The sequence below is a fragment of the Mesocricetus auratus genome, unplaced genomic scaffold (genome assembly GCF_017639785.1).
Source record: "Mesocricetus auratus isolate SY011 unplaced genomic scaffold, BCM_Maur_2.0 Super-Scaffold_100025, whole genome shotgun sequence".
NCBI lineage: Eukaryota > Metazoa > Chordata > Mammalia > Rodentia > Cricetidae > Mesocricetus > Mesocricetus auratus.
Window position 1 is genome coordinate 11,974,954 of NW_024429206.1, and position 70,137 is coordinate 12,045,090.

Below are 70,137 nucleotides of genomic sequence, written 5' to 3' on the forward strand. Positions count from 1 at the left end.
TTATTTGCTGCAGAACACTACATATATGGTTTGAATCTTGTTTAGAATGGGTATACTACATCATACAGAATCAAATTGATGTGTTCATATGGTAGCCACATGGCTGCCTCTGTCTTAGCCCATGATTCATCAGGATGAAAAGGACCATGTGCCTGGCAGCCATCTATGCTCGGGTAAAGAACACATGCCCTGGAACTTCACCACCATTTGATCAAAGTCACACATGGAGATATCTCCTTTTAGACTATGAAGGCAACCACAGGTCTCCCAGGATATTTTAAATTAGGGTGGATTTTTCTATGATGATAAATTCCTAGGGTTATAAATGTACGCTCAGGTTAACACAAGCTAACTCAGAGATGTATGTCTGAGGGCTTATGTCTCTGGCAACACCAGGCTTCTAGAAAATTTTAAATAGGTAATAACATAGGGCAGATAAATAAGGTCTAAATCCCTTATTTAGTATTCAGGCTAACAGAAACTAACTTAAAGATATATGTCTAACTTCTTTGTCTTTGCAAATGTATTAAAGTTTAATTTTTTGATCGGTTTAAAGTTTTATTTGGATGCTATGATTCAATTGTTTTAGACTAAAACTTAAGAATAAAACTACGGAATCCTACTCTTACAAAAGCTACTAAGCTGTACATTGTTAAAGGTAATTAAGACATACAAGCTAATGGTTAGGCATCCCTGAGGGGTGTGTAATAAGTGCTCAGTAAATGTATCTAGCTGAACCATGAACACAGGCTCCTATTTAGAAGGGGTTGTCAATGAGCTCTGAGCGTGGGCACCATTACTGACCACCTGGATCCCCTCTGAAGAAGGACAGCACATCCCCATGATGGGAAAATGACCATCAGAACATCTTCATGGTTTAATGCATTGAGGGTCCATGTAGTCCCATCTGAGGTTCCCTCATTCAGAAACAGATCTGTCTAGTGGCAAACATGGCCCACCCACCTGTCTGGTGCAGGTCAGCACTAAGGACACTGCAGCCCGAGCTCATCCCTTCCATGTCTCCTCTCACTTCCGTCATGACCCGGGTTTTGGTTCCAACAGCACTCCACCAAAGCTCCAAGCCAAGCCCACACATGACGTCATGGGTTCCCCAGCATCAGAAAGACTGCTGCTTTTCTCACAGGCCTGGACACAGTGGTGGGAGGAAACAGCTCACTGTGGTCACACACAAGTGATTGGCACAGCCATCTAATAATGGCCAACCATGCTCTGGCGTCCAGTGTCTTCTGCAGGGGACTTGTCACGTGTGTACACTGCTGCTCGTGTCAGATTCACTGTGCAGCAGTCTGCTGCTTTTGTACATCATGTATCTTGCTCTTACAGAGTCTCTGCCCTATTTTATGTGTGAGTGTATGTGTGCATGTGTGCATGTGTGTATGCCTGAGACTCTGTACTGTTTTCATGCCTCTCCTAAGCCCAGGACAGGACCTGGTCTCTAAGTTAATAGTGCAGTTCTCATAGGGGCCAGGGAGGGGTGCTGTGTCCTCCCCAGATGTAAAGCCTCATTTATTCTCTAAGCTTCCGAAGCCCCAACTGAGCTCTTGGGTGCTCCTGGTTGTCTCTGGGTAGATAAAATCCGGCAATTTGTAATTTTGGAGACACACTGTGTGCCAGGCCTCTTGTAAGATCATTGATGTTTAATGGTATAACATGTGTGCACGTGTGTCTGGTGCGTGCTGGGGTGACCGTGGCTGGCTTTCCAGTTTTCCTGAGGCAGACAGCCATCCTTGAGAAGTTCTGCATCCTGCACTAACTCTCCCACAGAAACCCAGGCCTCTGCCTAAGTCTGAGGTTCCCTATTCTTTGGGAGAAGATGCATCAGATATTAATTTTCTGTGAAGTCTACATTGCCTCTTGTTTAGAAAGACAAAACCCACACCCAGGCACTAATATCACTGGTAAGTGGGTGGGGGGCATCTAAGGTGCCTTCATCCCCTCACTGAGCCAGCTTGCTACTTAATGTCCTTCTCTGATGGCTTCTCAATCACCACTCCCAAAATTCGAAATCACTCCTCCCAGCTCAGCTCTCAAGAGATAGTTCGTTTAGGTGAAATTCTCAAAAGTTAGGTGTTTTCAGTTCAGGAATAGAAGGTGTGGGCTGGGGAGGTGGTCAGTGAGGAACATGCTTGTGTCACAAGCCTGAGGACCCGTGTTGGAACCCAGGACTCAGGGAAAAGCTCGGCGTGGTGACATAGGATTGCAGTCACAGTGCTGGGGGGTGGAGACGAAAGGGTTCCCGGGCTCTGCCCTGACAGTCAAGACTAAGGAGGGATCCAGGCCAGGGAGAGACCCTTCTCATCCCCATACAGCTACAGTGTCCACTATCACAACTTTCTAAAGAGCACTTAATTATGCTAAACTTCACATTGTCCTGTTTGGACTGATCCATTAAATCAGTCCAACCAAGATATCCCCCATTCATGGGGCTAAATATCTGTCAGCATTTTTTATCCACACAGCTGGTCCTAAAGGGTAAAGACATCCTTAGCATGGCAGAACAATGTCACACTGTCTCCTATCACGGGTGTTTCTTTTATCCCTACTGACAAAAGGCTGAGATGTTTATACTCGTACCTTTTGCTCATTGGGGGTCCACCACCTGGTTCCCAAATGAATACACAGAGACTTATGCTCATTTATGAATAGCCCGGTCTTAGCTTGGCTTATTTCTACCCAGATATCCTAACTTAAATTATCCCATTTATCTTTTGCCTCTGGGCTTTTATCTTTCTCTCTTCTATAGCCTTTCTTTATTTCTTACTCCGTGACTGGCTGTGTGGCTGTGTGGCTATGTGGCTGGCCCCTGGAGTCCTCCTCTTTCTCTCGATCCCAGATCTCTCTTCCTATTTATTTCTCCTCCTATTTATTCTCCTCCTATCCTTTCTCCTGCCTCACTATTGGCCATTCAGCTTTTTATTAGAACAATCAGGTGTTTTAGGCAGACAAAGTAACACAGCTTCTCAGAGTTAAACAAATGTAATGCAAAATAATTCAACACATCTTTGCATCATTAAGCACACATTCCACAGCACAAACAAAAGTAACACACCTTCAACTAATATTCTACAACACAATTCAGTCAGTAAACACAACAGCATCATTTTGGGGGCCAGAACTATAGTGCCTTTGTTTCCCCAAAGCCTCAGCTGGGCGAGTTAAAGTCTTGATGTCTCCCTAAGTCATCAGCTTACTCTTCCTCTTGGGGACATCTCTTGACAGGCTGGTTTGTGGTCTGCCTTCAGGTGTTTCATTGGTCCGGTGGTCTCTGGGATGTTGTCCATCAGGAGCCATCTGGGACTTCACTTACTTTCTGAAAGACACAAACTTAACCTTTCACCATGGTTAACATCAGGGCTCTTTCCATTGGTTAGTTTCCTGATCTTTTCATTTGCCAAATACTTAAGGCGGCATTTCTTTTATGGCAGAAATACCTTCAGGCAGCTGCAGTAGTATTATCCTTCAAAGTGAAAAAAAATATTTTTAAGTTAGCATAAATAGTTGTAGCATAGTATGTGGGGGTGTATATGGGTGTAGCCTCTTACCCACTGTTTAAAAAATTTTCCAATTAAGTATTTGATGGTGGTATATCATAATAACTTTATCCTCTGTGTTGTAAGGGATTTTAGCAACATGAATAAAATAAAAAGTTAAATCACTCGTTAGCATTAGCAGGATCACTACTAACATTCGGTTGTAATGAGAGAAGTAGTAAGGACACATGTTAAGAGCTATTTGAGGAAGTCAATTTCCAGATAAGATACAAGGGTATTTTCCTGGAGTTCCCAGGGCCCCATGCCAAGCCTGGGTCTGTCCTCTCTATCTGACTAGACAGGGAGATCACAGGCATGGCTGAAGGGATGTTAGCGCAGACTGTAACACACCTGACAGCAGACAGGGTCCCGTACACAGACACTCTGAGTTTTAGATGTCCATTGACTACCAATTATGTATGAGAAGCATGGAATAAAATAATGACTTTATACTGTGGAAAATAATACCTTTAATAAAGAAGGCTTCTGTGACCCTCTCTGAATTATATTCTTTGTCAGAGTTTGATCATTTATCAGACCAAAGGCAAGTATAAAATTTTTAAAAAAACAAGCAGAATTTATTTAAGTGGTCATGAACTTGTAAAGATTTTAAGTCTAGGGCTTTATAAGCTAAGATTTGGAATTATTAAAGTTTAGGAGAATTCCATTTCCAGCTCCAAAAGACTGACCTGGTAGGTAGCAGTGTGTTGAGAAGTACCTGAGAAATAACCACAGAGGATCCTGAAGGAGAAAATTGTTGAGTTTCCCATGGAAGCATAAAAGCTAATATTTCGTTGGTAGTGTAAATGAGAACAATGAGCATAAGAGTGTCATGGATGGAAAGCTGGGTGGGGGGCTCCAATCTTTATTACACTTTGGGGACAGTCTGATGTCATTCATTCTCAGGCAGCCCCAAAAGTAATTTTAGGTGAAAACTTTTAAATAATTTAATTTTCTAAAAAAATGTACTTTAGCTGGGCGTTGGTGGCGCATGCCTTTAATTCCAGCACTCGGGAGGCAGAGGCAGGCGGATCTCTGTCTGGTCTACAAGAGCTAGTTCTAGGACAGCCTCCAAAGCCACAGAGAAACCCTGTCTCAAAAACAAACAAACAAACAAACAAACAAACAAAGAATTGAGCCAGCCCTGTCTTCCAGTGTTAGGCCCTGGGGCCCACTCACATATGGTCTCCTCAGTGCCGAGTATAAGAAATGGTGTGTGTGTGTGTGTGTGTGTTTGTGTGTGTGTGTGTGTGTGTGTTTGTGTGTGTGTGTGTGTTTGTGTGTGTGTGTGTGTGTGTGTGTGTGTGTGTCTGTCTGTCTGTCTCTGTATGTGTGCATGTCTGTCTGTGTGCATGCCTCTCTTTGTGCATCTCTCCCTGCATGTGTGTCTCTCTGTATGTCTGTGAGCATGTGTTTGAATGTCTGTCTGCCTGTATGTGTGTGTGTGCATGTGCCTGTGTTCACTTGTTGAGGTCAGAGGTCAATCTTCTATTATTTTTCCCTGTGATTTTTTTTAGTGTCCTCCCCCTCCCACAGGGTTTCTCTGTGGCTTTGGATAATGTCCTGAAACTAGTTCTGTAGATCAGGCTGGTCTCGAACTCATAGTGTCAGGCTCTCTCATTGATTCTGGAGCCCAGGGTTTAGGTGGCCCACAGCCCCAAGGCTCCCCCATCTCTGTGCTTCCCAGGGCTGGATGCAGGCACCTTCAGTCACACTCAGATTATATGGGTGCTGGGGTCCAGCTCATGTTTTCATGTCTGTGTGGTGCTCACATCTTCCCAGAGAAAGATGTTTTTGAATAGTAAGCAGCAAGCAATGCTCTAGTTATTTCCCAGCTACCATCCCTCAGGCTGCCTGACCCTGCTGTCTTTCCGAGAATATCATAATTGGCGCTTAGTGTTAAGAGTGAGAACTGCTCTTCTAGAAGATCTGGGTTCAGTTACCATCACATCACCCACATCAGGTAGCTTGCAACTAACTGTAACTCCAGCTCTGGGGATCTGTCACCCTCTACTGGACTCTTCAAGGTATTGCACTCATGTGAACATACCTTCTCTCTCTCTCTCTCTCTCTCTCTCTTCTCTCTCTCTCTCTCTCTCTCTCTCTTCTCTCTCTCTCTTCTCTCTCTCTCTCTCTCTCTCTCTCTCTCTCTCTCTCTCTCTCTCTCTCTCTCTCTCTCTCTCTCTCTCTCTCTCTCTCTCTCTCTCTCTCTCTCTCTCTCTCTCTCTCTCTCTCTCTCTCTCTCTCTCTCTCTCTCTCTCTCTCTCTCTCTCTCTCTCTCTCTCTCTCTCTCTCTCTCTCTCTCTCTCTCTCTCTCTCTCTCTCTCTCTCTCTCTCTCTCTCTCTCTCTCTCTCTCTCTCTCTCTCTCTCTCTCTCTCTCTCTCTCTCTCTCTCTCTCTCTCTCTCTCTCTCTCTCTCTCTCTCTCTCTCTCTCTCTCTCTCTCTCTCTCTCTCTCTCTCTCTCTCTCTCTCTCTCTCTCTCTCTCTCTCTCTCTCTCTCTCTCTCTCTCTCTCTCTCTCTCTCTCTCTCTCTCTCTCTCTCTCTCTCTCTCTCTCTCTCTCTCTCTCTCTCTCTCTCTCTCTCTCTCTCTCTCTCTCTCTCTCTCTCTCTCTCTCTCTCTCTCTCTCTCTCTCTCTCTCTCTCTCTCTCTCTCTCTCTCTCTCTCTCTCTCTCTCTCTCTCTCTCTCTCTCTCTCTCTCTCTCTCTCTCTCTCTCTCTCTCTCTCTCTCTCTCTCTCTCTCTCTCTCTCTCTTCTCTCTCTCTCTCTCTCTCTCTCTCTCTCTCTCTCTCTCTCTCTCTCTCTCTCTCTCTCTCTCTCTCTCTCTCTCTCTCTCTCTCTCTCTCTCTCTCTCTCTCTCTCTCTCTCTCTCTCTCTCTCTCTCTCTCTCTCTCTCTCTCTCTCTCTCTCTCTCTCTCTCTCTCTCTCTCTCCTCTCTCTCTCTCTCTCTCTCTCTCTCTCTCTCTCTCTCTCTCTCTCTCTCTCTCTCTCTCTCTCTCTCTCTCTCTCTCTCTCTCTCTCTCTCTCTCTCTCTCTCTCTCTCTCTCTCTCTCTCTCTCTCTCTCTCTCTCTCTCTCTCTCTCTCTCTCTCTCTCTCTCTCTCTCTCTCTCTCTCTCTCTCTCTCTCTCTCTCTCTCTCTCTCTCTCTCTCTCTCTCTCTCTCTCTCTCTCTCTCTCTCTCTCTTCTCTCTCTCTCTCTCTCTCTCTCTCTCTCTCTCTCTCTCTCTCTCTCTCTCTCTCTCTCTCTCTCTTCTCTCTCTCTCTCTCTCTCTCTCTCTCTCTCTCTCTCTCTCTCTCTCTCTCTCTCTCTCTCTCTCTCTCTCTCTCTCTCTCTCTCTCTCTCTCTCTCTCTCTCTCTCTCTCTCTCTCTCTCTCTCTCTCTCTCTCTCTCTCTCTCTCTCTCTCTCTCTCTCTCTCTCTCTCTCTCTCTCTCTCTCTCTCTCTCTCTCTCTCTCTCTCTCTCTCTCTCTCTCTCTCTCTCTCTCTCTCTCTCTCTCTCTCTCTCTCTCTCTCTCTCTCTCTCTCTCTCTCTCTCTCTCTCTCTCTCTCTCTCTCTCTCTCTCTCTCTCTCTCTCTCTCTCTCTCTCTCTCTCTCTCTCTCTCTCTCTCTCTCTCTCTCTCTCTCTCTCTCTCTCTCTCTCTCTCTCTCTCTCTCTCTCTCTCTCTCTCTCTCTCTCTCTCTCTCTCTCTCTCTCTCTCTCTCTCTCTCTCTCTCTCTCTCTCTCTCTCTCTCTCTCTCTCTCTCTCTCTCTCTCTCTCTCTCTCTCTCTCTCTCTCTCTCTCTCTCTCTCTCTCTCTCTCTCTCTCTCTCTCTCTCTCTCTCTCTCTCTCTCTCTCTCTCTCTCTCTCTCTCTCTCTCTCTCTCTCTCTCTCTCTCTCTCTCTCTCTCTCTCTCTCTCTCTCTCTCTCTCTCTCTCTCTCTCTCTCTCTCTCTCTCTCTCTCTCTCTCTCTCTCTCTCTCTCTCTCTCTCTCTCTCTCTCTCTCTCTCTCTCTCTCTCTCTCTCTCTCTCTCTCTCTCTCTCTCTCTCTCTCTCTCTCTCTCTCTCTCTCTCTCTCTCTCTCTCTCTCTCTCTCTCTCTCTCTCTCTCTCTCTCTCTCTTCTCTCTCTCTCTCTCTCTCTCTCTCTCTCTCTCTCTCTCTCTCTCTCTCTCTCTCTCTCTCTCTCTCTCTCTCTCTCTCTCTCTCTCTCTCTCTCTCTCTCTCTCTCTCTCTCTCTCTCTCTCTCTCTCTCTCTCTCTCTCTCTCTCTCCTCTCTCTCTCTCTCTCTCTCTCTCTCTCTCTTCTCTCTCTCTCTCTCTCTCTCTCTCTCTCTCTCTCTCTCTCTCTCTCTCTCTCTCTCTCTCTCTCTCTCTCTCTCTCTCTCTCTCTCTCTCTCTCTCTCTCTCTCTCTCTCTCTCTCTCTCTCTCTCTCTCTCTCTCTCTCTCTCTCTCTCTCTCTCTCTCTCTCTCTCTCTCTCTCTCTCTCTCTCTCTCTCTCTCTCTCTCTCTCTCTCTCTCTCTCTCTCTCTCTCTCTCTCTCTCTCTCTCTCTCTCTCTCTCTCTCTCTCTCTCTCTCTCTCTTCTCTCTCTCTCTCTCTCTCTCTCTCTCTCTCTCTCTCTCTCTCTCTCTCTCTCTCTCTCTCTCTCTCTCTCTCTCTCTCTCTCTCTCTCTCTCTCTCTCTCTCTCTCTCTCTTCTCTCTCTCTCTCTCTCTCTCTCTCTCTCTCTCTCTCTCTCTCTCTCTCTCTCTCTCTCTCTCTCTCTCTCTTCTCTCTCTCTCTCTCTCTCTCTCTCTCTCTCTCTCTCTCTCTCTCTCTCTCTCTCTCTCTCTCTCTCTCTCTCTCTCTCTCTCTCTCTCTCTCTCTCTCTCTCTCTCTCTCTCTCTCTCTCTCTCTCTCTCTCTCTCTCTCTCTCTCTCTCTCTCTCTCTCTCTCTCTCTCTCTCTCTCTCTCTCTCTCTCTCTCTCTCTCTCTCTCTCTCTCTCTCTCTCTCTCTCTCTCTCTCTCTCTCTCTCTCTCTCTCTCTCTCTCTCTCTCTCTCTCTCTCTCTCTCTCTCTCTCTCTCTCTCTCTCTCTCTCTCTCTCTCTCTCTCTCTCTCTCTCTCTCTCTCTCTCTCTCTCTCTCTCTCTCTCTCTCTCTCTCTCTCTCTCTCTCTCTCTCTCTCTCTCTCTCTCTCTCTCTCTCTCTCTCTCTCTCTCTCTCTCTCTCTCTCTCTCTCTCTCTCTCTCTCTCTCTTCTCTCTCTCTCTCTCTCTCTCTCTCTCTCTCTCTCTCTCTCTCTCTCTCTCTCTCTCTCTCTCTCTCTCTCTCTCTCTCTCTCTCTCTCTCTCTCTCTCTCTCTCTCTCTCTCTCTCTCTCTCTCTCTCTCTCTCTCCTCTCTCTCTCTCTCTCTCTCTCTCTCTCTCTCTCTCTCTCTCTCTCTCTCTCTCTCTCTCTCTCTCTCTCTCTCTCTCTCTCTCTCTCTCTCTCTCTCTCTCTCTCTCTCTCTCTCTCTCTCTCTCTCTCTCTCTCTCTCTCTCTCTCTCTCTCTCTCTCTCTCTCTCTCTCTCTCTCTCTCTCTCTCTCTCTCTCTCTCTCTCTCTCTCTCTCTCTCTCTCTCTCTCTCTCTCTCTCTCTCTCTCTCTCTCTCTCTCTCTCTCTCTCTCTCTCTCTCTCTCTCTCTCTCTCTCTCTCTCTCTCTCTCTCTCTCTCTCTCTCTCTCTCTCTCTCTCTCTCTCTCTCTCTCTCTCTCTCTCTCTCTCTCTCTCTCTCTCTCTCTCTCTCTCTCTCTCTCTCTCTTCTCTCTCTCTCTCTCTCTCTCTCTCTCTCTCTCTCTCTCTCTCTCTCTCTCTCTCTCTCTCTCTCTCTCTCTCTCTCTCTCTCTCTCTCTCTCTCTCTCTCTCTCTCTCTCTCTCTCTCTCTCTCTCTCTCTCTCTCTCTCTCTCTCTCTCTCTCTCTCTCTCTCTCTCTCTCTCTCTCTCTCTCTCTCTCTCTCTCTCTCTCTCTCTCTCTCTCTCTCTCTCTCTCTCTCTCTCTCTCTCTCTCTCTCTCTCTCTCTCTCTCTCTCTCTCTCTCTCTCTCTCTCTCTCTCTCTCTCTCTCTCTCTCTCTCTCTCTCCTCTCTCTCTCTCTCTCTCTCTCTCTCTCTCTCTCTCTCTCTCTCTCTCTCTCTCTCTCTCTCTCTCTCTCTCTCTCTCTCTCTCTCTCTCTCTCTCTCTCTCTCTCTCTCTCTCTCTCTCTCTCTCTCTCTCTCTCTCTCTCTCTCTCTCTCTCTCTCTCTCTCTCTCTCTCTCTCTCTCTCTCTCTCTCTCTCTCTCTCTCTCTCTCTCTCTCTCTCTCTCTCTCTCTCTCTCTCTCTCTCTCTCTCTCTCTCTCTCTCTCTCTCTCTCTCTCTCTCTCTCTCTCTCTCTCTCTCTCTCTCTCTCTCTCTCTCTCTCTCTCTCTCTCTCTCTCTCTCTCTCTCTCTCTCTCTCTCTCTCTCTCTCTCTCTCTCTCTCTCTCTCTCTCTCTCTCTCTCTCTCTCTCTCTCTCTTCTCTCTCTCTCTCTCTCTCTCTCTCTCTCTCTCTCTCTCTCTCTCTCTCTCTCTCTCTCTCTCTCTCTCTCTCTCTCTCTCTCTCTCTCTCTCTCTCTCTCTCTCTCTCTCTCTCTCTCTCTCTCTCTCTCTCTCTCTCTCTCTCTCTCTCTCTCTCTCTCTCTCTCTCTCTCTCTCTCTCTCTCTCTCTCTCTCTCTCTCTCTCTCTCTCTCTCTCTCTCTCTCTCTCTCTCTCTCTCTCTCTCTCTCTCTCTCTCTCTCTCTCTCTCTCTCTTCTCTCTCTCTCTCTCTCTCTCTCTCTCTCTCTCTCTCTCTCTCTCTCTCTCTCTCTCTCTCTCTCTCTCTCTCTCTCTCTCTCTCTCTCTCTCTCTCTCTCTCTCTCTCTCTCTCTCTCTCTCTCTCTCTCTCTCTCTCTCTCTCTCTCTCTCTCTCTCTCTCTCTCTCTCTCTCTCTCTCTCTCTCTCTCTCTCTCTCTCTCTCTCTCTCTCTCTCTCTCTCTCTCTCTCTCTCTCTCTCTCTCTCTCTCTCTCTCTCTCTCTCTCTCTCTCTCTCTCTCTCTCTCTCTCTCTCTCTCTCTCTCTCTCTCTCTCTCTCTCTCTCTCTCTCTCTCTCTCTCTCTCTCTCTCTCTCTCTCTCTCTCTCTCTCTCTCTCTCTCTCTCTCTCTCTCTCTCTCTCTCTCTCTCTCTCTCTCTCTCTCTCTCTCTCTCTCTCTCTCTCTCTCTCTCTCTCTCTCTCTCTCTCTCTCTCTCTCTCTCTCTCTCTCTCTCTCTCTCTCTCTCTCTCTCTCTCTCTCTCTCTCTCTCTCTCTCTCTCTCTCTCTCTCTCTCTCTCTCTCTCTCTCTCTCTCTCTCTCTCTCTCTCTCTCTCTCTCTCTCTCTCTCTCTCTCTCTCTCTCTCTCTCTCTCTCTCTCTCTCTCTCTCTCTCTCTCTCTCTCTCTCTCTCTCTCTCTCTCTCTCTCTCTCTCTCTCTCTCTCTCTCTCTCTCTCTCTCTCTCTCTCTCTCTCTCTCTCTCTCTCTCTCTCTCTCTCTCTCTCTCTCTCTCTCTCTCTCTCTCTCTCTCTCTCTCTCTCTCTCTCTCTCTCTCTCTCTCTCTCTCTCTCTCTCTCTCTCTCTCTCTCTCTCTCTCTCTCTCTCTCTCTCTCTCTCTCTCTCTCTCTCTCTCTCTCTCTCTCTCTCTCTCTCTCTCTCTCTCTCTCTCTCTCTCTCTCTCTCTCTCTCTCTCTCTCTCTCTCTCTCTCTCTCTCTCTCTCTCTCTCTCTCTCTCTCTCTCTCTCTCTCTCTCTCTCTCTCTCTCTCTCTCGTTGTTGGGCCCCAGCCCCATGGCGTCTCTGTGAGTTGTTGGTCAGCCTACAAGGGCAACTTGTTTTCCAGTCCAAGTGCTTTCTGTTTTTTAGTCCTGGCTCACTGCCCTGGCCTTCACCCTCTGACATCAACATCCAGCAGGAGGAAAACAACGATCTCTTTTACCTGGGGTTTTTTCCCCTGTGCTGTAAACTTGTATAAAAAGCTCCTCCCTCCTACAAGGGAGAGACCTGTTAGCACTTGCAATGAAGACACACACACACACACACACTCTCCTGGCAATAAAGGCAACACATGCATTTCTTAGTACAAACAGCTGGACGTCTTGTCTTTCTTTTCCTGATACCTCGGACCTAACTTGTGGTGTAGGCACCACAATTGGAGGTCCAATGAGATGCATCTATGTGAGAAATGGATATGGTTCCATCAGCAGTAATAACACCACGTCCTGGTGCAGCACACGGTAAAATAAATCTTTCTTCTTTTTGGGGGGACAGGTTTCTCTTTGTAGCCTGTCCTGAAACTTATTTTATAAACCAGGCTAGCCTTGAACTCAGAGATTTACCTGCCTCTACCTCTTTAGGGCTGGGATTAAAGATGGGTGCCACTGCCACCTGGTTTAAAATAAATATTAAAAAAGAATAATAAGTTCCAGCTCTTTCCTGATGAACTGTGCATTTGACAATGACACAATCCCCAAGCATTTTCTAATTAATCTTTCCCAGATGCTGGGAGTGTCGAACCCCATTTAATCTCAGCACTCAGAAGGCAGAGGAGGAGGATCGCTTGTGAGTTTGATGCCAGCCTGGTCTATCTAGAGGGCTCTAGGACAGCCTGGGTTACATGCAGAGACCCTGCTCTAAAACAATAACAAAAACAATCCTTCCCAGAGCCTGGGAACTGCAGCCATACCCCCCGTTTGACAGAGAACACGTTGCTTCCCAGTGGGAGGATTTAAGGGTCTTGTTTAAAGTCACAGCTTCTAACAGGGTTGAGGAGCTGGATCCAGGCCAGATTGGGTTCTGACCCGCCTGCAGGGAGGCTTAGGCATGATGCCACTATGTGGAGAGGGGCTGTATGCACACATGTGTGTGCCAGGGTTTGTATGACGATTGACCAACTGGGACATCTCACTCTGTAGTGGTCTTGCTGGTGAACCTGTAACAGTGGCCACACCCATTTGGGCGTGGTTTCAGGCAGACAGAAGCAGAAAGAGGGAAGCTTGAGGCCTGGCTTCTTTTTGGGTAGTTTCTCTCTTGGGTCAGCTGATCCAATACAAAGGGCAGAGAAGCGCTCCTGTGGTTCTTAACATTTATCTGTGTAAGTGTTCCCTAATAGACACTCATTTTTCATTTATTTTGGGTCTAGTGAAATCTTTACATCCCATGCCTTCATGACCCTAGTGGTCAAAGTCAGCATCAGGATACTCTTTGACCTGGGGTGTATGAACATGTGGGGTCATCTGGTAACTTCCTGTGAAGGTTTCCTGTCCAGGAAAAGGTCCCCTCTGTCCTAATGGCTTCAGGAACAGCACCCTCTTCTCAGGCATTTGAACACTCACAGGTCTGGGTTCTGTTCCCTCAGCAGACAGGAGTTGGTTGTGGACCCTGTCCCTGGGGACTCTGCCTGTGAACTGGCCTGTTGTGATCCCCTCATGTTCACACCCCAGTGTCTCCTGGAGCCCCTACATCTCAAATGTCCAGCCGTGGTCCCTGGTTGGTTGGTTGGTGCTGGTAGGCAGAGGGGGAGGGGTGTCTGGAGGTGAGGCCTCATGGGAGGGCTTTAGGCCATTAAGGAGCCTGGCCTCAAAGAGGGCATTTGAATCTCCACAGCAACAGAACAAATGGTTGGAAACTCATATGAGAAAAGGCCTCAGAGATGCCTGCAGGAGAGAATGGAACCTGGCTGAAAAGTCCTTGGAATCAAGCAACACCGACATTAGAGTTAACCTCACACAGTGCATATGTCACCTGTGAGTCTGGTGCTTGGTGGGATGTCACTCATGAGGTCTAAACTAATAAATGAATAGAGGGCAAGTTGAGCATGGAGTTTTGGGGGGCGTTTGGTCTCTAACTCACAGGGATCTTCGTGCCTCTGCCTTGACAGTGCTGGGATTAAAGATGTGCACCACCACCACCCAACTGGGCAGTGACTTTGCTGGACTCACAGGTTTCTGCGAGGCATGGGGCTCAGCGGGCAGAGCACTTGCCCAGGGCTTAACAGCCAGTGTCAAATTCTGGCTTCCACAGACGATCACATCACACTTGTGCTCTGGAGTGTGTTCCCCCCACCCCACACATACATGCATGTACATGCATATGAGATTCTGAAACTGAGTGGAAGTTTTGTACAGGGAATGGGAGGCCAGCCTGGGAGTAGGAGCAGGCAGCATGCTGTGGGAAGCTGCAAGAGGCTTAGACCCCTGCAGAGTGGAGGGGCCCAGAGAGGGTGACCCAGAAATGAGCTGGGAGGGCGGCTCCCCAGAAGCCTGTCTTGTCATGGACTCCCCAGCCTCAGGCAGCTTTCCAGTGGGGAAGGGGGGCCACCACAGAAGGACCACCCTAGAAATGACAGTGTGGGGGACAGGGCAAGGGAGGACCCCAGCCACAACCCTAGCCAAGATGACTTAGCTGATGAGCCTGACTGTGCGCTAGGCACATAAGTTGAAAATAAGTACATAAGAGACAGACCTCTCTGGGCATGTCCCCAACTCCATCAGTAGGTGACTTGTCCTGTGTCAGTATCAACACCCAATGGTATGACCTGTTGTAACCATGGACACACATCTGCACATACCTAAGACCCAGCGTGTTCATGCTTAGTCTACTGAAATGGGCACATGCTCCCACACACAACCACACATTGACATCTATTTAGCAGCCTGTTGCCTACATGTGTGTTTGCATGCGTGGGTTGTGCTCACAGGGGGACACATGCTCAGTTCTCCTCCACCTGGGGAAGAGGGAAGGCAGGGAACATCAGGTCTACAGTGCAGCCACCCCAGCACTAAGGGAAGAGGATGGTGAGCTCCAGGCTAGCCTGGTCTACACAGCAGAAACCCACATCTGAACAATTGAAAACAGCAACAACACCAAACACACACACACACACAAACACCCACCCACACATCCCTACCCTTCTGCTCTCAGGACTAGACAAGTTACTGCGTGTTATGAGCTATGGGAAGTCATCCACAGAGAACACACAGTGGCTGGGGAGACAGTGCAGGGAAAAGGGCAATTGCTGCTGAATGAGGACCTGAGTTCAAATCCTCAGCACCCACCTAAACAGAAAGAACCACACATTAACCTGTCACCTAGGCCCTACATGGGCAAAGACAGGAGAATCTTCGTGGCATGCTGGATGCCAGCCAAAATCTGCCCTGTACTCTGAACCCCATAGCCTTTGAGTCTGTCACCCCAGATAGACCCAAGAACCTCAGAGAAGAGCTGGTGTGTTTGCTGAATAAAACCTCTTTATAGGTCAACTCAACTACATCAAGCCTAATCCCCAAATCTACAGAAGGCTCATCAGGAAGTGCACCTCCAAGAAGCTGGAGGGTGAGTTCTCCACCTGCTTTACAGAGCTCTAGAGAAACTTCCTGAGGACCGTTCACCCAAGCTGAAGAGTCTCATCCGACTGGTCAAGCACTGGTACCAACTGGTATGGCCTCTGGCCCAGCCACCATGAGCCCCATCTTCACAGGGTGTGGAGAACGGGAGGGGTGATGAGGAGGAGGAAAATGAGGAGCAAGAGGGGAGGGAAGGAGTGGTGGGAAGGAAAAGAGAGAGAATGGAGGGGTGAAGGGGGAAGGCAAGGGAGGGTGACGTTGTAGGAGGGAGAAGGAGGGGAGAGGACCTGGGAGGAAGGAGGAATTTCCATGCTTGCTATGGATGATTTCTTCTAGTCCAGTTTCCAGTCAACTAAGTCACTCTTCGGCGGCATCTAATTCATTGTTCAAGTGTCATTCTGATCTTGGATTTCTCTTTCTTCTGTTGTTTTGAGACAATATTTCACTATGTAGCTCTGGGTATCCTGAACACACTATGTAGACCACGCTGGCCTTGAACACACAGATTTCACTACATCTGCCACCTAGTGATGGGATAAACAGTGTACACCTTCAGGCCCAACTTTGTCTATGGATTTCTGTTTGGTTGTTTTTTAAACATGCCCTTGTGCTTACCATGGCTTTCGTTTTCCTGATGTGTTAAGTTGTGGTTTCTTTAAACATCCATCCTGCAGTATTTCTAGAGTATTTCATGTGTGAGATATATCTGGTGTGGGTGTGTGTATCTCTGTTTATGGGAGCACATGCCTACGTGAGTGCATGAGTGTTCATAAGCATGTGGAGGTCTGAAGCTGATATCAGCTCCTCAGTCACTCTCCACCCTGTCCATCCAGGCAGGGCCTCACACTTTGAGCCTACAGTGTGCTGAGTCAGCAGGTCTGAACACAAGCGTACTCCTGGGGACCCCACCTCACGTCCTGAAGCTGGGATTATGAGTGGGTTCCTCACCTGCCTGACGTTCATGTGTTTGTTGGGCATGTGAGCTCCAGTTCTCATGACTGCAAACACTTTACCCACTGGGCCACCTCCCTAGCCCCTCCCCAGTTATTTCAGAGCCTGTGAAGAAACCTTCAATAGTGAGCATCATTGCTCTCCCGCCCCCACCCTCACTCCCTGGCTGTCACTCAATGTCATGACTCCTCCTGTGTCTGCTGGTAAATGCTCAGTCTTTGTGGACCTCACAGTCTCCGTCTCAACCACCAGTCCTTGCCTGTAGCACAGGGACATCCACAGACTGACTACATGAACGGGTGTGGCTGTGTGCCAGTAAATGCAATGGCAGCTGTATAGACCCCGCGCTAAGTGTCCCCCACACAACAGCTCACAACCCACGTTTTTCTCTTTGCCTTTCTCTTCTCAGTGTAAGGAGAAACTGGGGAAGCCGCTGCCCCCACAGTATGCCCTGGAGCTGCTCACAGTCTATGCCTGGGAACATGGGAGTGGATTCCCTGACTTCAACACAGCCCGGGGCTTCAGGGCAGTCTTGGAACTGGTCACCAAGTACTGGCAGCTTCGAATCTACTGGACAATGTGTTATGACTTTCAAGACCAAGAGGTCTCCAACTACCTGCACAGACAGCTCAGTGGAGCCAGGTAGCCTGTCCCCTCATGGCTCAGCTCCCCACAGGGAGGACCAGGCTGCAGCAGTATGGCAATGGGGAGGTGGGAGCTCAGGGTCAATGCGGCATCTCCTGTCCTGTCACTGTGCTGGGCACTGTCCTGCTGACACCTGATTGACATGAGGACCTGCAGCCCTGGGAGGCAGGGGTGGTTTCTCCTGTCTGCAGATGGGGAGACCAAGGCTCTGATCTTGTCCAGACCCAAACATCAGAGGGAGGGGGTACATGGAGTGGGATCTGAGATGTTCCTGATGTAACAGTATTGTAAGGGCTGTGAGGAATAGATTAACTGTGCAGTGTCACCTGGGGCACTGGTCATCTGGTCACTTCCCTCTCTGAATGCTGCTCTGCAGGCCTGTGATCCTGGACCCAGCTGACCCAACAAGGAACGTGGCTGTTTCGAACTCAGTGGGCTGGCAGGAAAGGCGACTGCCTGGCTGGAATACCCATGCTTTAAAAACTTGGATCTTTCCCCAGTGCGCTCCTGGGATGTGCTGGTGAGACCTTGTCATCATCCTGTCCCCTTGTACACAGCTTTGGTCACTCCATCTATGTGAAGAATATTCAAACAAAAATGTGGTCTTTCCAAAGGTGCCCTGGATTGAAGGGTGTCCTGTCACACTGTTCGCTTTACAGTCATTGTGACCTCAGATGGTTACATCACCCCTGAAGACTCCCTGTCACTCGGCGTCCTAAGGAATGACAGCCTCTGCCCTGAGTATCAGCTTTGTGCTCAAGCTCTGTCCTATGTTCTCTATCATACAGTAGCCCAATGTATCCTCACACATGCTCATGCTGTGTTCTTTATCATACAGCGACTCACTGGATCTGCATACATGCTGTCCTGTGTTCTTATCGTACAGTACCTCCCCGGACCCTCACCAGGGCTCTACAAACTGAACTTAATAAAATTCATCTCTTTCTGATGAGAGAAGAGGCTCAGGCTGGGGATATGGCTCAGTCAATAAAACTCTTGCCACATAAGTAAGGATAGGGAGCCTGGTATCATCTCCAGAACCATGTAAATAAGCCATACAAGGAGATGTGCACTTGACATTCCAATTTTGGGAAGCAGGAATGGCAGGGCCCCTGTCTTGCTGGTGAGAGAGCATAGCCTAGTTGGTGAGCTCCAGGCTAGTATGACTCAAAATGTCAAGGTGGACAGCACTTGAGAAGTATATTGTTATCTGTGGTTGCACACACACAAACATACACATATATACACACAAACATATATACACATGCAAATACACATGTACACAGAAACACACACACACACACACACACACCATTAGGATGAGAGAGCTGAAACCACTGGCTCAGGGATGCTCAGCTAAGGAGAGGTGGGGCTGGATTCCGGTGGGCTCTGAAGCCAGTGCTCAGGTCCAGGAAGCAGCCCATCCCTCCTGCATCACCATCATGTGGCCAACAGGACTGGGGGGGGGGAGGCTGTGTCACAGCTAAGAGGCACAGAGGGACCTGCACTTGGATTGTTTCCTCTCCTTGGACATAGGATTTTCTGATGTTAGATAACAGATGATGTCATGCTGGCCTCAGGATGGGCCTTAGTATGGGTGCAGGGATGTGGAGAGCAAACCTCAGCTCAGGAAGGACGTGAAAAGGGACCCAGAAGGGAGGCAATGTGGCTGCTGTGACCTTTGGGACCGTCATGCAGCAGACAGGTACTTGGCCCAGTCTCTGATTCGGCAGATGTGAAAGAGGGGTCCTCTCCTGGGGCTACATACACCTTCAACACGCATGGCTCCCCCGAAGTCCTGACGGCCATCTCCCCAACATGGGGATGTGCTGTCCTCCTTCTGAGGGGCTCTGGTGCCATCATGGTTTCCACCCTCAGAGCTCATTTGCACCCCCTTCCAAGTAGGAATGTGGGCTCCTGACATGATTGTGTGTTTTCTGCTACAGATGGAAGTTCCTGTGCCACAATAGCAAAGTTAGATTTTTGGTGTTGCTGTTTTCAATTGTTCTGATGTGGGTTTCTGCTGTGTAGACCAGGCTAGCCTGGAGCTCACCATCCTCTTCCCTTAGTGCTGGGGTGGCTGCACTGTAGACCTGATGTTCCCTGCCTTCCCTCCACCCCCAGGTGGAGGAGAACTGAGCATGTGTCCCCCTGTGAGCACAACAGCACCTGCCCAGAAGACTCCGGAGTCAGAGGATGTGCCTCGCAGGAAAATGAAATTGCATGGAATCTGGTTCCATAGTGACTTTAAAACTTACTTGTCAGAGGCTATGATGAGGCTCGAAGCAGTAAAATAAATCAAAATTCTCAGAATTAACCTAAAAACTAATTTGTTTTCTTTTTCTCTCTTTCTTCCTTTCATTCTTTCTGAGACAGAATCTCATTATATGTCCCACTCTGGCCTGGAATTCACAAAAATATGCCTGCTTCAGTCTTTCAAGTTCTGGGATTACACACACACACACACACACACACACACACACACACACACACACACACACACACACACACCACCCTTTACATGGAGACCAAATGGTTCTATAGTTCAGTGTGGTGAGACAGCATGTGTGACTACATAAATACACAATCCCATGACCACAAAGCCCCTCACGTGTGACCCCTTTGATCCTGCTCACTAAGAGGGCAGGGCATTGCTCAGACTCACAGCTCCTGTCCCCAAAGCCCACTCTCTTAATCACTGTGGTGGGTCTCCCTGGCCCTCATTCATTCAGTTGTGACTCTGAGGCCCAGGAGCCCCAAAGTCCTCCGGTGTAAGAACACACATGTTCTCTCTACCACAGAACAAATCACACTCAGTCTTGTGTTCTATCTGAGCCCCCAGACCCAATGATGCTGGTCTATGACTCCAGTCTTGTCCCTTCTGAAACCCTCCCAGATACACAGACACCCTTTTTAATAACAATGTCCAAGGCTCCCCCATGTCCCTGCCATTCTGTAGACCCAACATATCAGCCCTCATCTATCCCACAACAATGTAAGTCCATGTGTGGTATGTCATGACTGTCTCCCATTCCTCCATGATGGATTGGCTTCCTTGTGTGGACCTCTGAGACTAGAAAGGCAACAGGGGTGTGGCTCAGCAGGGAGGGGCTTGTCTGGAGTGTTCCAGTAAGAGGCAGTAGGTGTGGCTCAGTGGCAGAGTGCTCACCCAACATGCATGAGAACTGACATAAAAGACTCATCCTGAGTTTTCTGTGATTTTGATGTCAGAGCCAAGAGAACAGCCAAGGTCATCGTGACTAAGCTGCCCTCTGTTAGGATCCTCAGCTTCCATCTCCGATGGCCTTCGCACATGGCCAGGTGAGGGTGGGATTTCTTCCTGTCAGTGGAGATCCAGCTTTCCCAATTCCCCTGCAGAAGAGCCCTTCTCCCCATTGTGTCTTGGTAACCCGGTCAGAAGTCAATCAACCATTCTGATGGGGAAGTGGGCTGACAGCAGGCTACCAAGTATTATTCAGTGAAGGAAGCAGTTGGCAGACATTTCTGGAAATGCCCTCACAGACATGCCCAGAGGTATTTCCAAGGAGGGTGTTAGGCTGGTGAAGTTGGCCATGAGGATGAGCCACCGTGGGCATTAGAAGGAGCCATAAGGGATGTCTAGAGGATGAGGGCAGAGGCTGTCACAGCTTTATTGACCTAAATCTAAATCTTAAATTTGAGCTGAGTGTAGATGAACTGGCTTCCTGGGGAACTGAACCCTTGCAGTACCACAGTGGACAGGGCAATACCTCCCTCAATGGACCTGCACTACTTATTCAGTGGGTGGGCCCTGGAGTGGAGGAAGTGTTGGGGAAGTAAGGTGTGCCATTCTAACTCTGTGAAGTTGTGTTACTTTGCTTGTTTAAAACACCTGATGATCTAATAAAGATCTGAACAGACAATAGTGAGGCAGGAGAAAGGATAGGTGGGGCTGGCAGGCAGAGAGAAGAAATAGAAATCTGGGAAGAGAAGGAGAAGCAAGAGAACAAGGAGAGTATGGTGTCAGGGTCCAGCCACCCAGCTACCCAGTCAGTCAGAGTGAGATTGAAAGTAAGATATACAGAGTAAGAAAGGGGAAAAGGCCAGAGGTAGATGGGATAATTTAAGAAAAGTTGGGTATAAAGAAGCCAAGCTGAGACTGGGCTTTAATAAGTAGTAATAAGGTAGCAGCTACCAAAAGAGCCCAAAGAGTAAAACATCTCACAACAAGGAAGCACCCGACCTTGGGCAGAAGATTGAAGTTGAAGGCTGGACTTGGAAACCCAAAGTGTCTGCCATCAAGCCCTGCCACTTCCCTGACCAGCATGAACTGTGAGTCAGAACCCACACGGCACCCAAGGAAGAGCAGGGTAGACCCCAGTGCTTAGGGTCAAAGGGCTCTCGGGCAGGTGTGGTCAGGAGCAAGCATGACCCTGCACAACATGGCAGTCAGACACTGTGGCTATCTCACTCCATCTGAGACATGATCTGACTGTTGTCATGGAAACCTGATCCTGCCACCTAGTGGCTCCTCCCATAGGCTGCTCATCACTTATCCTGTAGCCTGCTGTTAGCCAACATGGTCTTCTTCATTGAGAAGGTCCTCAAAGGTCCATACAAGGGGTAATTCGGTCATGGAGACATGTGATGTGGCCCTTACATGTCACATGTAGATTTGCTTTAGTGTGTGGTACATGATGGCTCACGTAATGAGTCCCCTCAGCTTGGCAGGAGACCTGGTGGAACCCCTGGGCATTACTTATTCAAATCTTCTCTATGTATCTGGGAGTATTGCAGAAGGGGCAACACTGGAACTGTAGAACAGCATCATCGGGTCCACCAGGGGCTCAGATAGAGCACAAGGCAGAGTGTGATGTGTGCTGAGGTCTAGGGACACGTGTCTTCTCACACTCCGGGACACTGGGGCTCCTGGTTCTCAGTGAGAACTGAGCAAATGAGGGCTGGAAGGACACGGACACACACACACACACACACACACACACACACACACGAGGTATTAGAGAGTCGGCACTGGGGATAGGAGCAGGCTTTGGGGGTGCATATGTGTGCTTGTTGGTTCTGACAAATGAGCCATTGGTTCACAATACTGAACTATGGAACTGTTAGGTCTGTGTAGAGGGTGGTGTCTGTGTCTGAGTGTGTGTGTGTGTGTGTGTGTGTGTGTGTGTGTGTGTGTGTGTGATTGCGGAACTCAGAAGACTAAGGCAGAAAGATGCCTGTGACTTCCAAGTCAGCTTATGCCACATTATATCTTGTCTCAGAAAGAGAAAAAGGGTCAGGCATTGGTGGCACACGCCTTTAATCCCAGCACTGAGGAGGCAGAGGCAGACAGATCTCTGAGTTTCAGACCAGCCTGGTCTAATAGAGCCAGTTCCAGGACACAGAGAAACACTGTCTTGAAAAACAAAGAGAGAAAAGACAGCAGATACTGTGATTTAATTCAGTGTATCAAAAGTTCATTATCACGACAGACAACCCTGTTCCTGTTTAGTGTGACCAGAGTCACAACGTCAATGCACTCTTTAGTTGTCATGCACTTCCTCAAACCCCAGCCTTTGTGTCGACGCCACCGTTCATGTTCCTGTGCACTGCTCATATTCCCAGGTCCCCTTGACCATTTGCAGCTGCAGAGCAGCTTCTGAGTCACATGGGACAAACTAAGACACCTGGAGGGATCCCAAAACATGTGGCATCATAGATGTCATAGACTGGTTCTTCTGTGTCCACTGCTGAGTGCTCAGTGCCTGATACCATGTGAATCATGTAGTATGTGCTCAATAAGTGCATTTGTTGAATCACACACACACCTCTACTTCTAAGACCCTGCTGTGGTTTATTGTTGATCAGATATTGGACTGAACCCTCTAGCAGATACACAAATGGAAGTCAAGGTTAAGTTCTCCCATTCCCTTCTGATCTCTTGCGGAGAACAATATCCAGATTAAGGGAGATGAAGTAGCTGTAGGGAAGGCTGTCATAGATGAGACAACATAGAAGGGTGGGCAGGCAGGGTCAGGAGCCCAGGATGGGAGCTTGGGAAGATTCCGGCCTTCTCTGGTGAAGTCCTGCACAGAGGGTCACATTCGCGGAGACGCGAGCCTCCTGGGCAGAAGCTGCTGTGCTCACAGAAGGACACAAGCCCAGCTCTCAATCACCTAAGGATGGAGGGAAGGCAAAGCACATGAGGGATACAGCTGTCATCCCAGCACTGAACCAGGAGGATGGCGAGCCTCAGGGGAGCCTGGCCAATGCAGTTGATGTCCACAGCAGAACAAAAGACACAAGGAAAAAAACTGACCTCCTGGCTCAGAGCTGCATCTTCCATCTGCAACAGAAGACACAGACACGTGTCAGGAGCCCACATTCCTACTCGGAAGGGATGCCCAGGAGCTGAGGATGGGCCCCACGACTGCACTCATACCCTACAAAGACCCATGGTGGGAAGCTGGCCATCCGGAATTTCTTAGGGGACATAACAGGGTGAAGGTGTTCATAGTCCCATGAGGTCCCCTAATTAAGTAAAAAATCTGCCAAATGGGACACAGGGCCTAGGGACCAGTCTGCTGTGTGACAGACCTGGAAGCCACAGAAGCTACACTTGCCTCCCTCCTGGGTACTCTCTGCTTCCTTTCCAGACCTTCTGAGACTTGCTTCCCTCATCCCTGCACACAAACTAAGCTATACCCTGCGTCCACAAATGTCATCATCAGTTCCCTAGCATCAGTAAGACTGGGCCTACACTGCAGTCATCCAAGCACTGAGCCAGGAGGATGGCAAACTCGAGGATAGACTGAGCTATGCGGTTGAACCCGACATCGAAACAAAGGCACAAAGAAAACAACTGACCTCTTTGCTCAGAAAGACTTCTTCAAACTGTAACAGAAAACACACAATCATGTTAGGAGCCCAATTTTACTAGGAAAGGAACACCCAGGAGCTCTGAGCATGGGCACCATAACTGAACTCTAGGGATCTATCTCACACAGCACCATGAAGGGAAGATAGCGTTCAGGACTTTCTTGGGTGCCTTAACAGTTTTAAGGCATTCATAGCACCATCTGGCGTTCCCTAAAGGGACAAAGGGCCTAGAGACCTGTCTGCTGTGTGACAGACTTGGAAGACACAAGCACCCACAGCTGCCTGCCTCCTGAGACCCTCTGCTTCCATTACAGACTTTCCGAGGTTTGATTCCCTCATCCCTGAACACAATCTAAACACCAACCTGAGTCCACACGTGGCGTCACCTGTTCCCTAGCATCGATAAGACTGGGCCTACACTGCAGTCATCTAAGCATTAAGCCAGGAGGATTGCGAGCTCCAGAGTAGCCTGAGCTATGTGATTGAATCCGATATTGCAAAAAAAAAAAAGCCCACAAAAAACAAACAAACAAAAACAAAACAAAGACACAAAGAAAACAACTGACCTCCTCCTGGCTCAGAGCTGCATCTTCCATCTGCAACAGAAAACACAGAAATGTGTCAGGAGCCCACATTCCTACTCGGAAGGGAAGCACAGGAGCTCTGAGGATGGGCCCCATGACTGGACTCGAGATACCCTACAGAGACCCATGGTGGGAAGCTGGCCATCCGGAATTTCTTAGGGGACATAAGAGGGTGAAGGTGTTCATAGTCCCATGAGGTCCCCTAATTAAGTAAAAAATCTGCCAAATGGGACACAGGGCCTAGGGACCAGTCTGCTGTGTGACAGATGTGGAAGCCACAGAAGCTACAGCTGCCTCCCTCCTGGGTACTCTCTGCTTCCTTTCCAGACCTTCTGAGATTTGCTTCCCTCATCCCTGCACACAAACGAAGCTATACCCTGCGTTCCACAAATGATCATCATCAGTTCCCTAGCATCAGTTAAGACTGGGCCTACACTGCAGTCATCCAAGCACTGAGCCAGGAGGATGGCAAGCTCGAGGATAGACTGAGCTATGCGGTTGAACCGACGAGAGACATACATAGACACAAGGCACAGAAAGAAAAAACCAACTGACCTCTTTGCTCAGAAAGACTTCTTCAAACTGTAACAGAAAACACACAATCATGTCAGGAGCAAAAGTTCCTACTCAAAAGGGAAGCCCAGGAGTTCTGAGCGTGGGCACCACCATGACTGGACTCCAGAGACCCCACACAGCCCCATGTTGGCAAGATGGCCGTCACAACTTTCTTGGGAGCCCTAACACGTTAAGGGGTGAGTAGCCCGATATAAGGTCCCCTAAAAATCTGCCAAATGGGACACAGTGCCAAGGGAACAGTCTGTTGAAAGACAGACATGTAAGCCACACATCTATAGCTGCCTCCTCATTAGGTCCCCTCTGCTTCTTTTCCAAACCTTCTGAGGAGTGTCTCCCTCATTACTGCATCCAAACAGAGAACCATCATGAGGCCATATAAGGCATCATCAGTTCCTTAGGGTCATTAACAGTGGACATGCACTACAGTCACCACAGCACAAACCCAGGAGGACCGGGAGCACCAGGGTAGCCTGGAATGGCTGGTTTAAGTCCACATTGACCGATAAGACACACAGGAAAACAAAACTAAAACAAACAGAACAAACTAACCTCTGGCTCACAGCTGCAACTTCCATCTGCAACAGAACACACAGAATCTTGTCAGTAGTCCACATTCCTACTCAGAAGGGATGACCAGGAGCTGAGGATGGGCCCCACGACTGCACTCTAGATACCCTAGACAGACGCATGCTGGGATGCTGGCCATCAACTTTCTTGGGGCCCTGACAGGGTGCACTTGCACTTGGAAGCCGGGGCAGTCAGAGCTGCCTCCGCACGGGCTCCTTCTTCATCCTCTCTAGACCGTCTGAGGATTGTTGCCCTTGTCCCTGCATCCCAACTGACCACAACCCAGAGTCCACACATGGTGTCGTCCGGTCCCTAGCATCACTAACACTGGACCCACACTGCTGTCATCCCAGACCTAAGCCAGGACAATGGCAAGCTCCAGGGTACCCGGGCTAGGCGGTTCAAGTCCACATTGGACCGAAAAAGACACACAGGAAAACAAAAAACAAAACAAAACAAAACAAAACTAACCTCTTGGCTCAGAGCTGTATCTTGTACCTGTAACAGAAGACACGCAATCAGATCAGGAGCAGACAGCACGACCCAGAAGGGATGCCCAGCAGCTCTGAGCGTGGGCACCATGCCTGGACTCCAAAGATGGCACGCGGCTCCAGGTTGGGAAGATAGCCTTGAGGACTTTCATGGGGGTCTTAAGAGGCTGGAGGGGTACATAGCCCCATCTGAGGTCCCCTGATTTAACACAGAGTACTGCCAAAAGGGACACAGGGCCTGGGGACAGACTGTGAAGCCACAGCAGCCAGAGCTACCTAACTACGGGTTCGGGCTTCAAGCATTCTAGAACTGGTGAGGTTTTCTCCCTCATCCCCGCACCCAAATTGAGAACCATCCTACGCCCTATATGGCATCAACAGTACCTTAGCATCTGTAAGGGTGTATAGACACTACAGTCAGCCCGGCACAAAGCCAGGAGGACGGTGAGCTCCAGGCTAGCCTGGGCCATGTGGTTGTACCCGGCATGAAACAACGACAAGAAGAATTCAACTGACCTCCTGGCTCACAGCTGCATCTTCCACCTGCAACAGAAGGCACAGACACGTGTCAGGAGCCCACATTCCTACTCGCAAGGGATGCCCAGGAGCTGAGGATGGGCCCCACGACTGCACTCGAGATATACCCTACACAGACCCATGTTGGGAAGCTGGCCATCGACTTTCTTGGGGCCCTGACGGGGCGAAATTGCCCCTAGCCCCTAATTAAGTAACAAACCTGCCTAAAGGGCACAGGGCCTAGGGACCTGTCTGCTCTGTGACAGACGCGGAAGGCACGGCAGCCAGAGCCGACTCCTCCCAATTTCGTTCTTTGTCCTTCCTAGACCTTCTGTGCTTTGATCCCCTCATCCTTGCTGCCAGAGTAAGCAGCACCCCGGTTCCACACATGATGTCATCAGGACCCTAGTATCGTTAAAGGTGGGCCTAGACTGCAGCCTTCCCTGCACTAAGCCAGGGGGATGGCGAGCTTCAGGGCAGCCTGGGCTATCCCGTTGAACCGAAAGAGAGACAAACATAGACACAAGAAAAAGAAAGAAAAAACCAACTGACCTCTGTGGGAGCTTCGACTTCCGCCTGTAACAGAAAACACAGAATCGTGTCATGAGCCCACATTCCTACTCGGAAGGAATGGCCCAGGAGCTCTGGGCATGTGAACCACGACGGTACTAAAGATCCCCTACACAGGGCCTTGTTGGGAAGATTGCCATGGGGACTTTCTTGGGGGCCATAACCGGGCGAAGGATGTTATATCCCCATGAGAGGTACGCCAATAAGCCATAAAACTGCCAAATGGTACACAGGGACTAGGGCCCCTTCTTCTGTGTGGCACACTTGCACTTGGAAGCCGGGGCAGTCAGAGCTGCCTCCGCACGGGCTCCTTCTTCATCCTCTCTAGACCGTCTGAGGATTGTTGCCCTTGTCCCTGCATCCCAACTGACCACAACCCAGAGTCCACACATGGTGTCGTCCGGTCCCTAGCATCACTAACACTGGACCCACACTGCTGTCATCCCAGACCTAAGCCAGGACAATGGCAAGCTCCAGGGTACCCGGGCTAGGCGGTTCAAGTCCACATTGGACCGAAAAAGACACACAGGAAAACAAAAAACAAAACAAAACAAAACAAAACTAACCTCTTGGCTCAGAGCTGTATCTTGTACCTGTAACAGAAGACACGCAATCAGATCAGGAGCAGACAGCACGACCCAGAAGGGATGCCCAGCAGCTCTGAGAGTGTGCACCAACATGACTGGACTCCAGGGATCCCACACAGCCCCATGTCGGCAAGATGTCTGTCATGACTTTCTTGGGGGTCTTAACAGGTTGAATGGGTGTGTTGCCCCAACCTTTGTCCCTTAAAAAATCTGAAAAGCGACTTCGTGCCTAGGGACCAGTTGCTGTGTGACAGACTTGAAAGTCACAGTAGCCAATGCTGCCTCCCCAGGCGTCTATACTTCATCCTTCTAGACCTTCTGAGGTTGTTTTTCTCAAGCCTGCCCTCAAATTCAGCACAACCCAGAGTCCACACATGGCTTCATCAATTCCCTAGCATCAATAAGAGTGGGCCTAGACTGCCGTCATTCCAGCATTAAGCCAGGAGAATGGCGAGCTCCAGGGCAACCTGGGCTAGCCAGTTTTACACGACATTGAAACAAACAGACACAAGAAAAAAACTGACCTGTGTCAGATCTGGTACTTTCACCTGCAACAGAAAACACAGAATACTGTCATGAGCCCACATTCCTACTCAGGAGAAATGCCCAAGAGCTCTGGGCATGGGCACCACCATGACTTGACCCCAGAGATCCCACACAGCCCCATGTTGGCAAGATGGCAGTCACAACTTTCTTTGGGGCCTTAACAGGTTCAAGGGGTATATAGTCCCACCTGAGGTCCCCTAAAAAAATCGGCCAAATGGGACACAGTGCCTAGGCCCTGTCTGTTGTATGACAGACATGTAAGCCACAGCAGCTACAGGTGCCTCCCTCCTGGGTCCCCTCTGCTTCCTTTCCAGACCCTCTGATGTTTGCCTCCCTCATCTCTGCACACGAAGTAAACACCAACCTCACTCCACAAATGGAGTCACCTGTTCCCTAGCATCAGTAAGACTGGGCCTACACTGCAGTCTTCCCAGCAGTAAGCCAGGAGGATGGTGAGCTCCAGAGTAGGCTGAGCTATGAGTTTGAACCCAACATTGGAAAAAAAAAAAAAAACAAAGAAAACAACTGACCTGCTGTCTCAGAGCTGGGACTTCTGTCTGTAACAGAAAACACAGAATCGTGTCAGGAGCCCATATTCCTACTCGGAAGGGATGCCCAGGAGTTCTGAGGATGGGCCCCATGACTAGACTCTAGATACCCTACACAGACCCATGTTGGGAAGATGGCCATCGTGACTTTCTTGGGGGCCATAACAGGGTGAAATTGCTCCTAGCCGCTAATTAAGTAACAAACCTGCCTAAAGGGCACAGGGCCTAGGGACCTGTCTGCTCTGTGACAGACGCGGAAGGCACGGCAGCCAGAGCCGACTCCTCCCAATTTCGTTCTTTGTCCTTCCTAGACCTTCTGTGCTTTGATCCCCTCATCCTTGCTGCCAGAGTAAGCAGCACCCCGGTTCCACACATGATGTCATCAGGACCCTAGTATCGTTAAAGGTGGGCCTAGACTGCAGTCTTCCCTGCACTAAGCCAGGGGGATGGCGAGCTCCACGCTAGCCTCGACTATGTGGTTGAAGTCCACATATGAATAAAAAATACTCACAGGGAAAAACTGACCATCTGTCTCAGAGTTGTATCTTTTATCAATAATAGAAGGCATGCAATCACGTTAGGAGCACACATTCCTACTCAGAAGTGATGCCCAGGAGCTCTGAGTGTGGGCACCATACCTAGTCTTCAGAGACCAGGTAAAGGATAGCACATCCACTTGTTAGGAAGATGGCCCATAATGGTCCAGTGATTCAGTCTGATAAATTACACAGTACAGCATGTGTGAGAAGAATCCAGTGAGCTACTGTATTGTAGAGAACTTTGCATTTGCACGTATATGGATACAGTGGGCCACTCTATTAAAGAACACAGGACAGAGCCTGAGCACTAAGTTGACACTCAGAGCAGAGGCTCTAGGATGTTTAGTGACAGGGACTGTGTGGGTGATGTGACAATCTGAGGTCACAATGACTGTAAAGCAAAATGTGACAGAACGCCCTACAATCCTGGGCACCTTTTGAAAGACCACATTTTTTTTAATGTTCTTGTTATTGATCGATTGACCAAAGCCCTGTACAAGGGGACAGGCTGATGACAATGTCTCACCGGCACATCCCATGAGCCCACTGGGGAGCCATCCCAGTATTTAAAGTATTCAGAGTCCAGGTATGTCATCGCCTCCTCTGCCAGCAGGCACCAGCCATCTGCGTTCAAACCAGCCACATTTGTTGCTGGGTCAGCCGGGTCCAGGATCACAGGCCTGCAGAGCAACATTCAGAGAGGGAAGTGACCAGCTGGTCATTGTGCCAGGTGCCACTGTACAAGGGCATTGGAGGAACCCAGCAGAGCACTCCTATCCCAAGTGTGGCCTGAGTCCCTGCTCTTCAGCAGGGAGCAAGCCTGGAGGCATCTTTGCCCATGACCTGCAAGTCCTGGGTTCTATCTTCTAGACTTTAGTAGATGTGTGTCTTCAGGCAGGTCCCTCAGGCTCTCTGATCTGTGAGATGAGAAGCCTCAAAAGATGGGCAATGAAGGCTAAAGACAGCACAGTATGATGGCATGCCCTTACCTAGGATGGCAGTTCTAGTCTGTTGTTTAACGTTAATAAGTCTAACACTGTTCTTCTATGTCCCACCTCCCTTATGACTTCTGTAACTGCTGGAACATCTCAGTTCTGCTCTATACACCCCCTCCCTCTGCTGTTTGGGTTGGACAAGATCAGAGCCTTTGTCTTCACATCTGCAAGTAGGAGACCCAACTCCTGCCTCCCAGGGCTGCAGGTCCTCATGTCAGGTGACAGGACAGTGCCCAGCACAGTGATCCCTGAGATGGGAGAGTTCAACCAGCCAGAGTCAAGGGACTGAACACAACACAGGATCAAGACCTGTGTCAAGTCTTCTGTGCTGTTTACAGCTTATTAGTTCAACACTGACCTTCCAAGCCCCACCACCCTTATGACTTCTGTTACTGCTGGAACATCTTAGTTCCCACTCCATGTACTCCCCTCCCTCTGCTGTTTGGGTCTGGACAAGATCAGGCCTTGGTCTCCCCATCTGCAGGTAGAAGAGCCCATCCCTGCCTCACAGGGCTGCAGGTCCTCATGCCAATCAGGTGACATCAGGACAGTGCCCAGCACAGTGACAGGACAAGAGATGCCCCATTGACACTGAGCTCCCAACTCCCCATTGCCACACTGCTGCAGCCTGGTCCTCCCTGTGGGGAGCTGAGCCATGAGGGGACAGGCTACCTGGCTCCACTGAGCTGTCTGTGCTGGAGTTTAATGTCATAACACATTGTCCAGTATATTCGAAGCTGTCTGTACTTGGTGACCAGTTCCAAGACTGTCTTGAAGCCCTCGGTTGTGTTGAAGTCAGAGACTCCACTCCCATATTCCCAGGCGTAGAATGTGAGCAGCTCCAGCGCATACAGTGGGGGCAGCGGCTTCCCCAGCTTCTTCTTACACTGAGAAGAGAAAAGCAATGAGAAAAACGGGGCTGTGAGCTGTTGTGTGGGGGACACTTAGCGCGGGGTCTATACGGCTGCCATTGCATTTACTGGCACACAGCCACACCCGTTCATGTAGTCAGTCTGTGGATGCCCCTGTGTTACAGGCAAGGACTGGGTGGTTGAGACAGAGACTGTGAGGTCCACAAAGACTGAGCATTTACCAGCAGACACAGGAGGAGTCATGACATTGAGTGACAGCCAGGGAGTGAGGGTGGGGGCGGGAGAGCAATGGTGCTCACTATTGAAGGTTTCTTCACAGGCTCTGAAATAACTGGGGAGGGGCATGGGAGGCGGCCCTGTGGGTAAAGTGCTCCCCTCCCTATGCAAAGTGAAGACTAGAGCTCAGATGCCCAACATACACATGGCTGCCAGGCTTGTGGGAAGCTGACTCATAATCCCACTCTAAGCGGATGGAAATGGGGTCCCCGGGGCTCTATGGTGGTCCAGAGCTGCTGACTCAGCACACTGTGTGCTCAAGTGGGAGACCCTGCCTGGATATAAAAGATGGAGAGTGACGGAGGACCTGGCCTTGCTCTCCAGTCTCCACATGTTTATGCACACACGTGCACACACGTGCACCCACAGGCATGTGCTCCCAGGAACAGGCATATATAAACGCATACCATATATATCTTACACACATATAAATACTCCAGAAATATAGCTTGGCACAACAGGAAAATGGAAGCCTTTGTAATTAGCAGTGCATGTTAAAACACAATTAGCAATCCATCGATAAAAGTGTCTGTGATGTACACCTTTTATCCTAGGGTTACGAGGCAGATGTAGGCAGAGTTCAAGGCAAGCCTGGTCTACACAGTAAACTGCAAGGCATCAATAGCTGTCTAGTCTCAAAATACTGCAAGAAAAAAATGAGAAATCCAAAGAATGACACTTGAACAATGAATTAGATGCCACCGATGAGTGACTTAGTTGACTGGAAACTGGACTAGAAGAAATCATCCATAGCAAGCATGGAAATTCCTCCTTCCTCCCAGGTCCTCTCCCCTCCTTCTCCCTCCTACAACGTCACCCTCCCTTGACTTCCCCCTTCACCCCTCCATTCTCTCTCTCCCTTCCCACCACTCCTTCCCTCCCCTCTTGCTCCTCATTTTCCTTCTTCTCATCAGCCCTCCCATTCTCCACACCCTGTGTAGATGGAGCCCACAGTGGATATTCCAGAGGCCATACCGTTTGGTACCAGTCCTTGACCCGGTCTCTAAGATACTTCAGCTTGTTTGGTGTACTCCCCAAGAATATTCTCTGGGGCACCATGAGGCAGGTGGCAAACTTGTCCTCCAGCTTCTTGGAGGTGCGCTCACTGATGAGGTCAGTGTAGATTTTGGGGCTAGGCTTGATGTAGTTGAACTGACCTGTAAAGAGGCTTCATTCAGCAAATACCCAGATGTTCTCTGGGGTTCTTGGGCCTATGTGGAGTGACAAACTCATAGACTGTGGGGTTCAGTGAACAGGGAAGATTTTTACCACAGTAAACATCACTCCCCATACATCCATGTGCCCCACAATACCTCAGAACTGCATACACCACGTGCTCCTGGAAAATACCTGCCACCAACTGGTCCTAGTACAGTGCCTTACTCACAGGCCTGGAGACAGTGGTGGAAGGCAACTGCTCACTGTGGTCACACACTGTGGTCATCTAATAATGGCCAACCACGCTCTGCTGTCCAGTACCTTCTGCACAGGGCTTGTCACGTGTGTACACTCCTGCTCGTGTCAGATTCACTGTGGAGCAGTCTGCTGCATTTGGACATCATGTGTCTCGTGCTTACAGAGTCTGTCCTGTGTTTGTATGCTGTATATATTGTTTGTGTGTATTTGAGAAGAAGTGCACATGTATGTTTAGAGGTCAGAGGATGACATAAGGTGTCTCCCTTTATAGTTTGTCATCTTCTCCCTTTGCAGGGTCTCTGTGAATGTGGATCTTGGCTGGCATCCAGCAGGCCACAGAGATTCTCCTGTCTATGGCCATGTAAGGCCTAGGTGTGGTCCTCTGTTTAGATGGGTGTTGGGCATTTGAACTCAGGTCCTCATACATATTAATTGCCCTTATGCCTGTGTTCTATCCAGCCAGTGTTTTCTCTGGATGACTTTCTGTAGTGCATACTTAGTACCAAGAGACTTAAGTTTGTCTAGTCCTGAGAGCAGCAGGGTGTGTGTGTGTGCATGCACGTAGCCCAACTCTGCCCAAAGACAACCAGGAACACCCCCTGAAAGCAAAGTGTGGGTTTGAAGAGCTAATAGCTGAGACTTTATATTTGGGGAACACAGCACCCCTACTGGCCACTGTGTGAACTGCACTATTAACTTAGAGACCAGGCCACTTGCCCTAGGCTTAGGAGAGCCATGGAAACAGTACAGAGTCTCAGGCAGCAGGGAATGGGAGGCCAGCCTGGGAGTAGGAGCAGGCAGCATGCTGTGGGAAGCTGCAAGAGGCTTAGACCCCTGCAGAGTGGAGGTGCCCAGAGGGGGTGACCCAGAAATGAGCTGGGAGGGCGGCTCCCCAGAAGCCTGTCTTGTCATGGACTCCCCAGCCTCAGGCAGCTTTCCAGTGGGGAAGGGGTGCCAATGAGAGAGAGAGAATTAGAAAAGATAATGTTGGCACATCGAAGGGATTGAAGGGTGAGGTGAGGTTCTAACTTACCCAGGACATTATAGGCCAGCAGCACATCAAACTTCACAAACCTCCCCTCCTGATCTGGGTCGATTAGCTTGAAACTGAGTGCTTGGGGGTTGGGTTGCTTTGAACTCTCGACCTCCAACTTCAGGCTAATATCTTTCTCTCTCTGAAACTTATGCAGGTGTTCCTTAATTTCCTCGATGACCACTCCCCATCGATATAAATAATTCTCAAAAGTGTGAAGATTGGTAAAGAACACTACAAGGTCAGATTCCAGCCTGCCCTTGCGTTCTGAGTCACCGTTGGAGTTGACCTGAAAGACAATGATGGAAATGATATGCAACAGGCAGAGCCACGCTGAGCAGTCCACGCCCTCAACAGCCTAGAGGCCCAACACCCAGAGATGAATGGACAGAGAAATCTGGCATGCCTGGTGGTAGTGGTGCATGCCTTTTAATTCCACTGCTGGGGAGGCAGAGGCAGGAGGATCTCTGAATTCGAGACCAGCCTGGTCTACAAGAGCTAGTTCCAGGACAGCCTCAAAAAGCCACGGAGGAAAAAAACAAACAAACAAAAGCCAGAAATCTGGCACACAGACAGTGGAATACTAAGTCAGCCCTGAAGAGTGAAATCAGGATCTATGTAGGAAAATAGATGGTTCTGGATCTTCTCATGGTACAGAAGGCAAGCCAGACTCAATGATGAGCAGTGTCTAGATTTAAATATGGCTGAGAGAGAACGTGTATGAGTGTCTGTCTGTGTGTCTGTCTGTCTGTGTGTCTGTCATAGAAAGATGACTTTGTGGGGGAGGCAGGAGGGACCTGAAGGAAGTGAGGAACAAGTAAAGGTAATGGGGGAGGGGAGACAAAACAGCACATGCTCTCTGATGTGGAATCAGGATCTAGCTGCACACAGGTGACATGCCATCAGAGACTCTCCGGGGGAGCTCAGTGTCAGGGGTAAAGGACGGGATGGCAGTGGGGGAGAGGGGACTGTGAGTAAATTAACACAGACCTATGAAACTATTTTCACGATCCCATGGTTAGCAGACTGTGAGGGAATACACTAATAGTACACCACATGCTCGCATGAATCAGCCTGTAACAGTATTGAAAAGTCACAGAACAAAGCTTAAATCAAGATTACTGAATTCACCAAGAACATTTCTGAGAAAAATAATAATGCTGAGAGGAGCCTCCCTGAATAAAATGCCGAGCACTCTCACTAACACACTTGCACATCCCACAGACTTAATATTACAAAATGACATTTCTATAGCCATCACAGTGACTGAGTTAGCTGCCGTTGTCAGGAAGTGTCATTTGACAGATGGGGACATTGGCAACGAGGTTGCAACAGTCCAGCCATGCGGCAGGTGAGGTCTCTGCTCTGTTCCCACCCTGTGCCACAGTTGTGGGCACACGGGAACACTGGGACACAGAGAAGGTGGGTAACTCACTCCCCACTCAGGACTGCAGCCTGGCTCCTCAGGTCCTCTCCCTCCCCACCAGGGTCAGCTCCGGCTGAGGGGGCTCACCTTCACCACCTTGGAGACCCACACGGGATGGGCGCCTCCTTGGAAGCATCTCTCCTTTAGGAGAGCACATATGGTCTTCATCTCTGCCTTGACCTTAAAATGGAAGTTGGTTTCAGGAATGAGGAAGACCATTGTGTAACTGTACTCGTCGTAGATTGGGAACCTCCTGAGTTTCTGCACCAGGTCAGCTCTGCCTTCTGACTACAGGGCAGCCTCTGGAGCCAGCTGCTCCTTATACCCATATCTTTCCGAGAAAGGGTGGGGCTATGCAAATTAGTTATCTGCCTCTGAGGTTTATGCTTCTGGGGTTGCTGACACTGGTGTTTCAGCAGAGCCTTTCTTTTGGATTCTCAAACCCTCATCCTGCAGGAAGCATTTTTTTTTTTTTTTTGGTTTTTCGAGACAGGGTTTCTCTGTGGCTTTGGAGGCTGTCCTGGAACTCACTTGGTAGTCCAGGCTGGTCTCGAACTCACAGAGATCCGCCTGCCTCTGCCTCCCGAGTACTGGGATTAAAGCCGTGTGCCACCAATGCCCGGCTCCTGCAGGAAGCATTTTAAACATATTGGTTTTCTTTCTTTTCTTTTCTTTTCTTTTTTTTTTTTTTTTTTTTTTTTTGGTTTTTCGAGACAGGGTTTCTCTGTATTGTCTTGGAGCTTGTCTTGGAACTCACTTGGTAGACCAAGTGGCCTCGAACTCACAGAGATCTTCCTGCCTCTGCCTCCTGAATGCTGGGATTAAAGGCATGTGCCACCAACGCGCTCTTTTTCCTTCCTGATCTTCTATTGTTACTGAAAGAAAAATGGTTTTATAGTCGCCTAGATGTCTAATAGCAATACATACATGTCACTAAAACATGAAGAAAAAATGAGAAACATCCTAAAGATGGCTGGCAGCCGGGGGTTGATGGCCCACAGTTTTAATCCCAGCACTCGGGAGGCAGAGTCAGGCGGATCTCTGTGAGTTCCAGGGGGTCTACAAGAGTGAATTCCAGGACAGGCTCCAAAACAATACAGAAAAACCCTGTCTCGAAAAAAAACAAAAAACAAAACAAAACAAAAAAAGAGTGAATTCCAAAGCCACACAGAAATTCTGTTCTTGAAAAACCAAAATCAAACAAACAAAAAAGATGACTGGCACCCAGTTTCACCACTGCTATGGTGGGTCTATGAGAGGGGACTGCTCCATACTGGACCATTATAATGAGCTGTCTTGCCCAGGCCATGGTGAGCTTGAATTTCAGCCTTTGGGGAATCACTGGTCCCTGTATTCTGAGATGCATGCTCATATGGCCATCATCCAAGGCACCATCCACAACAGTTCCACTGCTTTCCAACCTCCACCTAATCTGTCCATCATAAACAATGAAGGGTCCATATCTTTCTTTAATGTGGGATCTCACTATGTTGCCAGGATAGACATGAACTTGGGAGTCTGCAGCTTTGACCTCCTGAATACTCAGGTTACAGGGATCTGTCACCCTGCCCAGCTGTGACCACCTGCATCATCAGTCCATTGCCACTTTCCAGATCACCATGAGGAAGGATCCTGTCTCCATGCCAACCTCTCCCTGCCCAGCAGGAGTGGATGTTCATCAAGGCAGGTGGTCCACAGTTGTGATCCCAAGTCCAAGGAGACTGACACAGAAGATGAAGAGTTTGAGGCCAGCCTGTACTACTTGATGAGATCCTGTCTGTACAAACACATGGGCATGCACACACGCGCACGCGCGCGCACACACACACACACACACACACACTCACTCACACACTCTCCTTCCCCCCACACAACTTACTGTCTCCCCCAACTCTCTTCCCAACTTCATATCACTTTAGTGAATAATCCAGTGAGTCTACTTCGTGCTTCGCATACTCACACAGGTGTGAGGATATCCACTGGAATGTGGGCAACCTGCCATCAACCATATCCCTGAAGAAAACTGACTCTCTATGGCTGGGTTTATGCCAACTTGGCACAAGCTAGAGTTGTCTGACAGGCATGAATTCAGCTGAGGAAATGCCTCTACAATAGTGGACTCGAGGCTAGCCAGTAAGCAGCATCCTCCATGGCCTTTGCATCAGCTCCCTCCTCCAGGTTGCTGTCCTGTTTGAGTTCCTGTCCTGACTGCTTTTGATGGTGAACAGTGACAGGGACGTGTGAGTGAAACAAATCCTTTCCTCTCCAAGTCACTTTAGATCATTGTTTCACCTCAGAAATAGGATCCCCATGACACTCTGTGCACTATCAGCCACCGACTGTCAACAGCTCCTCAGCTAGGGGAGAGGGTTTGTGAGTGCCTCTCCCATCCAGGCTAGGACATGGACCGGCTTGACCTTGCTCAGGTGACCAGAGCTGCTGTGAGTGTCCAGAAAGTGTCATTTGCCCCAGTCGGCTCCCATCTGACAATCTTCCCATCCCTCTTCCTCTATGTCCCTGAGGCCTGGGATGAGGGGCTGTAATACAGAAGCCCCTTTGTGACTGAGTGCTGCACACTGTTCTCTGCCTCAGTGGCGACTCTGCAGTCACCACCATCACTGCGCAGAGACCTCTCTGCTGTGGTCCAAGAGCTGCACCAGTTCACTGGCATGGACATAGAGAGAGCAGCCTGATACTATGTCCATTTGTCAAAATAACTCCAGCAGGTTCATCCCTGGAGCCATGAGCTCTCAGACATGGGTTTTGACCAGATGTTCAGTTAAAGTTTCCTCTTGTAGAGTGAGCCTCAAACCCGGTCAGAATGTGGCAGGTGACTCCATAACATCCGTGCCACTGTTGCACCCAGGGGTGTGTCTTGCCAGGCCAGTCCTTATTGGTAGGGTTCACAGACAGGAAAGACTGCTGATGACTTTAAGTGCTAGAAAAGAATGAGCAGTGCTGTTCACCTGGAATGTTGTGGCTGGAAGATGACAAAGATATGACACTGTCACAATGCATAGTCGCCTAGAGTAGATTGCTTTCTAGCTGGAGCAGAGATGGACTCATTGACCTGGAAATGCCTGCTCTGTGTCCATAACTGAACCCTGGTTTTGCTGAAAGAATGCATTTCTTCTGCCCTGTTCCCTTCCAGTCGCTGTCTGGTTGGCATGAATGTGGGTGACACTTTCTGCTTAGTTTTGGTGTCAACATTAGCTGGAAATAAAGACATTTCTCCATAGCTTCTGCAGGTTTCTCGAGTTCAGCTTTGGAAGTGACACTGCTTACTGTAACCACAGGGACACATTCACCTTTTCTGCATAAGATTGCAGCAATCAGCCGGGCGTTGGTGGCGCACGCCTTTAATCCCAGCACTCGGGAGGCAGAGGCAGGCGGATCTCTGTGAGTTCGAGGCCAGCCTGGTCTACAGAGTGAGTTCCAGGACAGTCTCCAAAGCCACAGAGAAACCCTGTCTCGAAAAACCAAAAAAAAAAAAAAGATTGCAGCAATCAAAGGTGACAAGGGCTTTTACCAACAGGAAGTAAAACTGTCCCACAAAGCCATTACCTGTGGCTCTTCTCTTTCCTTTTCCTTCCAAGGACTGGGAGAAGACAGAGGCCTTTTTTGTTTTCATTTGTTTTGGAGAAGTTAGATTCTTGGACAGGGCCAGGAATCATGGTGCCTGCATTTAACCCCAGCACTTGGAAGTCAGAGGCAGGCAGATCTCTGAGTTCAAGGCCAGCCTGGTCTACAGATCAATTTCCAGGACAGCCAGGGCCACAAAGAGAAACCCTGTGTTATAATTTTAAAAATAGTGATTTTTATTTTAACCTTAAGCTGTGACTCTAAATTATTCTTGACCTTTGTCCTCGGTCAACCTGCCTTAGTGTTAGGGATTCAAGGAGTTGCATTACCTTTTACAGTAACATGTGTTCAGGTGTGTGAGCTACATGCTGCATTTGCACAATTTCGGGGACTAATTTAAACAACTTGAGCATGTGCCCAAACAACCTAGTTGTAATATGTCTGTCACTGTCCCATCCTAGCTGTAAGAACTCCTTTACTGTCCTGTTCACTGTCCTGTCCTAGCTGTGAGATGTCCTTCACTGTCTACTCTACCACCTAAAAGTCTTAGAGAATCTGCATTGAGTTAAAAGTTTTTCAGGACTGAGAGCTGAATCAGGTTGAGGGCTGGAGTCAGGCTGAGGCCTGGAGTCCTGTAGGGACCTCTTCAGGTTGGGGGCAGGCAGAAATGACCTCAGGCATTGTTTCGGCTTTCCTGGGAGAGAACATTAATAATAACAAGGAGCAGCATCCAAGTGTCCCAGTACATGCTTGGCACTCCAGAATTTGAAAGGCAGAGGCCCAGGGATCAGGAGTCAGCCTGGATTACATATAAACACTGTCTCCAAAGGAAGAGGAAGGATAGCCCACTCAGCTGGTTTTCTTTAAGAACCTCAGTGTGAGCCTGATAGCTAAGAAGTCCCCTTTAATCAGCTAACATTTGCTGAAAATGCAAACGGGTTTACTTCCAAAGCTTACACTGGTGGCTGTGGTTACCACAAGACTGTGTTCCCAGCCTCTGCTGAAGCAGAAGTGCTTGGAGAGTCCACAGCACTGCTGAGTTTCTTCCCCTTTTCTTCATTTATTCGATTACAAACTTCTAGCTTAACTAGCCACACAAATGTAGTGCAACACACAACGCCCATTTCTCCCCTCTTAGAAATCATAGTCCCTTCCTCCACTGACCAGTTTCCCGTCTTCTTAAGGAATGCGAGGGGGTGTGTCACTTTTCAGGAGTCAAACCCTCCCTGAGCCATAAAGGAAGCTGACAAGGTACTGCTCTGTGTGAGCCCTATCTGCTTTATGACCCTGAGAAATGCTTGCCTGTAACCTTGATTTAGCAAGAGAATTGCTAATTGTGTCTGTGTGGGCAGATAATCTGGAAACCTTGTGGGATAGAGAAGACTTTTTTTTATTTTTAAATTTAAATTTAAATTGGAAACAAGGTTGCTTCACATGTCAATTCCAGGTCCCTCTGCCTTTCCCTCCCCTCCTCCCACGCCCTCCCACCAACCCCTCCAATATCCTCTCATTTCACCGGGGAGGGTGAGGCCCCCCCCATGGGGTGTCCATAGTCTGTCATTTCATCCAGGGCAGGGCCTAGACCCTCCCCCAAGAGTCCAGGGTGAGAGTGCATCTCTCATTGTTGGATGGGAGTCCTAAGTCCATTTGTATACCCGGGATAAATACTGATCTGCTACCCAAGGTTCAATAGATTACCTAGGCTTCCTCACTGACACCCACATTCAGGGGGTCTGGAACAGTTCCATGCTGGATTCCCAGGCATCAGTCTGGGATTCAAGAGCTAACCCTTTTCGGGTCAGCTGTTTCTGGGGGGTTAAACCAGCCCATTCTTAACCCCTTTGTTCATCAATCAGTCCTCCCTCTCTGTCACTGGATTTCTTGAGTTCAGCACAGTGTTTAGCTGCGGGAGTCTGGCTCTGCTTCCATCAGCCACTGAATGAAGGTTCTGTTTCCCAGACTCTCTGGTCATGGGATTGTAGGCTGGCACTCCCCAGATCTATGTCTAAAATCCATATATTAGAGAGTACATACCATGTTTCTCTTTTTGTGACTGGGTTACCTCGCTCAGTATGGTTTCTTCTAGTTCCATCCATTTGCCTGCAAATTCCAGGAGTCCATTGTTTTTTTCTGCTGAATAGTACTCCACTGTGTAAATGTACCACAATTCCTCTATCCACTCTTCGGTTGAGGGGCATCTAGGTTGCTTCCAAGTTCTGGCTATTACAAATAATGCTGCTATGAACATAGTGAGACAGACATCCTTGTTGTATGAATGGGCATCTTTTGGATATATGCCTAAGAGTGGAATTGCTGGGTCTTGTGGTAGGTTTATTCCCATTTTTCTGAGGAATCTCCATACTGATTTCCTAAGTGGCTGAACAAGTTGGCACTCACACCAGCAGTGGAGGAGTGTTCCCCTTTTACCACAACCTCTCCAGCATAAATTGTCGTTGGTGTTTTTTTTTTTTTTTTTTTTTTTGGTTTTTCGAGACAAGGTTTCTCTGTGGCTTTGGAGACTGTCCTGGAACTCACTCTGTAGACCAGGCTGGCCTCGAACTCACAGAGATCCGCCTGCCTCTGCCTCCCGAGTGCTGGGATTAAAGGCGTGCGCCACCAACGCCCGGCGTCGTTGGTGTTTTTGATTTTAGCCATTCTGACAGGAGTAAGATGGTGTCTCACAGTTGTTTTGATTTGCATTTCCGGGATGGCTAAGGATGTTGAGCACATTCTCAAGTGCCTCTCAGCCATTTTAGACTTCTCTATTGAGAATTCTCTATTTAGTTCTGTAGCCCACTTTTTAATTGGATCCTTTGGTGTTTTGGAGACTTGCTTCTTGAATTCTTTGTAAATTTTGGAGATCAGCCCTCTGTCAGATGTGGGGTTAGTGAATATCTTTTCCCATTCTGTGGGCTGCCTTTTTGTCTTGCTGACTGTGTCCTTTGCCTTACAGAAGCTTTTCAGTTTCAGGAGGTCCCATTTATTAATTGTTGACCTCACTGTCTGTGCTACTGGTGTTATGTTCAGGAAGCTGTCTCCTGTACCAATTTGTTCAAGGGCACCACCCACTTTCTCTTCTAAGGGATTCAGTGTGGCTGGATTTATGTTGAGATCTTTGATCCATTTGGACTTAAGTTTTGTGCATGGCGATAGACATGGATCTATCTGCATTTTTCTACATGCCAGCATCCATTTATGCCAGCACCATTTGTTGAAGATGCTTTCTTTTTTCCATTGTATATTTTTAGCTTCTTTGTCGAAAATCAGATGTTCATACATGTATGGGTTAATATCAGGGTGTTCAATTTGATTTCATTGGTCTACCTGTCTATTTTTGTGCCAATACCAAACTGTTTTCAGGACTACAGCTCTATAATAGAGCTTGAGGTCAGGGATGGTGATGCCTTCTGACGTTGCTTTGTTGAGTAAAGTTGTTTTGCCTATCCTAGGTCTTTTGTTTTTCCATACAAAATTGATTATTGTTCTTTCAAGGTCTGTGAAGAATTGTGCTGGGATTTTAATGGGGATTGCATTGAATCTTTATATTGCATTTGGCAGGATTGCCATTTTTACTACATTGATCCTACCTAGCCAAGAGCATGGGAGATCTTTCCATTTTCTGAGGGCTTCTTTAATTTCTTTCTTTAAAGACTCAATGTTCTTGCGATACAGGTCTTTCACTTGTTTGTTTAGCGTTACCCCCAAGGTATTTTATGTTGTTTGTGGCAATTGTAAAATGTGATGTTTCTCTGATTTCTTTCTCAGCCCTTTTATCATCTGTATATAGTAGGGCTACTGATTTTCTTGAGTTGATCTTGTAGCCTGCCACTTTGCTGAAGGTGTTAATCAGCTGTAGGAGTTTCCTGGTAGAGTTCTTTGGGTCATTTATGTAAACTATCATATTATCTGCAAATAGTGAAAGTTTGACCTCTTCCACTCCAATTTTTATCCCCTTGATCTCCTTTTGTTGTCGTATGGCTCTAGCTAGACCTTCAAGTACAATATTGAAAAGGTATGGAGGGAGTGGACAGCCTTGTCTTGTTCCTGATTTTAGAGGAATTGTGTTGAGTTTCTGTCCATTTAGTTTGATGTTGGCTGTTGGTTTGCTGTATATAGCTTTTATTATGTTTAGGTATGTTCCTGTTCCTGTTATCCCAGATCTCTCCAAGACCTTTATCATGAAGGAGTACTGGATTTTGTCAAAGGCTTTTTCTGTATCTAGTGAGATGATCATGTGATTTTTGTTTTTCAGCTTGTTTATATGGTGGATTACATTGATGGATTTTTGTATGTTGAACCATCCCTGCATCCCTGAGATGAAACCTACTTGATCATGGTGAATGATTGTTTTGATGTGTTCTTGGATCTGATTTGCCAGTATTTTTTTTTTTTTTGGTTTTTCGAGACAGGGTTTCTCTGTATTGTTTTGGAGGCTCTCCTGGAACTCGCTTTGTAGACCAGGATGGCCTCGAACTCACAGAGATCCGCCTGTCTCTGCCTCCCGAGTGCTGGGATTAAAGGCGTGCGCCACCACCAACGCCAGGCTCTGATTTGTCAGTATTTTATTGAGTATTTTTGCATCAATGTTTATGAGGGATATTGGTCTGAAGTTCTCTTTCTTAGTTGTGTCTTTGTGTGGCTTGGGGATCAAGTTTATTGAAGCCTTGTAGAAAGAGTTTGGCAAAGACCCTTCTGCTTCTATTGTGTGGAATACTTTGAGAAGAATTGGTATAAGCTGCTCTTTGAATTTCTGGTAGATGGCCTCTGCACTGAGGCCATCTGGACCTGAGCTTTTTTTGGTTGGGAGACTTTTGATGACTGCTTCTATTTCCATAGGGATTATAGGTCTATTTAAATTGCTTATCTGTTCTTGATGTAATTTTGGCAAGTGATAGCTATCCAGAAAATTGTCCATTCCTTTAAATTTTCAAATTTTGTGGAGTACAGGTTTTCAAAGTATGACCTGATGATTCTCTGAATTTCCTCAGAGTCCGTTGTTATGTCCCCCTTTTCATTTCTGATTTTGTCAATTTGCATGTTCACACTCTGCTGTTTGGTAAGTTTGGACAAAGGTTTGTCTACCTTGTTGATTTTCTCAAAGAACCAACTATTCATTGCATTGATTCTTTGTATTGTTTTCCTAGTTTCTACTTTATTGATTTCAGCCCTCAGTTTGATTATTTCCTGGCGTGTACTCCTCCTGGGGGAGTTTGCTTCTTTGTGTTCCAGAGCTTTCAGCTGTGCTGTTAATTCTCTAGTATAACTATTCTCCAGTTTCTTCATGTGGGCACTTAGTGCTATGAACTTCCCCCGTAGCACTGCTTTCAAAGTGTCCCATAGGTTTGTGTATGTTGTGTCCTCATTCTCATTGAATTCTAGGAAGTCTTTAATTTCTTTTTTTATTTCTTCTTTGACCCAGGAATGGTACAGTTGTGCATTATTCAATTTCCATGATTTTCTACAGTTTCTGAAATTTGTGCTGTTGTTGAATTCTAATTTTAACGCATGGTGGTCTGATAAGATGTATGGACTTATCCCAATTTTTTTGTACCTGCTGAGGTTTGATATGTTGCCAAGTATGTGGTCGATTTTTGAGAAGGTTCCATGTGGTGGTGATAAGAAGGTATATTCTTTTTCTTTTTCTTTTTTTTTTTTTTTTTTTTTTTTTTAGTTTTTTGAGACAAGGTTTCTCTGTGGCTTTGGAGGCTGTCCTGGAACTCACTCTGTAGACCAGGCTGGTCTCGAACTCACAGAGATCCGCCTGCCTCTGCCTTCCGAGTGCTGGGATTAAATGCGTGTGCCACCAACGCCCGGTGGTATATTTTTTATGTGGATGGAATGTTCTATAGATGTCTGTTAATCCCAATTGGGTCATAACTTCTATTAGACCCTTTGCTTCTTTGTTGAGTTTCTGTCTGGTATTCCTGTCTAGTGGTGAGAGTGGGGTGTTGAAGTCTCCCACTATAAGTGTGTGGGGCTTTATATGTGATTTGAGTTTTAGTAATGTTTCCGTTACAAACGTGGATGCCTTTGTATTTGGGGCATAGATGTTCAGAATTGAAACTTCATCTTGGTGGATTTTGCCTGTGATGAGTATGTAATGACCTCCTTCATCTCTTTTGATTGATTTTATTTTAAAGTCTAATTTGTTAGATATTAGGATTGCTACCCCTGCTTGTTTCATGGGTCCATTTGATTGGAAAATCTTTTCCCAACCTTTAACTCTCAGGTAATGTCTGTCTTTGAGGATAAGGTGTGTTTCTTGTATGCAGCAGAAGGATGGGTTCTGTCTTTGAATCCATTCTGTTAGCCTGTGTCTTTTTATGGGTGAGTTAAGACCATTAATATTGAGGGATATTAATGACCATTGATTGCTCACTCTTCTTTGATTTGAAATGGTTGGTGGTGGTGGAATTAAGTGTGGAATTCCACCCCTTTTTTCTTTTAGCTGTTGGCAAAGTGGGATTATCTAATGTTTTTCTGGTTGTAGTTAATTTCCTTGTGTTTGAATTTTTTTTTTTGGTTTTTTCGAGACAGGGTTTCTCTGTGGTTTTGGAGGCTGTCCTGGAACTCGCTTGGTAGTCCAGGCTGGTCTAGAACTCACAGAGATCCGCCTGCCTCTGCCTCCCAAGTGCTGGGATTAAAGGCGTGCGCTACCAACGCCCGGCTGGGTTTGAATTTTTGTTCCAGAACTTTTTGTAGGGCTGGGTTAGTGGATATGTATTGCTTGAATCTAGTTTTGTCATGGAATATCTTGTTTTCTCCATCTATAGTGATTGAGAGCTTTGCCGGATATAGCCATCTGGGCTGGCATCCATGGTCTCTTAGTGTTGCTAGAATATCTATCCAGGACCTTCTGGCTTTCAGAGTTTCCATGGAGAAGTCAGGTGTAATTCTGATAGGTTTGCCTTTATATGTTACTTGGCCGTTTTCCTTAGCTGCTGTTAATATTCTTTCTTTATTCTGTATATTTGGGGTCTTGATTATTATGTGGCGAGGGAACTTTTTTTTGTGGTTCACTCTATTTGTAGAGAAGACTCTTTTTTTGGTTTTTCGAGACAGGGTTTCTCTGTGGCTTTGGAGGCTATCCTGGAACTAGCTCTTGTAGACCAGGCTGGCCTTGAACTCACAGAGATCCACCTGCCTCTGCCTCCCAAGTGCTGGGATTAAAGGCGTGCGCCACCAACGCCCGGCTTGTAGAGAAGACTTTTGAAGAATACAGAGACATGATGAGAAGAAGTGTATGAGGTGATTCGTTTCCTTCCCTCAGAAATTCCAAGTTCCCATGCTTGTTGTAGGTTTCCTTCTAGATTCTGAGAGGTTTATGGAGCTGGCACTCCAACAAACCTAGATAAGTAGCAATGAACATGACCTGCTTAAATCAGTACCAACTCCCTCAATCCTCATGGTTCCTGAGGTAGGGAATTATTGCCAGCTTTATGAATGGGGAAACTGAAGCTGAAGGTGGTTAAGCTACTTCTCCAGGGCACGTTATATCAAGTGAGCATCGTCCCACACTGCCTCTATAACCCTTAAATACTCAGAGTGGGGAGACAACCTGTGAGTCACTTTAATCTGGGTAAACCTGGGAATGTGGGGACATCATGGGAACCTAGCAGGGGTGGGGTGAGTCTAGAGATTGTCCTGGGTAGGTCTCAGTTCTTCTGCCCGTTACTAAGGCTAATCCTAGCTAGAGATGTGGAAGGAGTCCCTTGCCCTGGGAGATGCAGACCCCACTTCAGTCTTTCAGATGTGGCTAGATCCTTGGGGAGAGTGAGCAGTGTGAGCAGCGTGTATCCTTCCTCCTTAGCCCTGAGGACGAACGGAGGAACAAACCCACCACAGTCACTCTGGGGAATCAATGAATCTACTGGGCTTCCCTACTGAGCCTAGGGAAGGGGGTACTTGCAAAAGGGGTACTACCTTCAAAGACCATGCTGGGAAGTCTTCAGCCTGCAGGGAGGAGGTCTTCAGGAAGCTGCACAGACCCCACCATACACACACAGCCTCCCCAGCCTATACACCCCGGCCCTCCCCGGACCATGTGCAGGAAGCAGGTGCTAGGGAGCAGCTGAGGTAAGCGTCCATGATGGGGATAAACAGCCAACAAGCTCAGCTGTGGTGATCTGTTGCACAGTCACTGCAGAACTCCCCAAGATGGCGGTTGTTTGGCTCTGAGGATTATAGGTACAGGGTTATGAGGGATCCTGCAGGGTGGGATCCTAAGGCTGTCTAAGCCCTGGTGTCTACAGCTCTCTAGAAAACTCCCACAGGCCTTTGTGACTGACATCAACCTGGGGTCTCTGAGGACTGTGGCTCTGAGAGAGGAAGGTCAGTTTTGTTTCCATGGCCCACACTGAGGTTCAGGGGCGTCTCTCCCCCACTGAAAGGGCTCTCGGGATTCTAGGCTTTGTATCTGGGACAGAAAGCCAAGAAGGAAGGCAAAGAGCTTGGGAGCCACACACCTCAGGAGCTGTGTCAGAATGAACCCTGATCTCAGGATGTTAGGATTTAGCAGTGACAGTGTACCTTACTGGGTAGGGTCCGAGGTATGCTGCAGAGATCCCACCATGGTGGTAACATGGAAGAGAGACACCAAAAGACAGACAGAGGGAGAGGCAACACACACACACACACACACACACACACACACACACACACACACACACACACACGCACGCGCACGGTGGGGGGGGGAGAGAGAGGGAGGGAGGGAGAGAGAGAGAGAGACATTTTTGGTAGAACTGGAGTATCATGCTACTATAATATGTCAATTTTCTGTGTGTGCAAATAATTCACTTGCATCTTATTTAGGGGAACAATGCTGTCTGTACGATCTTCATTAGTAAGGGATTATTTCTGAGCTACTGCTTTTGCAACCTCACTATTTAATAAGATAACAACCTGGTTACTTTAGGTGCCACATTTCCCAAAATTTCAACCTGGAGATTCCAAAAACCATTTAAAGAGCAGAGCCACCCGCCTAGTAATGACAAACAGATTAGAGCATACCCAATGATATGCCCCAAGATTTTAAATCTTGCTCTTTCAATTCACCTGCTATGAAAGGTAAGCATTTATTGCAGTGTTGATTTGATGAACAGGAGAAGAGAGCGTCTCCCATATAATGAAGGACCAATAGCCGGGGATATAAACAGCGTTGGCTTACATGCTTTATGTCCTAATTGTAACCGTTCCCCTTCCAGAAGTTGGTCCTATTTTAATTTTCTCCATGAAGGGACTTCTGATACTGAGTTATTCCTGCTTTTGGGGAAAAACAAGAACACATTTAAATACAACTGAAACCAGGCACACAAACAACAAGGACGCTCTCAAGTTCTGGGACAGCTGAGTTGGCTCATGCTGCAGGCTACAGAACCCTGCCTGCTATCCCATGAAACTCAGGTATCACAGGGGCCTCTCTTTGCTTTCCAGTTGCTGGGAATAAAGGACTCAGGCCAGAGGGCTTTGTGAGTCCAGTCAGATGCATAGGAAAGCAGAACCCAGGTGACTGATTTGAAAGACAAGCAGCTGCAGGGTATATTGTGATGCATTGCTGTGGGGGGGGGCATAAGGATGACTCTGCTTCATCTTAAGGTCAGAGAGTTCAAAACTGTCCTTAGTCTACCAAGATTAAAGTCATAAAACCTAAAAGTCTAAGGTGTGGCTAATAGAGAATGTTTGATCTTGGTTGTGGATATCTAATCTAAGAAACAACAGATTGGTATGAGGTTGGTTACTCTTGACCCTCAAGATCAGATAAAGAGAAATTAAGTGTAAGGTGTGGCTACCAAATGTTTGGAGAATTAAGGAAGAAGTTCTGTTTGTTCCTTGGACATGACAAAGACATCTTCTGAGCTGGGCGTTGCTGGTGCACGCCTTTAATCCCAGCACTCGGGAGGCAGAGGCAGGCGGATCACTGTGAGTTCGAGACCAGCCTGGTCTACTGAGCAAGTTCCAGGACAGCCTCCAAAGCCACAGAGAAACCCTGCCTCGAAAAAACCAAAAAAAAAAAAAAATGGTATTCACTGAATTGCCCTCCTGAGTCTATCCTGTGTCTGTCTTTTACTTAGCATCTTTACCTGCTGTTCCTGCTGTTTCTCGTTTCTCAATCCACACTTGCCCTGTCAAGTAGGAAAGGGGCAAGTAGGCTGCATCTTACTGAAGCCCCACATAGATGGGTTCCCACAGATGTTGCCACACTATGGGCCTGAGTATGGGGGACAGAAGTGACAGACACCGCAGAGGGTTAGACACTGCTGGTGTACAAGTGTGAAGTGGGCTCTTGGATAAGAGAAGTGAAGTGCAGTGAGTTTTAGCTTGAGGAGTAAAAATGTATATAATTGTAGATATGAAACGGAAAAATATTAGTCAGATGATCATATATTTACTTGGGCATATTTTAATAGCCAGGAGAACTGGAGTGAAGCAGGCGCAAGTAGAGAAATTTTTTAAATTTGTAAATTTGGTGTCTCCCCCCCTCACAGAAATCACTGCCACAGATGTCTCAGAGCTGTGCCTGGGCTTGGGCAAGGGTAGGCGGGACCCTGCACATGCTCTCGGTCAGCAGGACCGGCTGGTGCCATGGTCAAGCGGCTGCAACCACCAAAGACCTGCAGCCTTGAAAGCTGCTACCATGGCCGATGCCTAGCCAAGTATATGGAAAATTCTAGTTAATGCAGCCTGTCAGAAACTGCTTTAGAAACCCTGTCTCAAAAAACGGAAAAAAATACCTTTTAGAAAAAAATCAGATATCTCTGATTTTATTCAGATTTGTTCAGATATTGGACCCTCCTACACTCAAGGGTTAGCTATGCTGCTGCACTATAAGGGATTTCAATTAAGAATGCTTTATTCCAACAAACTAATCAAGGCCTAGAGAAAAGGAGGGCCCAAAGATGTATGTATGTTCTGTATGGAATGACCACACACTTGTGATTCTGAATGCTGGAATGTTAACAAAAGGACGTCTTTTGAATTGCTTTGGATATAGTCAAAAAGGGCACCAAGTCAGACAGTGTCTTTTTTTTTTTTTTTTTTTTTTTGGTTTTTCAAGACAGGGTTTCTCTATATTGTTTTGGCTGTCCTGGAACTCTCTCTGTAGACCAGGCTGGCCTCGAACTCACAGAGATCTGCCTGCCTCTGCCTCCCAAGTTGCTGGGATTAAAGCTGTGCGCCACCAATGCCCAGTCAGAGAGTGTCTTAACAGGAAAGGTTGGCAATCTGTGCTTCCCACGGCTGGTCCCAAGAGCCAGTTGGCAGGGAATGGCCAAAGGCAACATACCATGAGATGAGAGCCCAAGGAGCATGATTCAGTAGTCTTTAGCAGAGAAAAGGGTGCATAAATTCTGTTTGGGTGATTAATGAGAAATTGGAAAAGTAGAGATTAATACAAGATTCGATACACATTAATGAGACCATGCCGCTAATGGGGGCTTTACAGCCAGGATTGCCTATTCCTGTGACCATACCAAAAGATACTTATAAGAATATTTTAGGCTGGAAGCTGGGCTTTGGTGGCACATGCCTTTAACCCCAGCATTCAGGAGGCAAAGGCATGTGGATCTCTGTGAGTTCAAAACCAGCCTGGTCTACAAGAGCTAGTTCCAGGACATCCTCCAAAGCCACAGAGAAACCCTGTCTCGAAAAAAAAAAAAAAAGAAGAAGAAGAAGATAGGCAAGTTTTCCTACAGGTTGAGGATGCTGTCCAGCATCAACAAATATGCTATATTGACTATACAAAACCATGGGAAGCTTCTATCTTAGGGCAAAGGGGACCATTATTATATTTTATTTGGTTTTTGGGTTTCTCTATTGCTTTGGAGGCTGCCCTGGAACTCGTTCTGTAGAACAGACTGGCCTTGAACTCACAGAGATCTGCCTGCCTCTGCCTCCCAAGTGCTAAGATTAAAGCAATGCGCCACCAATGCCTGGCAATCCTAGACCAATTTTAAAATGCCACTTTATCTTGGTCATCTTTTATTCCTTTAGCAGGAGATGTTGTAGCCATAAAAGCATGTGCATCGCTTAGCATGATCAAGCTTATGTGTGAACTACTGATGAAAATTTGGCTCAGAAGTGCCTGGCATTGAGCTGTGCACTATCCCCTACCCTCTTTATCACAGAGGCTGGCAGTCAAAGATGGGTAAGATCTTTTTGCCTCCAGGCAACTGAAGACAGGTCACGCATGATGGAATGTGTGTTATGGCTGGAAGAAGACAACCTAAGACAGACACCGTCATCTGCCCTGTGGCAGAAGCACAGGCATTAATTAATTAAATCTAGAAGGGGGAATTGTCAGGGCCCACAGACATGACTCTGATTCATCTTACTCAAGGACAAAGAGCTCAAAACTGTCCTTAGTTAGTCTTCCAAGGATAAAGTCATGAGACCTAAAGTTCTAAGGTGTGGCTACTGGAGGATGTTTGATCTTGGTCATGGATGTTTAATCTAAACAACAATAGACTTGGTCTGAGATATGGTTACTCTTGACCCTCAAGGCCAGATAAGGTGAAACTGAGTCTAAGGTGTGGTTACCAAGTATTTTTAGAATTAAGGAAGAAAGTCTGTTTGTTCCTTATACATGATAAAGAAGACTTCTGCCATGTTCCCCTCTTTGGTTGGGATATTTAAGAATGGTGAAGAATAAACTTGGGATGTCCAGTATTCACTGGATTGCCTCCTGACCCTATCCTGTGTCTCTGTCTTTTTCTTAACATATTTAATTCCTGTTTCTCAATCCACACTCCTCCTCTCAGGTAGGAACGAGGCAAGTAGACTTGGTCTGACTGAGGCCCCACAAATCAGGTTACAACACCCTGCCTGGACTACCAGCACACATCTGTCAGAAAATTCTGCCTCTGTCACTCTTTCTCTTTTAAAATTAATCAACAAGGTTTAAATCTACCCTTTCATGGCATCTTTAAGAACCAACATTAATTACACTCTCAATTAAGGTTGCAAATCCCTTACTGTCAGAGTTCCCAGTTTTGTACCCTAATATCTATATTTTTAAAACTATCTTACCTTCTCCATGAACTGAGACCACATTAGGAACCAGACTTAGGTCTGCTGTGATCACTTAAACTGAGGAAGGAACTAAGGGGGTTCAGAGTTGTGCACAAAGTTTAGGGGGTGAAATATGTTGGGGAAGCAAGTGCACATCCCGGGCCTGGGATCCCCTAGTGATCTGTTCCATGTTTAAAGCAGCTAGCTCAGGCTGCCACCCTGCCCTCCTGCCTCCTAACACCCTCAATTCCTGTAGCATCAGCCCAGTACAGGATTACCAGGTAGGGACCAAGGAGCTGGGATATTCCCAGCCTTTCTCCAAAAGACACTGAGATCTGGCTCTCAGACCTAGGTTGAAATCTTATTAAGAAATGGGGCTGTGCTAAATGATGGTCGTTAGGATGGGTCCTGACCTTGAAAGACCCTTCAGTCTTTCTTTCAGGAATCTCGCCCCAAAGACCACCAGGGAGCCGAAGTTCGTTGCCATTGAGAAACGCAAGAGGATTTTTATTAAGCCACCGTGCCGGGGTTCAGCAGCCTTGGGAAGGAGTGAACCCTGAGCAGAAATTACAGAGAGTTTTTAAAGCCTACGGAATGGGGATGGGGTACAAGGGTGCCAGACCTTCATGCAAACACGCACGCTTGTGGCTGACTGGCTCGTTATCTGTCTCAGGCAACCTCTGTGCCCTGGCTGAACTTTGTGACCGGCCTGGAACCTTGAGGTCTGGGGAATGTTCCCAAGTCCTTGAGGACTGAGGTCTGGGAAATATTTTCAAGTCCTTGATGACCACCCGGGAGGATGTCTATCTTTATGTGCAGCTACTCACGACCGAGGATGGGTCAGCTTAGTAATATTTTCAACCTTGGGGGGTTCAGAGCTCCTCAGCCTGAGGCTGCTGGCTTCCCAGTGTGACCGAGACATTGGGCAGAGCTGTGCACACAGGGCGCTGTGGTGTGAGGCAGGAGGCAGGGAGTGGACAGCAGGAGCCAGCAGAAGGCAGAGGCGGGAGCAGAGTCTCCATTGTGACACTGGAGGGGCCCAGTCTGCTGCTGTCTTGCCCTTGGGTCTCCAACCCAGAGCCACTTTGCTCTTTAATCCCCACTGTCCCCCAGCCACATGCATATTTGCACTCTGTCCCTGCAGCCCTAGGGGTGAAGGGGCCCTTTGCCATCTCCCTGGATCTCCTCTGTCCTCCTCTCCCCACTCAGCCCCTTTGCTGTGTCTCCTGTTTATCCCCCTCTGGGTCTCTGCAGAGGCTGTTCCCTGGGCCTCGCTTGCTGTTCCAGTTCTGCGTTTGGCTGGAGTTCCCTTCGCCTCTGTCCTTGGCTAAGGCAACATCCTTCCCTGGGGGAGAGACTCGGGAACACTTTCCAGTTCCCAGGCAGAGTCAGCTGCCCTGCTGCCCTCCTACAGGATCTTGTCCACTGAAGTTCCTGGGGAAAGGAGAAGAAGAAAGAGATAAAGCCACAGTGGTATTAAGTCTCGGCAAGGCTGAAAACTAATTAGATTTTTTTTTTTTTTGGTTTTTCGAGACAGGGTTTCTCTGTGGCTTTGGAGGCTGTCCTGGAACTCGCTCTGTAGACCAGGCTGGCCTCGAACTCATAGAGATCCGCCTGCCTCTGCCTCCCGAGTGCTGGGATTAAAGGCATGTGCCACCAACGCCCGGCACTAATTAGAATTTTGTGATGGAGAATTGGGTTGGTGTATACAGATCCAGAGCAGAGTTATTGTGGACTCTTTACTACTTTTAATAGTCAGTTATTGACTACCACCTTATCTTAACCAGCCGGGAGCCATGCCAATAAGGACTGACCTGGCAAGATAAACCCATGGGTACAATAATGCGATGGATGTTATGGGTGTCACTGGCCACATATTGGCTGCATTTGAGGTCCATTCCACAAGAGGAAACTCCAAGCTGGTACCGAACCCCTAGCTTAGAGCTCACAGACCTTGAACCTACTATGGTGTGTTGTGTCCAAGTTGCAAAGTCCCCAGAGACTACCAGGAAGACAGATCCACTAAACTGCAAAAGCAAGGGTGTTTTTGTTCTTTGTTTTTTTGTTTTGTTTTGTTTTTTTGAGACAGGGTTTCTCTGGATTGTTTTGGAGGCTATCCTGGAACTCGTCTGTAGACCGGGGTAGCCTTGAACTCACAGAGATCCGCCTGCCTCTGCCTCCCGAGTGAGTGCTGGGATTAAAGATGTGAGCCAACCATGCCTGGCTCTCCTGGAGGTTCTTCTGAGGCTAAACAGTTCCCAGGAACCAAGTATCTAGGAGGCTATGGGGAGGGTGTCTGGAGTTTCTTTGTGTTCAGTTTTGGTCCTAGGCTGCAGGAAGACAGAGGATCTGGAGTTTCCTTGTGTCAGGGGCCTGCATGTCTTTTCTGTAGCCTGTCATGGCTGCTAAAGGAGGGGCTGAGTGAGGGTCTGGTCCCTTTGTTTAGTTTACCCCTTCCACGGTGCTTTTGATAAATGGACGTGGTATCAGGCTGTCTTCTACATCTCCATACCCAATATTATGGAGGCATTACTCAACTGAGGTTCCTGCCTCCCAGATGACTCTAGCTTGTGTCAAGTTGACATAAAAACCAGGGAAGAGAGAGAGTCAGTTTTCCTTAGGGGCGTGGGCGCTGGCACGTTCCCCATATTCCAGTGGATGGCCTCACACCTGTGTAAATATGAGAAGCACTAACTGGATGCACTTGCTTATTCACTAAAAAAATAAGTGACAGGAAGTTGGGAGGGGAGTTGGTGGGACCATGAGTTGAGAGGAGAAGGGAGGGTGAATTTGATAAAAATATATCAAATATATATTACGAAATTTTCAAAGACTTTTTAACAACATGGCCAGGAGGATTCTTAATGCCACTACATTCTGCCTTGCAAGAGACACAAGCCACTTCCTGTAGAGCTGGTCACTTCCTCCCAAGGAGTTCCAAGGAGGTGTGGTCCCAGCAACAGCTGGGGACATGTAGCCAAGAGGGTCAAAGACCAAAGACTTGGGCTCTTACACCTGTGACCTGAGCACTACCTGGGCTCCCTCAGGCTTGCTGGGGCACTGGCCTCATTGGGTGAGTGACAATCGTTGAGACACAGGAGGAGGAGAAAATACAGATGAGCTGGACATAGTGGCACACTATATTTCCAACTTTCAGAGTGCTGAAGCAGGAGGATTGCTGTGAGTTGAAGGCTAGCCTGGCCTGACTATGAGACCCTGTTCAACGAAACAAAAAGGGTCAGTGAGATGGCTCAGTGCATACAGGTGTCGGTCGCCAAGCCTGGGTTTGATCCTGGGACTCACGTGGTGGAAGCAGAGAGACAACAGCTACAAGTTGTCTTCTGCCCCCACGTGGTCACGCAGGTGAAGCTAACGTAACTGAATAGTTTGTCGTATAACTAGCTTGACCCCACCCGGAGCCTCTCAGGACCCTCAGCTGGTCTCTCGTCCTCCTCCCATCTGGCACCCCTTGCATGGGTCCTTCTGTAAAACAGTTCCCTCAGGCACTGTCAGGGTCCCCTTTACCAGGCGTGCCCTGAAGACTGTGCTCTTTGCTGGGGTCCTCTGACCTCGAATGACACAGCCATAGACTGCTTCCTGTTTCTGGTTCTTTGAAAAGAAAATCACTTAAAGCCTCCTGTGGCTTGTGGCCTTAACAATGAGCAGAGCCAATTTCTCAATTACTCAATTACTTCTTCAGTCTTTTCCTTGCTGTCTGCAGTGATTCCAACAGTGATTTAGGGTGTGTGTGTGTGTGTGTTTGTGTGCCTGTCTGTCATTCTGTCTGTCTGTCTGTCATCTGTCAGTCTTCATTTGTATATGCTTGGGTTTTTTTTTTCTGTTTTATGAGGCAGGTTCTCAACATATAGCCCAGGCTAGCTTCAAACATTTCTTTCTTTTTTTTTTTCTTGGTTTTTCGAGACAGGGTTTCTCTGTATTGTTTTGGAGGCTGTCCTGGAACTCACTCTGTAGTCCAGGCTGGCCTCAAACCCACAAAGATCCTCCTGCCTCTGCCTCCTGAGTGCCACCAATGCCCAGCTTGGCCTCAAACTCTTCATCTGTGTCAGCCTCCTAGGACTTGGATCACAAGTGTAGACCTCCTGCCCTGATGGACATCCACTCCTGCTGGGCAGGGAGAGGTTGGCATGGAGACAGGCTGGGCATGGAGACAGGCTGGGCAGGTTGGCATGTGATCCATCCTGGGCATAAGTCAACACTCTACATTACTGGAGAGTGGCAACTGACTGATAATGCAGGTGGTTACAGCTGGACAGAGTGACAGATCCCTGTAGCCTCAGTGGTCAGGAGGACAAAGCTGCAGACTCCCAAGTTCACGTCTATCCTGACAACATAGGGGGATCCCACAAAAAGAAAAATATGAACCCTTCATCCTTTGTGATGGACAGATGGGGGGATTGGAGGGCAGTGGACAGTGCCTTGGATGATGGCCACAAGGGCTATCTCAGAACACAGAGACCTGTGAGACCTGAAAACTGAACTTCAAGCTCACCATGTCCTGGGCAGTCACCTCTTATAGACCCACCACAGCAGTGGTGAAACTGGGTGCCAGCCATCTTTAGGCTGTTTGTCATTTGTTCTTCATGTTTTAGTGACATGTGTGTGTTGCTGTTAGATATCTAGGAGACTATAAAACCATTTTTCTTTCAGTAGCAGCAGACTACCAGGAAAAAAAAGAACAAGAGACAATGTCTTTAAAATGCTTCATTCCTTCTTGTCCACAGCCTACTGTGAAACACCAGAGAGTCAGGGAGTCCAGAAGGCATAAACCTCAGAGGCAGAGGGCTAATTGGCATAGCCCCACCCTTTCTAGGAAAGAGAAACTAGTTATGGATATAAGGAGCAGCTGCTCCAGAGGCTGTGCTGCAGTCAGAAGACAGAGCTGACCGAGGATGGAGCAGGGACTCAGCAGGACCCGGGCCAGGGACTTGGACAAGTTCATAGAGGTCCACCTCCTTCCTGACACCAGCTTCTGTGGTGAGGTCAAGGCAGCCATCAATATCATGTGCACTTTTCTGAAGGAGAGATGCTTCCGAGGTGCCACCCACCCTGTGAGGGTCTCCAAGGTGGTGAAGGTGAGCCCCCTCAGCCTGAGCTGACCCCGGTGGGGAGGGAGAGGACCCTGAGGAGCCAGGCTGCAGCCATGAGTGTGGAGTGAGTTACTCACCTTCTCTGTGTCCCAGTGTTCCGTGTGCCCCCCAGTTGTGGTACAGGGTATAGAACAGAGCAGAGAGCCAGCCTGCTGCATGGCTGGACTGTTGCAACCTCATTGCCAATGTCCCCATCTGTCAAATGACACTTCCTGTCAACGATACCTAACTCAGTCACTGTGATGGCTATAGAAATGTCATTTTGTAATGTCAACCCTGTGGGATGTACGAATGTGTTAGTGAGAGTGTTCAGCATTTTATTTAGGGAGGCTCTTCTCAGTATTATTTTCTCAAAAATGATTTTTTTGTGAATTCAACTCTCATGATTTAAGCTTTTGTTCTGTGACTTTTCAATACTGTTACAGGCTGTCTTCAGGCCAGCATGTGGTGTATTCCCTTGACAGTCTGCTAACAATGGGATCATGACAATATTTGACGTGTCTGTGTTGATTTACTCACAGTAAATCTCTCCCACTACCATCCACCCCAGACACTGACCTCCCTGGAAGGTCTCTCTGATGGCACGGCGCCTGCGTGCAGCTAGATCCAGATCCCACATCAGAGAGCATGTGCTGTTTTCTCCCCCATTACCCATCCTTGCTCCTCACTTCCTTTAGGTCCCTACATAGTCCCTCTTCTATCACAGACACACAGACAGCATTCTCTCTCTCTCTCTCTCTCTCTCTCTCTCTCTCTCTCTCTCTCTCTCTCTCTCTCTCTCTCTCAGGCATATTTAAATCTAGACACTGATGTTCACCATTCTGAGTCTGGCTTATCTTCTGTACCATGAGGAGATCCAGAACCATCTATTTCCCTACATAGATCCTGATTTCACTCTTCAGGGCTGACTAGTATTCCACTGCCCATGGGCTGGCTTTCTCCATCCATCCATCGCCTGGATGGTGGACCCCTGGCTGGTGAGGGTCTGGACTGCTGGGCGTGGCTCTGCTGCCTGTCATTCTCATTGTTGTCTTTCAGGGCAGCTCCTTGGGCAAAGGCACAGCCCTCGACCTGGTGGTGTTCCTTAACAATCTCACCAGCTTTGAAGATCAGTTAAAGCGACGGGGAGAGTTCATCCAGGAAATTCAGAAACAGCTTTACAACTTTCAGAGAGAGAGGGAGATATGGGTGAAGTTTGAGGTTCAGAGTTCATGCTGGTCCAACATTGCATGCTGGTTCAACATTTTATGGTTGTTCAACCTCAGGGCACTCAGCATCAAGCTGAGCTCCCCCCAGCGTCAACAGGAGGTGGAGTTTGATGTGCTGCCGGCCTATGATGTCCTGGGTGAGCCAGTCAGAGCTGTCATCCTCTCTGCCATTTCTTTCTGTGTGTGTGTGTGTGTGTCAGGGGGTGTTCACATGTGTACAGATCTATGCTCACGTTTACAGGTGTGGGTGAAGACCAGAGTCCACTCTTGGATGTTTGTCACTTAGGAGTCTGCTTTTGCTGAGAGGCTGATCTGGAGGTTGCTGGCCCACCCTCATGGCGGCTGCAGCGTGCAGCTGGGGTCAGGTGGAGTGTGCTGGGATGCAGCTGCACACAGAACCTGGGGCAAGCCGGAGCCTCGGCATGTGTATTGGGTGCACACAGGGGTCGGGACGGTTGCCTAGACATGTAGGAGGCGTCTGTAGGAGAGGACTTGTGGCTATAAAATGCTTTCAGGACCTCACTCGGGTGTGTGTGTGTGTGTGTGTGTGTGTGTGTGTGTGTGTGTGTGTGTGTGTGTGTCTGTATTGCCCAACTCTACCCAAAGACAACCAGTAACACCCCTGAAAGCACAGTAGGAGCTTGGGGAGCTGAGAGAATAGTTTGGGCTTTACATTTGGGGACACAGCACCCCCTCTTGTCCACTGTGAGAACTGCTGCTACAAACTTAGAGACCAGACCACTTGCCCTGGGCTTAGGAGAGCCATGGAAACAGTACAGATGTCAGGCAGCCGGGACAGGGAGGCCAGCCTGGGAGTAGGAGCAGGCAGCATGCTGTGGGAAGCTGCAAGAGGCTTAGACCCCTGCAGAGTGGAGGGGCCCAGAGTGGGTGATCCAGAAATGAGCTGGGAGGGAGGCTCCCCAGAAGCCTGTCTTGTCAAGGACTCCCCAGCCTCAGGCAGCTTTCCAGTGGGGAAGGGGGGCCACCACAGAAGGACCGCCCTGGAAATGACAGTGTGGGGGACAGCGCAAGGGAGGACCCCAGCCACAACCCTAGCCAAGATGACTTAGCTGATGAGTCCTACTGTGTGCTGTGCACTGAAATTGAAAATAAGCACAGGAGAGAGAGAATTCCTTGGGTCGCTGAATGACATGTCTGGATGTGTCCCCAGCTTCATCAGTAGGTGATTTGGTCTTGTGCCAACATCAAATCCTGATGGTATAGCCTGCCACAACCATGGCCACATAAATGTACACAGTTAAAGCACAACCTGCTGCCTGCGTAGTCTACTCAAATGTGCACACACACACACACACACACACACACACACACACACATACACATACACACACACACACCCTGCTGCTCTCAGGACTAGACAAACAAAGCCTCATGATACTAAGTTATGTGGTATTGAAAGTCATCCAGAGAAAACACAGTGACAGGGAAAACAGCTCAGGGAAAAGGGCAATTGCTACACAACAATGAGGACCTGAGTTCAAATCCCCAACACCCACCTACACAGAGAGGACCACACATTGACCATCACCTAGGCCCTACATGGCCATAGACAGAGAATCTCTGTGGCCTGCTGGATGCCAGCCAAGATCCACATTCACAGAGACCCTGCGAAGGGAGAAGATGACAAACTATAAAGGGAGACACCTTATGTCATCCTCTGGCCTCTAAACATACATGTGCACTTCTTCTCAAACACACACAAACAATATATACAGCATACAAACACAGGACAGACTCTGTAAGCACGAGACACATGATGTCCAAATGCAGCAGACTGCTCCACAGTGAATCTGACACGAGCAGGAGTGTACACACGTGACAAGCCCTGTGCAGAAGGTACTGGACACCAGAGCATAGTTGGCCATTATTAGATGACCATGAATCCCTCTGTGTGTGACCACAGTGAGCTGTTGCCTCCCACCACTGTCTCCAGGCCTGTGAGGAAGGCACTGTACTAGGACCAGTTGGTGGCAGGTATTTTCCAGGAGCACATGATGTATGCAGTCCTGAGGTGTTGTGGGGCACATGAATGTATGGGAGTGATGTTTGCCATGGTAAAATCTGCCCTGTTCACTGAACCCCATAGCCAGTGAGCCTGTCAACCCAGATAGACCCAAGAACGCCAGAGAAGAGCTGGGTGTTTGTTAAATGAAGATTCTTTACAGGCCAACTCAACCACATCAAGCCTAACCCCCAAATCTACGCTGACCTCATCAGGGAGTGCACCTCCAAGAAGCTGGAGGGCAAGTTCTCCACCTGCTTCACGAAGCTCCAGAGAAATTTCTTGAAGCATCATCCACCCAAGCTGAAGAATCTTATCCGCCTGGTCAAGCACTGGTACCAACTGGTATGGCCTCTGGAATATCCACTGTGGGCTCCATCTTCACAGGGTGTGGAGAACGGGAGGGGTGATGAGGAGGAGGAAAATGAGGAGCAAGAGGGAAGGGAAGGAGTGGTGGGAAGGGAGAGAGAGAATGGAGGGGTGAAGGGGGAAGTCAAGGGAGGGTGACGTTGTAGGAGGGAGAAGGAGGGGAGAGAGGACCTGGGAGGAAGGAGGAATTTCCATGCTTGCTATGGATGATTTCTTCTAGTCCAGTTTCCAGTCAACTAAGTCACTCTTCGGCGGCATCTAATTCATTGTTCAAGTGTCATTCTGATCTTGGATTTCTCTTTCTTTCTTGCATTATTTTGAGACAGGGTCCTGTAAATTACTATGTAGACCAGGCTTGCCTTCAGCTCACAGATCTGCCAACATCTGTCTCCTAATGCTGGAATAAAAGGTGTACACCATCACACGCAACTTTATCTGTGGATTTCTAGTTTGTTATTTGTTTTTTAAGCATGCACTGTTAATTACTATGGCTTTAATTTTCCTGATGTTTCAAGCTATGGTTTTCTTTTCTTTTTCTTTTTCTTTTTCTTTTCTTTTCTTTTCTTTTCTTTTCTTTTTTTTTTTTTTTTTTTTTTTGGTTTTTCGAGACAGGGTTTTTCTGTATTGCTTTGGAGGCTGTCCTGGAACTCGCTCATTAGACTAGGCTTGCTTCGAACTCTCAAAGATCCACCTGCCTCTGCCTCCCAAGTTCTGGGATTAAAGGCATGTGCCAACCCCACCCAGCAAGCTATGTTTTCCTTAAGCATCCATTTGGCAATATTTCTGGAGTTTTTAATATGTTTGTGAGGCGTATCTGGTGTGGATACATGTGTGCCTATTCCTGGGAGCACATGCCTGTGGGTGCACGTGTGTGCACGTGTGTGCATAAGCATGTGGAGACTGGAGAGCAAGGCCAGGTCCTCTGTCACTCTCCATCTTTTATATCCAGGCAGGGTCTCCCACTTGAGCACACAGTGTGCTGAGTCAGCAGCTCTGGACCACCCTAGAGCCCTGGGGACCCCATTTCCTTCCACTTACACTGGCATTATGAGTCAGCTTCCCCACAAGCCTGACATTCATGTTCATGTTGGGGATGGACCTGAACTCCCTGGCTTGCCTGGGGACAGTTTAGCCACAGGGCCATCTCCCTAGCCCCTCCCCAGTCATTTCAGAGCCTGTGAAGAAACCTTCAATAGTGAGCATCATTGCTCTCCCGCCCCCACCCTCACACCCTGGCTGTCACTCAAAGTCATGACTCCTCCTGTGTCTGCTGGTAAATGCTCAGTCTTTGTGGACCTCACAGTCTCTGTCTCAACCACCCAGTCCTTTCCTGTAGCACAGGGACATACACAGACTGACTACATGAATGGGTGTGGCTGTGTGCCAGTAAATGCAATGGGAGCTGTATTGACCCCGTGCTAAGTGTCCCCCATACAACAGCTGACAGCCCCGTTTTTCTCTTTGCCTTTCTCTTCTCAGTGTAAGGAGAAACTGGGGAAGCCGCTGCCCCCACAGTATGCCCTGGAGCTGCTCACAGTCTACGCCTGGGAACGTGGGAGTGGATTCCCTGACTTCAACACAGCCCGGGGCTTCAGGACAGTCTTGGAACTGGTCACCAAGTACTGGCAGCTTCGAATCTACTGGACAGTGTATTATGACTTTCAATACCAATATGTCTCCAAATACCTGCACAGACAGCTCAGTGGAGCCAGGTAGCCTGTCCCCTCATGGCTCAGCTCCCCACAGGGAGGACCAGGCTGCAGCAGTGTGGCGATAGGGAGGTGGGAGCTCAGGGTCAATGGGGCATCTCCTGTCCTGTCACTGTGCTGGGCACTGTCCTGCTGTCACCTGATTGACATGAGGACCTGCAGACCTGGGAGGCAGGGATGGGCTCTTCTACCTGCAGATGGGGAGGCTAAGGCTTTGACCTTGTGCATACCCAAATAGCAGAGGGAGGCCGGGATACATGGAGCAGGAACTGAGATATTCATGCTGTAACAGTACCATAAGGACTGTGAGGCATAGAAGAACAGTGCTAGACTAATTAACTGTAACCAATACAGTAAAACTGTCATCCAAGGTAAGGGCATGTCTTCAAACTGTGTTGTCTTTAGCTTTAAAACCCCATTTTTTTTTTTTTTTGGTTTTTCGAGACAGGGTTTCTCTGTAGCTTTGGAGGCTGTCCTGGAACTCGCTCTGTAGACCAGGCTGGCCTCGAACTCACAGAGATCCACCTGCCTCTGCCTCCTGAGTGCTGGGATTAAAGGCGTGCGCCACCAACGCCCGGCTTTAACACCCCATTTTTGAGGCTCCCCATCTCACAGATCAGAGAGGCTGAGGGACCTGTCCCAGGACACAGAGCTACTAAAGTCTAGAGGACTGGATCCCATGCCTTCCAAGTCATGGACAAAGATGCCTCCAAGCTTGCTCCATGCTGAGGGGCTGGGACTCAGGACATCCTTGGGATAGGGGCGCTCTGCTGAGCTCCTCCACTGTCCCTGTGCAGTGGCACCTGGGGAACTGACCAGCTGGTCACTTCCCTCTCTAAATGTTGTTCTGCAGGCCTGTGATCCTGGACCCGGCTGACCCAACAAGGAACGTGGCTGGTTTGAACTCAAACAGCTGGTGCCTGCTGGCAGAGGAGGCTATGGTCTGGCTGCAATACCCATGCTTTGAAAACTGGGATGGCTCCCCAGTGCGCTCCTGGGATGTGCCGGTGAGACCTTGTCATCATCCTGTCCCCTTGAACACAGATTGGGTCACTTCATCTATGTCAAGAATATTACAAAGGTGCCCAGGATTGTAGGTCTTCATGCCACACTGCTTGCTTTACAGTCATTGTGATCTCAGATTGTCACATCACCCTTGTAGCGTCCCTGTCACCCAGAGTCCTAAGGAATGACAGCCTCTGCCCTGATTGTCTGCTTTGTGTTCAGGCTCTGTCCTGTGTTCTTTATCATTCAGTGACTCACTGGACCCAAACTAGGGCTCTATAAGTTTTACTTAATAAAATCCATCTCTTTCTAATGAGAGAAGAGGCTCAGACTGGGGATATGGCTCAGTCAATAAAACTCTTGCCAAGTAAGTAAGGATAAGGAGCCTGATACCATCTCCAGAACCATGTAAATAAGTCAGACATGGAGACATGAACTTGACATTCCAATTTTGGGAAGCATGAATGGCAGGACCCTGGGCTCCCTGGTGAGGGAGCATAGTGTAGTTGGGGAACTCCAGTCTAAAACAACTCAAAATGCCAAGGTGGACAGCACTTGAGGAGAACTGCATTTTCTGTAGATTGTACACACACAAACACAAAAATATATACACATGTACACAGACACAGACACACACACACACAGAGTTCAGTAGGGCAATAGAGTTGAAACCACTGGCTCAGGGATGCTCAGCTAAGGAGAGGTGGGGCTGGGAATCCCATAGACTCTGAGGCCAGTGCTCAGGTCCAGGAAGCAGCCCAGCTTCCCATCTTTCCTTTCTCATCATTATGTGATCAATAGGACTGGGGGGTGGGGAGGCTGTTTCACAGCCAAAGAGACACAGAGGGACCTGCACTTGGATTTTTTTCCTCTGGTTGGGCAGGAGTCTTTCTGAACTGATGATGTCGTATGTGGACTCAGGGTGGCACTTAGTTTGGGTGCAGGAACGAGGGAGGCAAACCTCAGGTCAGGAAAGAATGAGAAGGGCCCCAGGTGGGAGGCAGCTGTGGCCTTTACTACTGTCATACAGCACACAGGTGGCTGGGCCTTGTCTTCCATTTGGCAGATCTGTTACTCACTGAGATCTCTGGGGGGGGGGGCTACATACACCTTCAACCTGCTAAGCCCCCCCAAAAATGTCCTGATGGCCATGTCCCCAACATGGGGCTGTGCTGTCCTCCTTCTGAGTGTCTCTGATGTCATCATGGTGCCCACTCTCAGAGCTCATTTGCACCCCCTTCCAAGAAGAAATTCTGGCACCTGACAAGATTGTGTGTTTTCTATTGCAGACGGAGGTTGACATGCCACATCAGGAGAACCAGGAGAATAATTTTTTTCGCAACCTCTGTTTATTTTTGTTGGTTTTGTTTCATTTTATTGTTTTATGGTCTTCTTCTGCATAGCCCAGGCTAGCCTGGAGCTCGCCATCCTCCGGCCTTCATGCTGGGGTGGCTGCAGTGTAGGCCTCATGTGCACTGCCTTCCCTCCATCCCCAGATGGAGGAGAACAGAGCTTGCGTCCTTCTGTGAGCACAGCAGCACCTGCCCAGGAGGCTCCAGAGTCAGGGATGTGCTCCTCTGTGCAGGACTTCACCAGAGAGCAGGATGCTGCCCAAGGGAGCGGGTGTCCATGTGCAAGGTCCTGAACTCTTAAGTACCTCATATAGAAGAGGTACTCTGCCCAAGGCCACAGTGAGGGAGTGTCCAACCTAGAGTTAGACTCCTGGCTTTTGACCCCTGCTCCCTCTCCCTTCCATGATCTCCCATCATAGTCAGCCTTCCTCATCTTCCTTATCCTCTGACAGGGTTCTCTGGGGGACAAGAGATTCAGAAGGAAAGGGAGAATTCAAACTTGAATTCCATCTGTGTATCTGTTGGAAGGTTCTGTCCAATGACTGATCAACAACAGTAAACCACAGCAGATGCCTGTAGTTGGGGGTATGTGAGCCTAGAGAAAGGAAATCAAATATTTGTTGGGGAACACTCATGAATAACAGTAAGGTAGACAGCTGCTTTGATCTTCTGTTCTGCCCTGGGGTTGGTGGAAACTGTGATCAGATCTCCAGCTACCACACAAGAGCAAGAGAGACCCCTCCTCTTTCTCTAAGAGATCACCTCCACACACAGAAGCCACACCCTAAGACCAGTCCCCCAAAATTATTGGTTGAATGGATTCCCAAGTTAGATGTCATATGCATTTGAGAGATGAACCACAGAAGAATAAGTATGTGTCCATGTTTCAACTAGATGTAGTTATTAAGCACTTATTACATACCCCACAGGGATGGCTGACCGTTAACTTGTATATCTTAATTATCTTTAACACTGTACAACTACTTAATATCTTTTTTAAAAAGATTTATTTATTTATTACATATACAGTGTTCTGCTTACATGCCAGAAGAGGGCACCAGATTGAGTTGTAGATGGTTGTGAGCTACCATGTGGTTGCTGGGAATTGAACTCAGGATCTCTGGAAGAGCAGTCAATGCTCTTAACCTCTGAGCCATCTCTCCAGCCCCTTAATATCTTTTATAATGTTAGCATTCTGTATTTTTTCTCTTGTTAAGTTTGAGTCTAAAACAATTGAATTGCCGGGCGTTGGTGGCACACGCCTTTAATCCCAGCACTCGGGAGGCAGAGGCAGGCGGATCTCTGTGAGTTCGAGGCCGGGCTGGACCGACAGCCTCCAAAACAATACAGAGAAGCCCTGTCTCGTAAAAACCAAAAATAAATAAATAATAAAACAATTGAATTGAAGCATCAAAATAAAACTTTAAACCAATCAAAAAATAAAACTTTAATACAGTAGCAGAGACAAAGAAGTTAGATATTATCTTTTAAGTTAGTTTCCACTAGCCTGAATAGACTTAGGAATTTAGTCCTTATTTATCCACATTATGTTGTTACTTATTTAAAATTTTCTACAAGCCTGGTGTTGCCAGAGACATAAGCCCTCAGACATACATCTCTAAGTTAGCTTTTGTTAACCTGAGTATACATTTATAACCTTAGGAATTCATCATCATAGAAAAATCCACCCTAATTCAAAATATCCTGGGAGACCTGTGGTTGCCTTCATAGTCTAAAAGGAGATATAATAATAACCGGAAGCTGTGCGTTGGTGGCACATGCCTTTAATCCCAGCACTCGGGAGGCAGAGGCAGGCAGATCTCTGTGAGTTCGAGACCAGCCTGGTCTACAGAGAGAGAGAGAGTTCCAGGACAGGCTCCAAAGCCACAGAGAAATGCTGTCTCCAAAAAAAAAAAATAATAATAATAACCGGAAGGCTTTATACCATGTGTGACTTTGATCAAATGGTGAAGTTCTGTGGCATGTGCTCTTTATCCCTAGTAAGGATGGATGCCAGGCACATGGTCCTTTTCATCCTGATGAAGCATCAGCTAAGATAGAGGTAGCCATGTGGCTGCCATTTGAAAACATCAATTTTATGCTGTATCTTGTAGTACACCCACTTTTCTAAATGAGAGTCAAACCATGTATGTAGTATACTGTAGCAAATCAAAATTACGTATGTACAATTTAATGATCAACCTTTTGATATAAGTTTTAAACTAAATTGTGGGGATATCTTGCTTGTACAAATCAAGCCTGTCTGAGGGTCAGAGAATAGAGCCTGCTACTAGCTAACCATAGAGGTCTGGAGGTCTGTACAGTCAGGAAGTGAGGTAGCTGGGCAGAAACAGGATATAAGCAGGGAGAAACAGGAAATCTCTTTCCTGTCTGCTCAGATGCTAGGGAGGTAAAGTGTTCTGTGGCTTGCTCCTTCTCTCTGATCTCTCAGCGTTTCCCTCTACTTCTGACTCTGACTCTTTATTATCTAGACCAATTAAGTACTCCATTTACACAACATGTTTTTTGACCATCCCCAAGCAATTGGAATTTTAAGATAAAGGGTTTACATAGAGCAGAGAGAGATCTCTATCCTCATGTGCTAGTTTATACATGAGTCAGTTAAAATATCCAGTGGCTGAGAACTATCCAGTACAAGCTGATGGGCTGTAGGAAGTTACATCTTTAGAACTGTACAATCTGGAGTGGATATCAGGTGGAACTTGTGTATAAAATATATACTCCTCCTTTGGAAGAGCCTTGTACAAAAGCATTAAAGGGCAATCTCTGTAGGACTTTTAGATGCAACTTTAGGTAATACCCATGAAGTATTTTTTTAATCTTCATCAGATTTTTGGTAGTGACTATTATAGAACTGGAGTATCATGCTAGTATGATCTTTCATTTTTATTTGGTTTTTCAAGACAGAGTTTCTCTGTGGCTTTGGAGCCTGTCCTGGATCTTACTCTGTAGACCAGGCTGGTCTCGAACTCACAGAGATCTGCCTACCTCTGCCTCCCTAGTGCTGGGATTAAAGGCGTGCACCACCAACACAAGGCTGATCTGTCAATTTTTTAAAATTATTTTTTTATTTAGGTTAGAAACAATCTTGTTTCACATGTCAATCCCAGCTCCCTCTCCCTCCCCTCCTCAACTGCCTTCCCCACCAGGTCCCCCAGCCTCCCACCCAATCTCCACTCTGATCCCCAAGGAGAGTGAGGCACTCCATGGTGGGCCTCCAGTAACTGTCATTTCATCCAGGGCAGGGCCTAGGCCCTCCCCCCAAGAGTCCTGGCTGAGAGAGCCTCCCATATTGTGGCGTGGGCACTCAAAGTCTATTTGTATGCCAGGGATAAATTCTACCCAAGGCCCCATAAGATTACCTAGGCCTCCTCACTGACACCCATATTCAGGGGGTCTAGGTCAGTCCCATGCTTTCCACACAGCCATAAATCTGGAGTCCAAGAGCTCCCCCCTTGTTCAGGTCAGCTGTTTCTGTGGGTTAAACCAGCCCAGTCTTAACTCCTTTGCCCATCAGTTCTCTCTCTCTGTCACTGGATTCCAGGAGTTCAGTTCAGTGTTTGTCTGTGGGTATCTGCCTCTGCTTTCATCAATTGCTGGATGAAGGTTCTGTTTCCTAGACTCTCTGGCAGTGGGATTGTATGCTGGCACTCCCTTGATTCATGTCTAAATGTCATAAATGAGTGAGTACATACCATGTTTCTTTTTGTGACTGGGTTACCTCACTCAGTATGGTTTCTTCTAGTGCCATTCAAAGGACCAATAGCCAGGGAATATAAACAGTACTGGCTTACATACTTTACATCCTAATTGTTTTTGTTTTGTTTTGTTGTTTTTCAAGACAGGGTTTCTCTGTGGCTTTGGAGGCTGTCCTGGAACTCGATGTAGACCAGGCTGGCCTCGAACTCACCGAGATCCGCCTGCCTCTGCCTCCTGAGTGCTAGGATTAAAGGCGTGCGCCACCATAGCCCGGCTTTACATCCTAATTGTAAGTGTTCCCCTTCCAGAAGTTGGTCCCATTTTAATTTTCTCCATGAAAAGACCTCTAATACTGTGTTATTCCTGCTTTGGGGAAAAACAAGAACACATTTAAACACAACAGAAACCAGGCACACAAACAACAAGGACACTCTCAAGTTCTGGGACAGCTGAGTTGGCTCATGCAACAGAACCCCCGCCTACTATTCTATTAAACTCAGGATATCGCAGGGGCCTCTCTTTGCTTTCCAACTGCTGGGACTCGGGCCAGAGGGCTTTGTGAATCCAGTCAGATGCATAGGAGGGCAGAGCCCAAGTGGCTGATTTGGAAGACAAGCCGCAGCAGGGTATATTGTGGTGCCATCTCATGTCTACCAGAACATTCTTTCTCTCTCTGTCACTGTCACTCTCTTTTTTTAAATTTAATCAACATGGATTTTATTTTTCCCTTTCTTGGGATATTTAAGCACAGATTATTGTTCATTATTAGTTAAGTGCATTACATTTGTTTATGCTGTGGAATGTTTAATGATACAAAGATGTGTTGCATTCTTTTATGTTGGATTTGTTTAACTTTGTGAAGCTGTGTTACTGTGCCTGTCTAAAACACCTGATAGATCTAATAAAGATCCGATTGGTCAATAGCAGGAGAGGCTGGGTGGGGCTGGTGGGCAGAGAGATAAATAGGAGGAGAAATAGAAGAGGGAGGAGCAAGAAAAGGAGAAGAGAGGAGGAAGCCAGGGGCCACCACACAGCCAGCCTCAGAGTAAGAAGTAAAGAAAGGTAACAAAGTAGAGAGAGAAAAAAGGCCAAAGGTAAAAGGTAGATGGGATAATTTAATGTAGAAAAGCTTGTTAGAAATAATCCAATCTAGCCGGGTGTTGGTGGCGCACGCCTTTAATCCCAGCACTCGGGAGGCAGAGGCAGGCGGATCTCTGTAAGTTCGAGACCAGCCTGGACTACCAAGCGAGTTCCAGGACAGCCTCCAAAGCCACAGAGAAACCCTGTCTCGAAAAACCAAAATAAATAAATAAATAAATAATCCAATCTAAGGCTAGGCATTCATAAGTAAGAATTGGTCTGTGTGTTTATTAGGGAGCTGGGTGATGGGCCCCCAAAGACCAAAGACTAAAAAGAAAACAAAACTAAACTAAAACTAAATAAAACAACTCTACCATATTAATTCTGTTCTCTCGTTTATTAATTCTATTCTCTCACCCTTTACTGTGAGAGGCCCGAGTTTCCTACCCCTAATTTCTATTTAAAAAACAACTTTCTTCAGCACTCGGGAGGCAGAGGCAGGCGGATCTCTGTGAGTTCGAGACCAGCCTGGACTACCAAGTGAGTTCCAGGACAGCCTCCAAAGCCACAGAGAAACCCTGTCTCAAAAAACCAAAAAAAAAAAAAAAAAAAAAAAAAACAACTTTCTTACCTTCTTCAAGGACCAAGCCCACATTAGGAACCAGACTTCCTTGGTCTGCGTGGTCACTTTAGCTGGGGAAGGAGCTAAGGGGGTTCAGAGCTGTGTACAAGGTTTGGGGTGAGATGTGGGGGAAGCAGTGCTGTGGGCACATCCTGGGCCTGCGAGCCCTGGGGATCTGTTCACGTTTAGAGCAGCGAGCTCAGCTGCCTCCCCGCTCACCCATCTCCTAGCACCCGCACTTCCTGTAGGATCAGCCGGGTCCAGGGCTACCGGCCTGCGCAGGTCCAGAGAGACACAAAGGAGCTGGGACATGCCTGCCTTTCTCCAAAAGAGACTGAGGTCTAAGTCTCAGGGCTCAGTGGCATCTTATTAACAAACTGTGCTAAATGATGGCCATTAGGATGGGCCCTGGTCTGAGGCTGCTGGCTCCCGAGTATGAC

The 70,137-nt window shown here is 47.9% G+C and overlaps 3 protein-coding genes and 1 long non-coding RNA gene across 4 annotated transcripts; 2 read left to right on the forward strand and 2 right to left on the reverse strand.

Moving 5' to 3' along the window:
• The first annotated feature begins 14,700 nt into the window (after positions 1-14,700).
• Positions 14,701-21,117, forward strand: LOC121134052 (2'-5'-oligoadenylate synthase 1A-like). Its single transcript, XM_040731630.1, is given in 6 exon segments — positions 14,701-14,728; positions 14,827-14,943; positions 14,946-15,007; positions 16,276-16,508; positions 16,888-17,031; positions 21,054-21,117. Coding segments are annotated over 6 exon segments (648 nt in total).
• Positions 21,118-22,324: 1,207 nt separating this feature from the next.
• On the reverse strand, positions 22,325-35,130 carry LOC101823672 (2'-5'-oligoadenylate synthase 1A-like). Its single transcript, XM_040731631.1, has 6 exons — positions 34,999-35,130; positions 33,486-33,774; positions 32,012-32,193; positions 30,561-30,775; positions 29,420-29,573; positions 22,325-22,666 (listed from the first exon to the last, which is right to left on the reverse strand). The coding sequence occupies exons 1-6, from the start codon at positions 35,128-35,130 to the stop codon at positions 22,634-22,636; spliced, it is 1,005 nt and encodes a 334-aa protein (XP_040587565.1). The 3' UTR covers positions 22,325-22,633.
• Positions 25,081-27,268, reverse strand: LOC121133965. Its single transcript, XR_005870975.1, has 5 exons — positions 27,240-27,268; positions 26,656-26,679; positions 26,104-26,130; positions 25,568-25,594; positions 25,081-25,104 (listed from the first exon to the last, which is right to left on the reverse strand). It is a non-coding gene; the product is annotated as an uncharacterized LOC121133965 (long non-coding RNA).
• Positions 35,131-56,383: 21,253 nt separating the features above from the next.
• LOC121133963 (2'-5'-oligoadenylate synthase 1A-like) lies at positions 56,384-67,030 on the forward strand. Its single transcript, XM_040731371.1, has 6 exons — positions 56,384-56,594; positions 57,648-57,954; positions 60,004-60,185; positions 61,689-61,921; positions 62,772-62,925; positions 64,213-67,030. The coding sequence occupies exons 1-6, from the start codon at positions 56,412-56,414 to the stop codon at positions 64,324-64,326; spliced, it is 1,173 nt and encodes a 390-aa protein (XP_040587305.1). The 5' UTR covers positions 56,384-56,411; the 3' UTR covers positions 64,327-67,030.
• Positions 67,031-70,137: the final 3,107 nt, after the last annotated feature.

Excerpts from the sequence above, each read along its gene's own strand:
- LOC101823672 (XM_040731631.1), bottom strand. The coding sequence starts at position 35,130 with ATGGTCTTCCTCATTCCTGAAACCAACTTCCATTTTAAGGTCAAGGCA. Across the intron at positions 33,775-34,998 it reads GGGTCTCCAAGGTGGTGAAG|GTCAACTCCAACGGTGACTC; the intron begins GTGAGCCCCCTC and ends ATTGTCTTTCAG. Across the intron at positions 22,667-29,419 it reads TGGGCTCATGGGATGTGCCG|GTGATTGAGAGCTGGGCTTG; the intron begins GTGAGACATTGT and ends CTCCATCCTTAG.
- LOC121133963 (XM_040731371.1), top strand. The coding sequence starts at position 56,412 with ATGGAGCAGGGACTCAGCAGGACCCGGGCCAGGGACTTGGACAAGTTC. Across the intron at positions 57,955-60,003 it reads GCCGGCCTATGATGTCCTGG|GCCAACTCAACCACATCAAG; the intron begins GTGAGCCAGTCA and ends GATTCTTTACAG. Across the intron at positions 62,926-64,212 it reads TGCGCTCCTGGGATGTGCCG|ACGGAGGTTGACATGCCACA; the intron begins GTGAGACCTTGT and ends TTTCTATTGCAG.